This window comes from Dendrobates tinctorius, unplaced genomic scaffold (genome assembly GCF_039654945.1).
Source record: "Dendrobates tinctorius isolate UK_male_01 unplaced genomic scaffold, ASM3965494v1 ptg000213l, whole genome shotgun sequence".
Classification (NCBI taxonomy): domain Eukaryota; kingdom Metazoa; phylum Chordata; class Amphibia; order Anura; family Dendrobatidae; genus Dendrobates; species Dendrobates tinctorius.
In genome coordinates this window covers 2,030,642-2,102,730 of record NW_027361880.1, presented here as the reverse complement: position 1 = coordinate 2,102,730, position 72,089 = coordinate 2,030,642, and positions in this window count along the sequence as shown.

The following is a 72,089-nucleotide window of genomic DNA, read 5'->3' as shown; positions in this document are numbered from 1 at the left end:
ATCACACTCCGTCTGTTCAGATGACAGGTTCTTCCCATCCCAATCAATTTCACTACCTCTCTTCACCAGCAGAGGGAGTTCATCAGACATCAAAGGTGAAGGGGGGAATGAACTCACAACAGGCGATGCTGACCCTCAATTAATTTGTGTGTGGAGACAGCGAAAACATTTCTTTGTGAAGAAAGTGTTGCTGTATCGCAGTACCGTTGATCCCATCAGCGTTACTCATCTCCATCAAATTTTTATCACAGGAAGAGATGTAAACATGGTGCTCACTGCCTATCATGATCTGTCATGTAACTTTGGAGTGCAAAAGACAGAAGCCACAGGCCGTAGGCGATTCTATGGGATTGGCATGAGAGGGCACATTTAAAAATGTGTGCCGGAATGTCACACGTCTGTGAGTAGGAAAACTGTGAAAGATGATGATAAACCACCACTGCATGTCACTGTGAGTCGATGTCCATAAGAAATGGAAGCCATTGATCATCTGAAGCTAGAGCCCGGCCAGCGGGACAGGGCATAGCTACGTCTTAACCATCATCTATCAGTTCAACAAATTTGTAGTGGCAGTCCCAGTGAAGGATTTGACAGCCCATACTAGACAGCGGAGGAGCAGGGAGAGGTAAATATTGCAAATGCTGTGGCCCTGCCCAAGCAAGGGGGGCACACTCGTGGGCATCGGTACTGGAACTGGGCCCCTCATAGCACGGCGGTGTGTTGGACGGTGGGTGTGCACCCCCACCATCAGAGACACTTGATTGCACTATGAGGGACCCTGTGCCAGTGCCCGCGCCCAAGAGTTGGCCTACCCACCTGTCCAGGGTAACGACACTCGCACGGTTGCGTGCGCTAGGTGGTGACCCCGGCCATGGGGGGGGAGGCAGCCCAGTTAGGGAGGTTTACAAAATGGCATATGTTGATGTGGGACATTCAGCTGCTACTAAAGGCGAAATTGGTCAAGTCCGAGGAAGAGGAGTACAAAAGCAAGCCATTTTTCTGGCAACCTATGTGTCATCAGGGTAAGGTGGGACAAAATCCTTGGAAACCCATGCATGGTTCATTTTAATGAAGGTTAGATCATCCACATTTTCGGTCGACAGACGAGTCCTTTTTTCTGTCAGGATTGATCCAGCTGCACTGAAGACTCTTTCCCATAGCACACTCGCAGCCTGTAAGGCATATTGTGCCAATTCTGGCCAGGTGTCCAGTTTCGCGGCCCAATAGTCAAATGGGAATGACCTGTGAGGGAGAACATCGATATGGGACGAGAAGTAGTTTGTAACCAAAGTTGACAACTGCTGTCTCCTGTCACTTTCAATCGATGCAATATTACCAGTCGTGTGAGCGGGACTTGAAAAATCAGTCCACAACATGGTCATGAAACCCCTGTCTCCAACGCCACTTTTGATGTGTGCACCACGAACATCTCTTCCAAGCTGCCCCCGGCCCCTTCGGCTCGTGTGAGAACCATCACCGCTGATGTGTGCTGGGAATGCCTCAACCAACCGGTTTACCAGAGTTGCTTGTTTGTTAGCCAATATTAGGTCAAGGTTCTCCTGTGGCATTATGTTTTGGAATTTGCCTTTATAGCGTGGATCCAGGATGTTGGCCAACCAGTTGTCGTCATCATTCATCATTTTGGCAATGCTGGGGTCCCTTTTTAGGATCTGTAAGGCATAATCTGACATGTGGGCCAATGTTCTCGGTGTCAATGATGCACTGCGAGTGCTGGGTGGAGGAGCACTTTCTAGCAAATCCACATCCCTCCAGTCACGCACAAATCCTGTACCAGACCTTGCCACGCCAACATTTTCTGTAGCCCCACGAGAAGTTTCCTCCTCCCCTAAATAATCATCCCCATAATCATCCTCCTCCTCCTCTTATTCCTCCACCTCGTCCACGAGACTTCCCTGACCAGACAATGGCTGACTGTCATCAAGGCTTCCCTCCTCCTCGGCTGCAGACGCCTGCTCCTTAATGTGCATCAAAGTTTGCATGAGCAGACGCATAAGTGGGATGCTCATGCTTATGATGACATCATCTGCACTTACCAGCTGTGTGCATTCCTCAAAACACTGAAGGATTTTACAGAGGTCTTTCAGCTTCGACCACTGCACACCTGTCAACTCCATGTCTGCCCTCAAAGTGCCTGTCCGTGTATCCTCCCACAAATGCATTACGGCCTGCCTCTGTTCGCACAGCCGCTCAACCATGTGCAGGGTGGAGTTCCACCTTGTTGCAACGTCGATAATTAGGCAGTGCTTGGGAAGGTGGAGCAATCGCTGCCGCTTCTCCATACGACTGGAGTGTACCGGTGACCGGCGGATGTGCGAGCACAGTCTTCAAACCTTATGGAGCAGGCCTGTTAACTCCGGATAATTATTGAGGAGGCACTGCACCACCAGGTTCAAGGTGTGAGCCAGGCAAGGTATATATATGAGTTTTGAAAGGGCTATGGCTGCCACAATATTCCGGCCGCTATCACTAACTACCTTGCTTGCCTCAAGATGTAGACTGCCCAGCCATGACTCAGTTTGTCGCTGAAAGTAGTCGGCCAGTACCTCCACGATGTGTCTGTCGCCCAAAAACATCATCTTCAACACAGCCTGCTGACGCTTTCCACTAGCTGATCGATAGGGGGACACCTCGTGTGCAACACTGGCAGCTGCGGAGGAAGTGCTCGTGCGACTGCGCTCTGTGGACGAGCTTTCGCTTCTGGAGGAGGAGGAGGAGGAGGGTCAAACGCCTACAGCCAACTGTTTCCTATACCGTGGGCTAGGCAGCACTGTCCCACCACCACTGTCCCCTGTGGACCCTGCATCCACCACATTAACCCAGTGCACAGAGATGGACATGTAACGGCCCTGGCCATGCCTACTGCATCAGTTGTGAGGTGCACCTTTCCACTCACTGATTGCTTGAGTGCATGGACAATGCGGTCTTTCACATGAAGGTGGAGGGCTGGGATCATTTTGCGGGAAAATAAGTGGCGACTAGGTAAGTCATAGCGTGGTAATGCGTAGGCCATGAGTTCGCGGAAAGCTGCGCTTTCAACCAAGCGATAGGGCATCATCTCTAATGAGATTAGTTTGGCAATGTGGGCATTCAAACCCAGTGTACGCGGATGAGAGGATGAGTACTTTCTTGTCCTACTCAGTCTCTGGTAGGGTGAGCTGGACTTGAGAGCTGCATATGGTGGAACTAGCAGTGGATATGGCGGACAGAGAGGGTTGATGATGGTGATGGAGTTGGTGTTCTTTCTGATGGCCTAGATTCAGTCTTTTGTTGATATAACATTGTGATTTCCTGACTGCTTTGGCCTTGCGATGACACTTCAACATTTGCTGCTGGTGGTGTGGTAACGGTGGGCTTACAGTGGGGTAAGCAATGTAGCGTTGCTGACTACCTTCTTTGGGAGCAGGTGCACATGTGGTACGTGAGGTTTGGTAGTCCGTCCACGCTTGCAAGTGCATGGTGGTTAAATGTCTAAGCATGCAACTGGTATTCAAATTTCTCAGATTTTTCCCTCGGTTAAAGCTCTTTGCACACTTCTTACAGATAACCTTTGCCTGATCATTAGGATTTTGTTCAAAAAAGTGCCACACTACACTCTTCCTACTATGGAAGACATTTTGAGGACTTGCACGATGTGCTATTTTGACCGTCTGACCAAGCTGTCCTGCAACTCTTTTGGTTTTTGTAACCCGTTTTTGGACTGCTCCGGGCCTGCCAGATAACAGCTGTTGCGATGTCGATGCCTGCTGCGGATGCTCCTCCTCCTCTTCTGAGCTATTGGCAGCGGCACCCTCTTCCCCCAATGGATGCCAATCTGAGTCAACAACTGGGTCATCCATCACCTCCTCTTCAATGTCATATGCATTTTCCTCTGTGTCACCGTGTATGGTGGTATAGTATGCGGGAGGGGGCACCTGAGATTCATCAGGGTCAGATTCTGGCTCAGTACACTGCGAGGACAATGTAGTGCTCTGAGTGAATGTACCAGCAGATAAATCTAGCAGTGGCTGTGCATCAGTGCACTCCATGTCAGATTCATCTTGGCCTGGGTAATTCACGATTTGACTTGATAACACAGGCATGGTATGTGAAAACAGCTCCATGGAGTAATCTGTAGTGTGGCCTGCCGCATCCTTCAACTTTGGTTGGGGTGAAGGACACAAGGAAAGGTGTGGTTCATGACCATGAGCCTCCAATGATGACTCAGTGCTTTTATTTTTTAAAACTTCAGAAGAGGAGGCGATAGAGCTGGAGGCTGAGTCAGCAATGTAAGCCAAAACTTGTTCCTGAAGCTCCGGCTTTAAAAGCGGTTTACCTACTCCCAGAAAAGGGGGCCTTTGAGGCCTTGTGGAGCCAGATGATGACGCAGGCTCAACACCCCCTGCATTTGGTGCTATTTTGCTTTTGCCACTACCAGCAGATTCACCACCAACACCATCATTACCAGCTGCCAACCCCTGCCCACTTTCACGGACTCTTCCACCACACTTCCTCATTTTTGGGGAGGCTGATTCTGAATGGTGTAAAAAAGGTTTATAGCGGACTGGGGAGAAATGGAATCTCTATACAGACTTCAGGACACAGTTGGATTCTGTCAGGCCCTGTGTATTTTACACCTCAAAGTAACAGGCTGATTCTGGATGGTGTAAAAAAGGTGTATAGAGGACTGGGGAGAAATGGAATCTCTCTACAGACTTCAGGACACAGTTGTATTCTTTCATGCCCTGTGTATTTTACACCTCAAAGTAATAGGCTGATTCTGGAAGGTGTCAAAGAGGTGTATAGAGGACTGGGGAGAAATGGAATCTCTCTACAGACTTCAAGACACAGTTGGATTCTGTCAGGCCCTGTGTATTTTACACCTCAAAGTAACAGGCTGATTCTGGATGGTGTAAAAGAGGTGTATAGAGGACTGGGGAGAAATAGAATCTCTCTACAGACTTCAGGACACAGTTGTATTCTGTCAGGCCCTGTGTATATTACACCTCAAAGTAACGGGCTGATTCTGGATGGTGTAAAAGAGGTGTATAGAGGACTGGGGAGAAATGGAATCTCTCTACAAACTTCAGGACACAGTTAGATTCTGTCAAGCCCTGTGTATTTTACACCTCAAAGTAACAGGCTGATTCTGGATGGTGTAAAAAAGGTTTATAGAGGACTGTGGAGAAATGGAATCTCTTTACAGACTTCAGGACACAGTTGTATTCTGTCAGGCCCTGTGTATATTACACCTCAAAGTAACATGCTGATTCTGGATGGTGAAAAAGAGGTGTATAGAGGACTGGGGAGAAATGGAATCTCTCTACAGACTTCAGGACACAGTTGTATTCTGTCAGGCCCTGTGTATATTACACCACAATGTAACAGGCAGAAATTGCCTAGTGTATGACAAACTACAAGGTGTATATAGAATTGGACAGAATTGGAATTTCCCTAGAGTGTAGGTCTGTAAGAATGGGCAAATTCCTCGGCTTTTCCTTACAGAGTCACACACAGATAGCTTCAATTTGGCCGTGATAACAGCCGGTACACGGTACTGTGTGAGGAGCGTACATGTACAACGCTGTACGGTGTGTATGTAAAATTGTCAAGCTCCGTGTTTTTGTATATGGACTGACACACGCCCTCTCTAGTTTTGAATGTAATCAAACAGCAGATATACGAAACTGTTTGAAAAACGGACAAAACTCTAAGGTGTAGGTCTGTAAGAACAGACAAACTCCTCGGCTTTTCCTTACAGAGTCACACACAGATAGCTTCAATTTGGCCGTGATAACAGCCGGTACACGGTACTGTGTGAGGAGCGTACATGTACAACGCTGTACGGTGTGTATGTAAAATTGTCAAGCTCCGTGTTTTTGTATATGGACTGACACACGCCCTCTCTAGTTTTGAATGTAATCAAACAGCAGATATACGAAACTGTTTGAAAAACGGACAAAACTCTAAGGTGTAGGTCTGTTAGAATGGACAAACTCCTCGGCTTTTCCTTACAGAGTCATACACAGATAGCTTCAATTTGGCCGTGATAACAGCCGGTACACGGTACTGTGTGAGGAACGTACACCGGTGTACGTTGTGTGAAAAAATGAACGCTCAGTACCTCACCAGGACAAAACAATAAAAGCAGTTTGAACACCAGTGTGCACACAGCAATGCTGGTAGCCTTAAAAGGCAGCCTAATCACCACCAGCGCTGCTGCACAAAAGCAAAAATCTTCACCTTTCACTGCACACTAACTACAGTGAAAAGCGCTATCAGCAGAAGCGTTTTTTTTCTTTTGGCCTTCCTAACGCTCTCCCTGCAGAATCAGCAGCAGCTCTCCCTATTCTGAGATCAGCATAATTAACATGGCGGTCGGCGTGCACACCCTTTTATACCCCCTGTGACGCCACACAAAGCAAGCCAATCACTTGCATGCCCTTCTCAAAGATGGTGGTGACCGCTGCCTATGTCATCACGTTGCCCACAGTGTCCTTTCTTCCTGATTGGCTGAAAAAGGGCGCTAAAGCATCTTTTGAAACGCGACTTTGGCGCGTTGATCGCCGACCTCGTGGCCGACCTCACGCTAAGGTCGGGTTTTGTTTCATGAAACCCGACTTTGGCGAAAGTCGGCGATTTTTTAATTTTTTCGACCCGTTTCGCTCAACTCTAGCGGCTACAGCTGTCTGCCATACGAGGAGTGCTAGTAGAAGAGAATTAGGAGGAACTTCAGTGTAATTCAGTACTCGGAATACTTCACTCAAATAAGCGCTAAGAAGGTGTTACAGAACCACTTAGCACCCAGAATATGTTGTGCAGTTATATGTATGGATAATAGGCTCTATGTGAGATGCATGTCCCTAATGCATCAGCATTCCCCTTTTGTCCGCCCTCCCCCCACCTTTGTAATTTCCACAGTAAAACATCGGCAGGCTCCTGCCACCTGTGGCTTTTGTAATGCATGTCTGGTCTGTCGCTTTTCTATTTGCCTGCCCTCTTTATCTGTGTGATATATTCTGTGTCCTGTGAGTAAAGTGTTGTCACACTGGAAATACATGGAGAAGCAGTGATCTTTTATATGCGCCCATGTAACCCAGGGATTCCGGCCAGCGTCATTCATTCAGACTCCAGCCAACGCAGAGCGGACCTCTGAAAACACGGGGTGGTACTGAAAGAGGTACCCCAGCTTGGGTAGACCCCGTTACTCTGGTGGCAGACAGCGGGATTTGATACCCCTTCTACAGGAGGAAAGGAATGAATGGAAAATAACTACCAGAAGTTAAAGAGGACTACATTAAAAGATCTGGTGGAAGCCCGAGGGTTGATCGCCAGCAACAAAACAAAAGCGGATTTGATAGCAGCCATCATGGAACACGACAGTACAGCGCCCCCCAATGTGAACGTGGGGGAGACCGAATTCCAGAGGAAGATAAAGAACAGACTGGCGTTCTATGGCCCGAACCCTGCAATAGAGATCATACGAGAGGTGATGGCTGATGTGCGTACTGATCTGAAGGAAAAGATGGCCGAGCGGACCAGGATAGAGCTAGCCAAGATGGAGATGGCATAGCGGACCAAAGTGGAGCTGGCCAAGATGGAGATGGCAGAGTGGAGAGAGGAGAGCCAGCGAGCAGGGGGAGCTCTGGCCTTCGACCAGGTACCTTCAACAGTAAGCCACAAAAAGATCCAGTATAATGCCTTCCGACAGTTGGGGGAGGCAGAGGAAGACATTGATGGCTTTCTGCAGGACTTTTATGCGGCAGTGTGCCCTTCATCAAGTGAAGCCTGAGGAACGGGGTCAGATTCTGGCCAGCAAGCTGACAGGCCAGGCAGCGGACGCCTATCGCACGGTACCTGATGAGGACTGTATGGACTATGAGCGGATCAAAGAAGTGATCTTGGCCCGGTATGCGCTGACTCCAGAGGCCTATCGCCAAAAGTTCCGCGGACTTATAAAACGCGCAACCGATACCAGCTGAATGGACCTGTAAATTACGGCAGTCACTGCTACAGTGGGTACAAGGGAGCCAAGCAACCACTAAGGAGGATGTACTCCAGCTCTTCCTGTTAGAACGATTCTTTAATGGGCTAAACCCCGAGACACAGGAATGGCTTTGGGACAGGCGGCCAATGACTCTTGAGGAAGCCGCTCGTCTGGCCGATGAACATCCTGATGCCAGGAGGCCGCAGTTCTCCGGATCGAAGGTGGTCACTAAGGGCCCGCCCATGGACCTGGAGGGCCCAAACCACCGAAGATTGTAGGGGGACCAGCTAGAAACCCGGAATACCACAGTCCCCCTGGGGCGCGATGCCACACCTGCCGTCAGCTGGGCCACCTGCAAAGACAATGCGCCAACCGGACTCAGCATACCCAATGGCCAAAGGCGGGAACAGCTACCTTCAGCCGGGCTGCTGTACACTGCTACCAAGGCGAAGCTGACCCAGCATTGGGGGCTACGACTAACCAAGGGGTGGAAGAGATGGAGGAAGTGCTGCATGAAGGAGACCCCGTGCAGGCAGCCCGGGCAGATAATCGACAACAGCATCGACAGGTCGTGTGGGTTAATGGGAAACGTATGCAGGGACTAAGATTCCGGAGCAACTTTGACCCTTGTGAAGCCTCATCTCGTCTGGGACCAAGAGAAGACGGACCGGACAGTGGCAGTCCGTGTAGCAGGGGGAGCTATACATCGACTACCCGCTGCCAGGATTCACCTGAACTGGGGAGTCGGGGATGGCCTTGTTGAGGTCGGCTTGATGGAGGATTTGCCTGCAGACGTCTTGCTGGGAAATGACTTGGGGCCCATGTTGTCTGCATTTTCGGAGGCCCCTCTGGCTGAGACCTATCCTGTGACTACCCGGAGACAAGCTCGAGCTGCGGAGGCGGAATCACACTCAGAGGAGGCCCAGGTAAGACATCCCAGCCCTGCACATATTCCCATAGCCAGACACATTTCTTGGGTCACCCCAGATGAATTTAAGAGGGAGTTACTTGAGGATCCTTCATTAGAGGGACATCGTGGGAAGGCACAGCAGGGGAAAGGAGTACTGGAAGGGGAACAGTTTGTATGGAAGCAGGGACTCCTCTACCGGATCACAGAGCAGCACCACACAGGGACGAGCCCCACTATAAAACAACAGCTGGTAGTTCCCAAGAAGTATAGGCAGGAGCTACTGCGAATCTCTCATGATATACCCTTGGCCGGGCACTTCGGCGTCAGTCGCACCAGGCATCGTCTGACACAAAACTTCTTTTGGCCGGGGGTAACCTATGATGTTCATCAGTACTGCCAGACCTGTGACAGTTGGCAGTGCATTGGCAAGAGGGGGGATCAATGCAAGGCCAAATTACGCCCCCTCCCCATTGTGGAGGAACCATTTAGCCGAGTAGCGGTCGATCTGATAGGGCCGTTAGCCAAACCCAGTCCGTCCGGGAAAAAGTATATATTGACCGTGGTAGATTATGCCACACGGTATCCAGAGGCGGTTGCGTTACCTAACATACTGGCAGAGACGGTGGCGGCCGCCCTGCTCCAGGTTTTCTCACGGGTTGGATTTCCCCGGGAGATTATCTCGGACCAGGGTACCCAGTTTACAGCAGAGGTGACCAACCAACTGTGGGAGCTGTGCGGCGTAAAGTCCATTAGAAGCGCCCCATACCACCCGCAAGCCAATGGGTTGTGTGAACGCTTTAACGGGACATTAAAACAGCTCATTGGGACTTTTACCAGGACCTACAGGGACTGGGAGAAATTCTTGCCACACCTCCTGTTTGCCTATCGGGATGTGCCCCAAGAATCCACGGGGTTCTCCCCGTTCGAGCTGGTATACGGGAGATAGGTAAGGGGACCCCTAGACTTAGTGCTGGAACACTGGGAAGGGGAGGGCCTCATAGAAGGGGTACTTATTGTACCCTATGTGCTGGAATTCCGGGACCGCCTACAGGAGCTGACTCAGGCTGTATGTGAGAACATGCAGGTGATCCAGAGGCGCCAGCGCATATGGTACGATCGGAGGGCCAGAGAGCGCACCTTGGAAAAAGGACAGAAGGTCCTGGTGTTAGAGCCCACTAAGCAGAATATGTTTCAAGCTGCATGGCAGGGGCCCTACCAGGTAGTGGGGAAAATAGCCAACACAACCTATCATGTCGCCGATTGTGACGACCCCAGGGTTATCCGCATGTTCCACGTGAATATGCTGAAGCCCTACCGGGAGCGCCCTGAAGAGGTAGTGGCCATCTGTGAACCTGAAGCAGAGGATTTAGCTGGACTTCCCTTGCCGGATGTCTTAGGGGAAAGGACTCAGTCTAAAACATGGAACCAGGTACACTTGGGTGAAGACCTAGGCCCCCGGGAGAGACAGCAGGTGGAGGCGATGTTGAGGCTGCGACAGAGGATGTTTTCAGAGCGACCAGGGTACACTCGCTTGGCACAACACAATGTTGAGACCCAGGATCAGACACCCCTGCGACAAAACCCCTTCCACGTCCTTGAGTCTGTACGAGAGGGGATGCGACAAGAGATACAAGAGATGTTGCGTTTAGGGGTCAATGAAGAGTCAGATAGTCCCTGGGCATCCCCCGTAGTGTTAGTGCCCAAGAAGGATGGGACTACACAGTTTTGTGTAGACTATCGTAAGCTCAATGAGAAAACAGTGACGGATGCATACCCCATGCCGCGTGTGGATGAGTTGTTAGACCGGCTGGCGGGGGCAAAGTATTTGACTGGCAGATTCCCCTTAGTCCTGACGCTATTCCCAAGTCGGCATTTGTCACCCCGTTCAGTTTATTCCAGTTTCGAGTTATGCCATTCGGGATGAAGAATGCCCCGGCGACCTTCCAAAGGCTGGCTGACCGGCTTCTGGATGGTCTCCAGGAATATGCTTGTGCCTACCTGGACGACATCGCCATCTACAGTGCGACATGGGAAGAGCATCTAAATCACCTAAAGACAGTATTGGACAGGATCCACCAGGCAGGAATCACCCTGAACCCAAACAAGTGTCACGTGGGCAAAGCAGAGGTTCAGTATTTAGGGCATTGGGTGGGAAGTGGGAAACAGCGACCAGAACCAGCCAAGATTGACACAGCCATGTTAGGGTTGTGGATCGCACTAAATATAAAATATAACAGTGCGATCGCAACCCGGGGTCCACCATGCAGAGATGGTAACCTGCTGCTCGGTAATGGCAGAGTACTAACTGAACACCGGCGGGTTAACCACTGACCCAGTGTGTACAGGAGCGAACTCTGTTACTTCACAGAGCTGCTGGAACAGATGCCAGAGCCTGTTAACTTCACAGGACTTGGCAGGAGGAGCGCTATTAAACAGTCACAGGACCCTGCACCAGAGACAAGGGATAGGGTCCCTCTAGACCATCAGTGCTCGGTGCCATGGCTGCGATGCCAGCAGAAAAGTAATATAAATGTACAAGTAGCGCACAAGTGTGCAAGGTGCCACTCTGGCATGCGCCATTAAGAGGCGGCGCTGCACTGGCGGGTGCTATGACTTGGAGCCACGCACAGGACGACATTACCGGACGCTAATGTGTGCTGACACTTAGGAGCATGGTGGCGAGAGCATAGTGACCTATTGGCGCTGACTCTATCTCTAAACCCTATAACAAGCACAACCAAAGGGAGGGAGTCATAAGGAGTCATTCACCAGATACATGCATCCATCATCACACATTCCACTGACAATATGAGTATATTAGCACATGTCCAAGTGGCCATGTGAGTCTTATATAGTGGCGACCTTCTGGGACCTTCCCTGTGGTCCAATCGGAACAGGCACGGGACCTGAGCATGTGACCCCTGAACTCCAATGGGAGGTTAAGCCTCGGGCATGCTCAGTGGAGTGAAAAAGGGACCTAGTCCCAGTAGCTGCTCACCGCTGGCTAGTGCAGGCTGCTATAGCTGAACCAGAGATGGCAGCAACAACCAACCAAACAGCACTAGCTTGAGCAAGGCGCCGGGAATGACGTTTTTGCTGAGCAGGCTCCTCTGCGGCCGGGACTGAATGGGAGACCGAAGAAGTCAAGGCTCAGGATTCCTACTGTGCAGAGGGAGAAACCCGATGCCTAACAGCCGTATCTTGATATTTGGAACAAGAGACAATCTCCTTCTACTGGCCCAAAGTAAAGAGTGGTTTGCTGATGGAATGTTTTCCACTACATCATCCCTGTTCAAGCAACTTTATACAATCCATGTAGTCCACAGCGGCCTTGTTGTTCCTGTAGTGTATGCCTTGCTGACAGACAAGAGCCGTTCAACATACCAGAGATTGCTACAAGAACTGAAGAACATGTAACCTGGACTGCAGCCACACAACCTGATGTTGGATTTTGAACTAGCTGCAATCCAGGAATTTGAGAGTGAATTCCCCCAACCTCGAGAAGACCGGTTGCTTCTTCCACCTATCACAGTCAGTTTGCCGTAAAGTTCAAAATGAAGGACTCAAGGTGCAATATCAAGGTGACCTTGAATTTGCTCATTGGATATGCATGATACCTGCCCATGCCTTTCTACCAACACAGAATGTTGTGCCTTCATTTGAAGAGTTAGTGGAAAATCCTGACTTTTCACAAGAAGCCATACCCATTGCCAACTATTTTGAAGATACCTATATTGGTCGAATGACTCTGTAAGGGGTGGACTGACCTATGGACCTGTCTGATAAAGATAGAAATGTAAAAGAGATGATGTATACAATGCTTGATTCTGACTTTTATGTATATGTGTGGGACAACAGCTAGAATTAGTGGAAGATGGTGTAGTACCTGGTTTTGGCCACAAAATGAGGACAGAGTAGTGAGAAAAGGACTCAACAGCAAGCCTTAGGCTAGGGAAACTGCATAGTCATGGTGGGCAGAGTTACTGGACTGGGAAGGGGAATTTCCAGAAGGAGGAGATATAAGGTGGGAGAGTCCCAGGGGCAGGATAGACACCCAGGAGGAAGAGAGAAGTGGGAAGAGCTCAGGAGAGGAATGAGAAAGGAGAAAATCAGGAAAGACAGAAGAGAAAGAGACTCGGAAAGGGGGGTGGCCCTGAGAGGACAGCTGCAGGACAGGACGGCAGTGACTAACGGAGGTCTGGGGTACAGGACGGTTGGACACTGAAGAGTAAGTGTTACAGCAGGCAGACTTGGTCAGGGGAAGCGCTGTGGCCATGGGCCTAATGGTAGCCACAGTGAAGGAACCTAGGGGTCTCCACCAAATGGAAGCAGAAGGAAGGTGACAGGTACCCAGGCCACGGAGCAGAAGCTGTTGTGTCTGCAGTGGAAGTCCAGAGGACACCCACTAAAGTTTGGACCTGATTGAACGGATTTCTGCATCTGTCTCCCATCTGATCCGCAGCCGATAGGGACCACCCCTAGTCAGCACACGTACTACAACTCGCAGAGGACATCAGGCACCTTTGTTTCCAGTTCAACTTTGGAATATGTATGAATGAACATTAAATGATCAACAGCGAACAAATAATGATGTTGAAGGAAGCTTTCAAGAAACATGTGGTACTCTTTTCCCAAATATGTACCGGTTCATTAACTGTCTGAAACATCAGCAAGAGCTCGACAGATTAGAAATTATTTAGATAATAGCAAGAAATCCCACCACTGCAAGAAACAAAAAATACGCTGCAATTTCAGCAAAGGTTAAATGTATTTTTGCAAGATTTCAACAATAGAAGCTTAATAGATTATCTGAGAGGTATGCCAACAGCTTTGAATTTTAGTTGATGGTCACATGTTTAGCTGTAAAATAATTCAAACATTAACACCTGCAATTTTTCTTTTCTTTCCTCTTTTTGTCTAACCCTTCCCCCTCATTACCCTTTCTGTTTCTTGTTTAACAGTTTTAATTTATACAGTTAAAGCGTAACTGAACAAAAAAAACAAGTTTTGCTATGTTATAGTACCTGTGGCACTGATCTTCTTTTCCAATAGAGACCCCCTTCCAGCGACTTCACTTCTGTGTGAAAAGTCCCATTCAAGTTCCAGGAACAGGCTCCATGTGATGCAGGATTTCAGTGGCTACTAAGGAGGTCGTTTTGCCTTAGTAGCAGAACTTGTGGACAGACTCTAGGGAGTGTGGCTACATGGGAAGTGCAACTGTCAGGTTTCTTTCAGACTAGCGGTTTTGATGGTGATTATCGCAGCAGTTTAAAAGCGCGGCGGTGATCGCCGGCAAAACCACTAGATAGCACTTGATTTGTACAATACAAGTCAATGGGCTCAAATCACGGGAAAACTGTGCAGCAGAAAGCCGCGCGGTTTTCCATTTTAAAACATGTCCTATCTTCCTGGCGAATACCGCTGCGGTTATAAACTGCCGCAGTAATCGCCAGGAAAACAGCAAGTCTGAAAGAGGCATCAACGTGCCCCCTATTATGTATACAGGGCTGCTGTGACGAACAGCCCACAGCCGTTCGTCTACTTACGGGCGACACTAACGGGGGTCCCGCTGCCACCAAAACGCGACGGACAGCAGACCCTGTGTCACCACTATGTCACAATCCCACCACTGACACAGGTGTATCAGCGGACGGAGGGGCGTGACACAATGCCGGCACACGGCTATCACAGGCGCAGTGGGGCTTATCTTAGTTATCCCACCACTGGCACCATGTGACCAAAAATATCCAGCAAGCTAATCTCGCTCTACAATTTGCCGCAGGGGGAGTTTAATTTGGATGCCCCACCACTGCTATCAATCTTCCAAGTACTGCGGGGATTTATGTATATCCCACTTTCTCAGTTCCACTTTGGAACTCGCAGCTCTCCGGCGCCCCCCCTTACCCTCAGGTCAGTCAGGGAACTGCACCTAGGATAATTGGTCGCCAGACGGGCTGCCTGTTGTGAACCGGCAATCAGGCTTCTGCAGAAAGGGAATTATTAATGCTGTGGCCGCAGCCCCTCATTCAGCAATATAAGACCCTTCTAGACTGCCAGCAAGCCGCAATAGCCATGCACAACGCGCTGCCACCAGTCACGGTTACTTAATTCACAGTGTTAAATTAAGAGGGTCCGTGGCAAACCCCTTGAATTAGTAGCGATTATCTATCAAAGGCGTATAGTTCGATTCTTAGAGCATGGAGACAGATCTAACTAATTATTTCATTTATTTTCCGAAAGAGGACAGTGATTACAGATAAAAGTTGCTATAAAATTGAGACATAAAATATGTACATTACAGGTATAAAATAAAAGTGGAGAAAACAAAGAGATTACACTCACAGTTCCATATTGTTGTTAGGCATCCCATGTGGTTTTAAGGGGGGTGGAGGCGGAGCTGCACTTCTCCGCTCATCTGAGTTCTTGTCAGCCCGGACCCTGCAGCTGTTTTGAGCTGGTTTTGTCCAGGAAATGCTTTATAGACTTGCTATGTGACATCACGGAGAGATGCATGCTGGGTTAATCTCACCTCTCCCTTTTGGATTTAGAATTACACTAGAAAACTTATACTAATCATAACTCCGTGGGGGCAGCCCGCACAGACACATATAGGGCATCATTGGTTGTGATTTGTTGAGTACAATAATTCAAGACCAAATATGCAGTAGTTCTGATACACCGTTTAGCTGGAACACATATCTCAGGTTCTGAAAGGATTAGGCTTCGCAAGAACCACGGCAGCGACGCTGTGACCGCCCGGATTACAAAAATGTGATTTTCATATCTCTAGGGTATTTGGTTCTTATGGTATAGTCTCTCATAGTTTTATTCGTTTCAAACAAAGAAGTTTTTCCTGCTCTGAAGAGGAGCCAAATGGTGATAGCAGGAAGTATCCTATTGCTAGCTGGAGAGGTGATAACACTTGGGGGAGGGTAGGCACTGCTATAGCTTCAGTGTGCCATGTAACTCAGAAGGGAAGGGGAGATTTCTAGCACATTCCAACAGAAAACATATTTTGCAGACATTTGTACATCACACCTCCCCCCTTAAGAGGGCGCTAAGGAGGCATTACCTCTCGGTAATCGGCCATGCGCACCTCAGCGGGTTCGCCCCGGCGGGACAACCCATCGGCATTGCCATTTTCACTGCCCTTCCTGTGTTTTACAGTAAAGTCGTACTCTTGAAGGGCAAGGCTCCAGCGGAGCAATCTTCCATTGGTTCCGGATACTGTGTGCAACCAGCTCAGAGGGTTGTGGTCAGTTACCACCGTGAAGGCACGCCCGTACAGGTAGGGCTGCAAACGCTGCAGTGCCCACACCATGGCCAGACACTCCTTCTCAATGGTCGAGTATGCCACTTCCCTCGGCAAAAGTTTCCGGCTCAGGTACAACACGGGGTGCTCTTGGTCCCCCGAATCGACCTGGCTAAGCACAGCACCGAGGCCAAACTCGCTGGCGTCGGTCTGTACCAGAAACGGGCGACTGCTGTCGACTGCTCTCAACACTGGAGAGTTGCACAGGGCTGCTTTCAAAGCTTGGAAAGCCGCCTCACAGTCATCTGTCCAGTTGACTGTTTGGGGTAGCCTCTGCTTGGTGAGGTCAGTCAAGGGTTTGGCAAGGGCACTATAGTCCTGTACGAACCGCCTATAGTACCCTGCAGTACCCAAGAAGGACTTCACCTGCTTCTTGGTCCTGGGGGTGGGCCAGGACACGATTGCGTCCACTTTTTCTGGCTCCGGACTCATGGAACCCCCGCCTACCCGGTGCCCCAGGTAGTGGACCTTGCGCATGCCTATCTGGCACTTCCCCGGCTTGATGGTCAGGCCTGCCTGGTGAAGACACTTGAGCACCTCCTGGAGGTGCTGAAGGTGTTCCTCCCAGGTGGAACTGAAGACGGCAATATCGTCTAAGTACGCCACCGCGTACTCCTCCAGTCCCCGAAGCAGGTGGTTGACCATCCGCTGGAAAGTGGCAGGGGCATTCTTCATGCCGAAGGGCATGACTGTGGACTCGTACAGTCCAAAGGGGGTGATAAAGGCGAATTTCTCCTGCGCCTCAGGGCTCAGGGGAATCTGCCAGTATCCCCGACTCAAATCCATGATGGATATGTAGTTGGCGTTTGTCAACCGCTCGAGCAGATCCTCGATGCGCGGCATCGGGTGGGCATCAGAGGTTGTGATGGCGTTGAGCCCCCTGTAGTCTACGCAGAACCTGGTGGTTCGATCCTTTTTAGGCACGAGGACTACAGGTGAAGCCCACGCGCTTTTTGACCGTCGAATCACCCCCAGCCTTAACATCTCATCGATCTCTTGGCGCATGACTTGTTGCACCGTCTCAGAGATCCGATAGGGTGTTCGCCGTAATGGGGCGTGATTCCCGGTGTCCACCTCATGAACCGCTAACTCCGTCCTCCCCGGTTGGTTGGTGAACACGGGCCGGAAGAGTTTCAGGGTGGCCATCAACTGCAACCGCTGGGACACGGTGAGCGAACCACTTATCTCCATGTCCTCAATGGACCCATTGGCCTTGGCCTGGGCCAGCATGTCCAGGAGGGGATCTTCCTCCCCATCCTCTGGCAGATTGCAGACCGGTAGGACGCAAGCTTCACGTTCGTAGTGCGCCTTCAGCATGTTGACGTGAAAGGCCTTGCGCCTACCCCGAGCATGGTCAAGCGTGACCACGTAGGTGACCGGGTTGAGCTGTTGGTGGACGACATATGGGCCTTCCCAGGCTGCCTGAAGCTTATCCGTTGGTACAGGGACCAGCACCCATACCTTTTGACCCACCTGGTAGGTCCGCTCCCAGGCGTTCTGGTCGTACCAGCGCTTCTGGTCAGCCTGAGCCTGCGTCATGTTGTCATGCACCAACTGCGTCAAGGTCTGCATCTTGTCACGGAAGCGCATGACATAATCCACGATGGACACTTCTGTGGGGTTTGGCTCATCTTCCCAGGATTCTCTTATCAACCCAAGGGGTCCCCGGACTCGCCTGCCATACAGGAGCTCGAAGGGGGAGAACCCGGTCGAGGCCTGCGGAACTTCTCTGTAAGCGAACAGCAGGTGTGGGAGGTACCGCTCCCAGTCGCGCCCTTGGGTCTCAACCAGTATGCGGAGCATCTGTTTGAGGGTACCGTTGAAACGTTCACACAAACCATTAGTCTGTGGGTGATACGGACTCGATACCAGCTGCGTCACCTGCATTTTCTCACAGAGAGCCTCCATTAGGCGAGACATGAATTGGGGCCCTTGATCGATAAGCATCTCCCTGGGAAATCCTACTCTTAAAAAGATGGTCACCAGTGCGTCAGCCACCTTATCTGCCCTGGTTGAAGACAGAGCTACTGCCTCTGGGTACCGGGTAGCGTAGTCTACCACGGTGAGAATGTATCGCTTTCCGGAGCTGCTGGGGACAGACAGCGGTCCTACAATGTCCACCGCGATTCTCTGGAAAGGCTCCTCTATCACCGGCAAAGGAATAAGGGGAGCCTTAAGAGCAGGCCCCGCCTTACCCACTTTTTGACAGGTGGCACAGGAGCGGCAGTAGTGTGTTACATCTGTCCCCATCTTGGGCCAATAGAAGTGTTGAGACAGCCGTGCCTTTGTTTTGCTGATCCCCAAGTGTCCAGCGAGTGGAATCTCATGGGCAATCCGCAACAACTCAGTTCTGAACTGATAGGGGACGACCAGCTGTCTTTCCCTCAACCACTCCTTTTTAGGATCTCCGGGTACTGTCTCCTGGTACAACCTTCCTCGTTCCCAGAACACCCTCTCCTTATCAGACTTGGAGGTGGGCGTCTCGGCGAGACCTCTCAATTTCTCCAGGCTGGCATCTGAGTGCAGAGCAGCCTGGAACTCCATGCTGGAGGCTGCCAGAAGTGACGTCAGGGTCCCCTCTTTACTGGGACCCTCTGGAACCGGCTCTGGGTTCACCTCTGGTTCAGTCTCTCCTGTAGCAGCAGAGGGTCCAGAAGACCCTAAGTGCGTTACCTGCGATCTGGGCACTCTGACTGCGTGTGACAGCTGCTATGTATGCTGTCTCCCTGGGGATTTCTACAGACCCACCAGCCGGTGCTGGCTTGGGCTCTACCTCCCCATCCACCCCCAACACTTCAGGAGCAGTGCTACTTATGGGCCAGTTACCTTCCTCGGTGGCACTGGTCAGCTGCATGGCATTACCTTCCTCATGGTCCCCATGCACCTCCCCATTCTCTTGAGCACTGTTGCTTACTCCTGCCAGGGGTTCCTCAGCCGTCTCACTCCGCAGAGTGACGGGGCTGAGCACTTCGGTACCTGTGGACACATCTACCGCTTCAAAGAAAGGGTTAACGGGTTCAGTCGGCACAGATACATCAACCTCATCATCATCCTTCCTAGGGGAAGAATGGTTATCGGTTTGCTTTGGCACATTCACATCAGCATCATACCTGGGGAAAGAATGGTTGTTAGTTGCATCATTACTCATCAAGGCATTAGCAGGTAACACATTCAGTTTCCCATCATCATCATCATCATCATCAGGGTTAACGTTACCCTTATTATCAGTTTGGGGAAGGGTGTCAGGGACGTAGTATGCAACCATCCGCCCCAAGTCAGTCCCCAATAAAACATCAGTGGGCAGGTTTTCAGACACTCCCACCTCCCTCAACCCGCTCCCAGCACCCCAATCGAGATAAACTCGTGCCACTGGCAAGGGACAACGGGTGCCTCCAATCCCGGTGACAGTCAGGGTTTTCCCCTCAACAAACTCTTCAGGGGCCGCTAGTCCAGGACGGATGAGGGTTCGTTCAGCCCCGGTGTCCTTGAGGCCTGTAGCAAGACGGGCCCCCACCTGAACAGGTTGAACGTTGTCATCAGCCCTCCCAACCACACCTCCCACCAAAAGAACAGAGGCGTTGGGCCCGGGGGCCTTGGCTGGGGGGTTCTTCGGCCTGTTCGGACAGGCGTAAAAGAAGTGACCAGGCCGCTGGCAATGGTGACACAGGCGACTGTCAGTAGCTGGCCTGTTGTTGGCAACAGGGACAGGGCCTCCGGAGGGACGGCTAGCTGGGGCATTGGGGTTGGTTGCTGGCTTACCCCCTTTCCAGCTGGTGGCGACTGGCCTCCGCGTCTCGGGCTTCCGGTTGGCCTCGTGGTTGTCGGCGATCTGCGCCGCTTTGTCCGCATTCGTTGGTTCGCGGTCCAGGATGAACTGTCGGACCTCAGCTGGGCAGAGATGCAGGAACTGGTCTTTGATCATCAGGTCCCGTAGCTGCTCAAAGGTTTCAACGGACAGTCCATGGATCCACTGGTCAAAGTGGGTCCTGAGTCCTTGCACCACATCACTGTAGCTATCATGTGGGCCACGTTGGAGGTGCCGGAACTTCTTTCGGTATACCTCAGGTGTCAGCCGGTATTTGGCGATCAGCGCCTGCTTTATGGCGACATAGTCGTCATCGGCTTCTGGCGGAAGAGAAGCAAATGCCTCCAGGGCTTTGCCTTTTAGCCCTGGGGTCAAGTACCTTGCCCATTGGTCTCTAGGCAGCTGGTACTGTCTGCAGGCTTTCTCAAAGGCTCGCAGGAACGTGTCCAAGTCCCCGTCCTTTTCCATCACGGGAAAATGCTCTTACCGGGGTTTAGGAGTCTGGACGCTGATGGGCTCACGGCTTCGGGCTGTGGGGGCATTCCCACCCCGCTGGAGTACCTCCAGTTCATGGGCCCTCTGCGCCTGGCGCTCGGCTCTCTCAGCCTCAGCTTGGCGCTCAGCTCTCTCCGCCTGGCGCTCGGCTCACTGCTCTGCTCTCTCTCGAGCTTGCTGGATCAGCCTCACCCGCCCATCACTGTCTTCGGCGGGGAGTTCGTCCAAGGCCATTTGCAGATAGGGGTCCACCCCGTTCTGGTTGAATGTGGGGCCAGCGCTCAGGAGTGGAGCCTCTGCTGCAGCCCATTGCCACTTGGGCCAACTTCTGCGCTCGCTGGATTCTGGTCGTTGTCCAGCTGCACTAGAGCCGCGATCATTTGATCGTTGGTTCCGCCTGCGGCGTCTATGCCTCGGTACGTGCATAACCCAGCAAGGATGTCCTTTTTCTGCTTCTTATACCACTCCACTGTCATCGCCACCATGGTTGCCAAATAAAAGATAGAAAAAGAAAAACGAAGAAACAGGAGGGGGATACTTGCATGTACACACTAATGTCTCAGGACTAGTAACCACTGAGTCTGTTCTCCAAAACCTATGATGCAGGATTCCCGCAGGAACCGTGCAGGTCTTTAGTGAGAGGAATGATTGCTCAAACCAAATCACTAATGCTCTAGGATGATCCCACCGCTCTGCCACCAATATGTGACGAACAGCCCACCGCCGTTTGTCTACTTACGGGCGACACTAACGGGGGTCCTGCTGCCACCAAAACACGACGGACAGCGGACCCTGTGTCACCACTATGTCACAATCCCACCACTGACACCGGTGTATCAGCGGACGGAGGGGCGTGACACAATGCCGGCACACGGCTATCACAGGCGCAGTGGGGCTTATCTTAGTTATCCCACCACTGGCACCATGTGACCAAAAATATCCAGCAAGCTAATCTCGCTCTACAATTTGCCGCAGGGGGAGTTTAATTTGGATGCCCCACCACTGCTATCAATCTTCCAAGTACTGCGGGGATTTATGTATATCCCACTTTCTCAGTTCCACTTTGGAACTCGCAGCTCTCCGGCGCCCCCCCTTACCCTCAGGTCAGTCAGGGAACTGCACCTAGGATAATTGGTCGCCGGACGGGCTGCCTGTTGTGAACCGGCAATCAGGCTTCTGCAGAAAGGGAATTATTAATGCTGTGGCCGCAGCCCCTCATTCAGCAATATAAGACCCTTCTAGACTGCCAGCAAGCCGCAATAGCCATGCACAACGCGCTGCCACCAGTCACGGTTACTTAATTCACAGTGTTAAATTAAGAGGGTCTGTGGCAAACCCCTTGAATTAGTAGCGATTATCTATCAAAGGCGTATAGTTCGATTCTTAGAGCATGGAGACAGATCTAACTAATTATTTCATTTATTTTCCGAAAGAGGACAGTGATTACAGATAAAAGTTGCTATAAAATTGAGACATAAAATATGTACATTACAGGTATAAAATAAAAGTGGAGAAAACAAAGAGATTACACTCACAGTTCCATATTGTTGTTAGGCATCCCATGTGGTTTTAAGGGGGGTGGAGGCGGAGCTGCACTTCTCTGCTCATCTGAGTTCTTGTCAGCCCGGACCCTGCAGCTGTTCTGAGCTGGTTTTGTCCAGGAAATGCTTTATAGACTTGCTATGTGACATCACGGAGAGATGCATGCTGGGTTAATCTCACCTCTCCCTTTTGGACTTAGAATTACACTAGAAAACTTATACTAATCATAACTCCGTGGGGGCAGCCCGCACAGACACATATAGGGCATCATTGGTTGTGATTTGTTGAGTACAATAATTCAAGACCAAATATGCAGTAGTTCTGATACACCGTTTAGCTGGAACACATATCTCAGGTTCTGAAAGGATTAGGCTTCGCAAGAACCACGGCAGCGACGCTGTGACCGCCCGGATTACAAAAATGTGATTTTCATATCTCTAGGGTATTTGGTTCTTATGGTATAGTCTCTCATAGTTTTATTCGTTTCAAACAAAGAAGTTTTTCCCGCTCTGAAGAGGAGCCAAATGGTGATAGCAGGAAGTATCCTATTGCTAGCTGGAGAGGTGATAACACTTGGGGGAGGGTAGGCACTGCTATAGCTTCAGTGTGCCATGTAACTCAGAAGGGAAGGGGAGATTTCTAGCACATTCCAACAGAAAACATATTTTGCAGACATTTGTACATCACAACTGCTGGTTCACAGCCCCTGCAAAGCTCCCCAACCCCCCATGTGCTCAATCCTTTACTGGCTTTACACAGGGGGGAAGCCCTCTTGTCCAGGATGAAGCACATGAGTGGAGGGGGAAGGGGAACTTTCAAGAAGGCTGTGAATGAGCAGCCCTGAATGTATCACAGGAACCCTCAATCCGTCCACAATTTCTGCTACCAAGGGGGCCTGACTTCCTTAGTAACCACTGAAATCCTGCAGAACATAGAGTCTGCTGCTGTAAATTGGATGGGACTTTTCACACAAAACTAAATAAAATTTAGAAAAAAATTATATTTAAAAAAAAACTAAAGTTGCTGGAAGGGGGTCTCCATTAGAAGAGATCAGTGCCACAGGTACTATAACATATTAAAAGTTTTTTTTTTTTTTTAGAGTTACGCTTTAAAGGTATTGTTCTGCAATGCTGGTTGGTTTGACCAATTGTTAATATTTTTCTGTCTGTTTGTAAAGTTACTTATCTAGAAAACTAAAACTTTTGGATTAAAAAAAATGTAACTTGATCACATTTATACATCTTAGACCCAAAATACGATTAGTGAGATGTGAACCTGCCAAAGTTCAGTTCCTGCAGTTGCGTCCCAAACACACAAGAAAATCTGGGTTCGGGTTCAGCACCCCCAAACTATCATCTCCATTGAACTCAATGGGTATAGAGACTCTGAGGAGTGGAGGATCTGTCCACCACATCCTCATCACTGACCAGATAGTAAAAAGAAAATATATATATTGCTACAGTCCTCTTCCATGCACTTCCACATTGTGTGAATATGTTATCATACCGGAGGGAATCCCTTTCAGGATTCCTAGCTAGTTCAATGCAGAATACAACTGTACCCTATTCTTGGCCTAATCTGAGGAATGGGCATCAATAGAAAAAGGGATCCTGAAGTGAGAATACCACTTTTATCTGCTGCTCCATTGTTTGGTATACTGGCAGTGTTCTGTGAGGGCTAATCCCAAAACCCCCCTTCTGGAGACCAGATAAAGAGGTTCTGTAGAAGCTGGTTAACCACCACTTTAGTTCAGCAAAGCAAATATCTCAGTTCTGCAGAGATGGTTGGTGGGATTAACCCTGCTGTCAGTCAACAGTCCCCCTGCTTCCATACATAGCCTGCATTAAAGGGGTATTGTCATGCTGAACAGCAAAATAAGGCAGCATGCTTTCAGCAATCATGTTGCTGTAAGCATGCTGCCGATCTTCCCCTCCTGGTACTTACCTAGAGGTCTTCTGCACATCTTTGCCTGATCTTCTCCTGGCTGTATTGGCTGGCGATCGCCATGCTGGATCCGGAGGCTACCACGAGTCCTCTCCTTCCCAGCGTCCTCTTCTTCTGCCTGATCTCATTGCGGCACTGCACATGCACAGCAGTGTCTTCGTAACAGGAGAGACATCATGCCCCCTGGATTGACTGATGAATGGGGCAGGAGTGACATCATGTCAGTGAGCGGCCAGGAGATATTCGGACTCACTGTCACGGCATTCTTCATGCTTCACGGATCAGTGATCCAGGCAAGATGAAGAGACAGCCATAAGCAGGCGAAGACGTCACGGGGAACAGCTAGACTGCACTCCAGGACCCAAGGAGCTGCAGCTGCGACAGGTAAGTATGTCAGTTTTTTTGTGTTCTAGGGTGATAATACTCCTTTAAGGCCAGCCAGAAGAGACACTGGGTGAGCTGCTGAAAAGGCAGCCACAGGAATCCCCAGCAATTGGGGTCCTGTATATTTTACCCCCTTTTTTTTTTGAACCCTAGATGTTTTGTTCCCTGCATGTTGACCCCATGTAGAGGGTGAAACATCTGGGGTCAAAATGCTAGGGGCAAAACATCTGGGGGCAAAACATCCGGGGGCGAACTGCTGAGGGTGAAACATCCGAGGGCGAACTGCTGGGGGCGATATGTGCGGGGGAGAAATGTGCGGGGGTGAAACATCCTGGGGGCCAAATGCTGGGGAAGAAATGTGCGGGGGTGAAATGTACCCGAGGGCGAACTGCTGGGGGTGGACTGCTGGGGGCGAAACATCCAAATCCCGATAGTTTAGCTAGATAGTGTCCTGTATGGCTGCGAAATCAACCTTCCAGCTTTTTGTTTGTGCCATTACTGAGGTCAACAGACAAAGACAGCAGGGCACATTTCATACAAGTATGTTGTGAGCTGCTTCTATTGTGCTCCATGCACGAGTAGACCATTCTCAATCTTATTTTTCACTTGCTAAATGTGATACAGCAAGACATATCCCACCTTATCATTTAGTGGTGTGGTGACATTGTTCTGTGATTTGAGAGGTTGGCCATGAAAACTTTTTTTTTGGCAGTTGTTACCGTGATTTCAGGCCGCCATATCTCACCCGGTTATTTAGTGGTTGTGAAATTCCACTGTCTGCATAGCACCTGCAGATTAAAAAAAATTCTGTTGCTAACGTGATACAGCCTGCCAAATCCCACATTGTAATTTTGTGATGGTAAAATTGTTGTGTGTGCAGAGCTCTTGCACATAAAAAAAAAGATTTTTTTTTTCAAACATGATCCAGCAGGCTAAATCCGAATTGAAATAGTTTGGAGCATATCTTTTAGGTTATACAGGCCTCATCCACACAAAAATCAAATTTGTTCAGTTAATAACGTTTTACAGTAGGAGCGATTTCATTTTGATATTGTTTCTAGCATCTAGTCTCTGTTATACAGGCTTTAAAAAAATTCTTTAGCTACTAACCTCATACAGTAGAGTAGATCTCACTTTGAAATTGTTTGGCGCATCTAGTCTATTTTTTACAGGTCTCATCCTCAGGCCAAAAAATATTTCTTCTGTTACTAGCGACACACAGTCGGGGAGATCTCACTTTGAAACTGTTTGGAGCATCTAGGCTTTGCTATACTAGCCCTTTGCTATACAAGCCTCATCCACAGGCTCCAAAAAAATTTCTTCAGTTACTACCGTCATACAGTAGAGTAAATCTCACTTTGAAATTGTTTGCAACATCTGGTCTATTTTCTACAGGCTTCATCCACACAAAAAAATTCTTCTGTTACTATCGTTCTACAGTAGGGGAGATCTCACTTTGAAATTGCTTGTGTCATCTAGTCTATGTTATACAAGCCTCATCCACAGCCCCCCAAAAAAAATTCTTTGGATTCTAACATACAGTAGGGTAGATCTCACTTTGAAATTATTTGTAGCATCTAGTCTATTTTAAACAGTCCTCATCCACCAAAAAAAAAATTCTTCTATTACTTTTCTTACTATTGACTGTGAAAAAACTCTTACTGTTTCTCTCATTCATTCTCGCCTGAACTATTGTAACTCTCTTCTAATCGGTCTCCCTCTTACTAAACTCTCCCCTCTCCAATCTGCCTTGAATGCTGCAGCCAGCATCATATTCCTCCGCAATCGTTACACCGATGCCTCTACCTTGTGCCAGTCATTACACTGGCTACCCATCCACTCCAGAATCCAGAGCAAACTTATTACCCTCACTCACAAAGCACTCCACGGCTCAGCACTACCCTACATCTCCTCCTTCATCTCAGTCTACCACCCTACCCACGCCCTCCGTTCTGCTGATGACCTGAGGTTAGCATCCTCAATAATCAGAACCTTCCACTCCCATCTCCAAGACTATACACGTGCTGCGCAAATTCTTTGGAATGCACTTCCCAGGACAATACGATTAGTCCCCAATCCCTACAACTTTAAGCGTGCCCTGAAAACGCATTTATTCAGACTGGCCTACCGCCTCAACGCATTAACCTAGCTATCCCTTTGTGGCACAGTCAAAAGTTTTACCATAACCAGATTCCCCACATTATGTTCCCACATACTTCATGCATGTATTAGCCTTCTGTGTCCGTACTGTTACACAATTAACATTATGGCTGGTCCCAACAATGAGGGCAACTGTTACCACCCACCTTTCGTGTCTACCTTTTTTCCCCATAGATTGTAAGCTTGCGAGCAGGGCCCTCATTCCTCTTGGTATCTGTTATGATTAGAAATGAGCGACTTTGCCTTTTTTCGGGTCGAGTTGGGTTTCTTGAAACCCGACTTTCGCCAAAGTCGGGTCGAACGAAATCGGCCAACTATAGGGAAAAGTCGGAGGCAGACTGAAACACGAAACCCAATGCAAGTCAATGGGGAAGTAAAGCCGGCAGGGAGTGGAAGACAGTAAAACACACCTACAGTGCTCATTTCAATGCCAAAAACATCAATTCTTATAACTGAAGCTTGTCAACCTAATTTGCTTCCTAATAATAGTTACGCATTGAAAACTGGGGGTTATTTGGCTAAAGTTGTGGGGGGGTTGTGCTGGCTCCAGATTTTCGTGTGCCCTGGGCCAAAGAGTGTCAGTGCGCCCCTTTAACACATACCACAACTCATGATGCTCCGATACACCACAGAAATATAGGTATAGTACAATGACACATTTCACTGCTTACATGACATGACTGATCTATTTTAAATTGTACAATAGCTCAAAAACAGGACAGTATATTACTCCATACAGTGTTATGGCCACCACATTGTGCGCCATACAGAATAATGAGCACCATATATTTCTCCATACCAAATAATTAGTCACATATAATGTTCCATACAGTATCTGATGAGCTCCACATAATGCTCCATATATAATGGGCCCCATTTGTAATGCTCCAGTGTATAATGTGCCCCCTAGATGCTGCTCCAGTGTCTGTTCTGCCCCATTTACAATGCTCCAGTACATGATGGGCCTCATGGATGATGCTCCAGTGTATCATGGGCCCTAATAATGCTCCATATAAAATGGGCCCCATTTGTAATGCTCCAGTGTATAATGGGCCTCTTAGATGCTGCTCCAGTGTCTGATCTGCCCCATTTACATTGCTCCAGTACATGATGGACCTCATGGATGATGCTCCAGTGTATGATGGGCTCCAATAATGCTACATATATAATGGGCCCATTTGTAATGCTCCAGTGTATAATGTGCCCCTTAGATGCTGCTCCAGTGTCTGATCTGCCCCATTTACATTGCTCCAGTACATGATACTAATAATAATCTAGTAATCTGAGGTGTGTGCTTCCACATCCTTCACTTTTGATGTGGGTGAAGGACACAAGGAAAGGGGTTGCTCCTGACCAGAAGCCTGCTGTTACGACTCAGTGCTTGCATTTTTTACAACTTCAGAAGAGGAGGCGATAGAGCTGGAGGCTGTTTCAGCAATGTAAGCCAAGATCAGTTCCTGATACTCCGGCTTTAAAAGCAGTCTACCTACTCCCAGAAAAGGGAGTCTTACAGGCCTTCCAGAGCTACACCATGACGCTGGCTCAACACCTCCTGCCTTAGCTGCTATTGTGTTTTTGGCACTACCTGCAAATGCACCACCACCACCATCAGTACCAGGTGGCCCTCCACGCCCACATCCGCATCCTCTTCCACCATACTTCCTCATGTTTTTGAAAATGGACCCAAAATACCAGCAGATATATGGTACTGTATCAGAAACGTACAGCTCTATTCAGTCTATGGATAACAGTAAATCTCTGTATATATTTCATGAGGCATACACAGATGCTCACAGGCTTAGTATGGATTACCCAATAAAATAACAAGTTGAAAAAGGGTACAGTATCACTAGATACAAGGTATATATAGTATAATGTAAATATTCTGATTCTCCGTATACATTTCAGGAGGCAGACACAAACGCTCTCAGGCCCAGTATGGATTACACAAGAATATGAAAAGCTGTAAATGGGTTATGTAACACAAGCTTACAGCTGTATACAGTGTTGGGGTAATCTTAAAGTTCCAAATATATTGCCGGAGTAACAGACAGACATTTATATGCTCATTATGGATTACACCAGAATCTAAATATCTAAAAAGGTTACTGTATCAGAAGCATTCTGCTGTATACAGTGTTGGCCAAATTGAAAATATCGGTATATATTTCCGTAGTCACCCTCAGACGCTCACTAAGTTTGGTTTTGACCATAATAATAAATGTTGTAAAAAAGGTCATGGATAACAAGATAGCAAGTATACTGTATATTTTTTAGGGTACAATTGAAATCTCCATATAAATAGTCCCGTAGTCACTCTCAGACGCTTACACAGAATGGATTTGACCGTAATGCTAAATGTCGAACAAAGGTACTGTATAACAAGATACAAGCTGTATCGAGTATAGTGTAAAAATTTGTTTCTCCGATTCACTGTATATATAGAAGGCATAACCCACACACGCTCACTCACTATGGATGATGTAGGGAAGGTGGACTGACAGACAAACCAGCCTGTAGTGAGAAGCAGAGGTGTAGCTCAGTGTAGGTGTGAAACCGCTAAGATAAAGAGAAAGGGTGCAGTGTTTTAGCTTGCCCATTGGAGGGCAGTGGAGAGTGTAGGAGTGGGACTGAATAACTGCCATTGGTCAGAGAAATTGTTAGGTGATGGTGGGCGGAGTTACCAGAACTGGAAGTATAAAAGGCTGAGGGAAGGTTCTGGAAGAGTCAGTGAGCGAAGGGAGCACAGTAAAGAGTAAGTTCTGCTGAGGAAATAGAGACAGTGGAAAGGCTCCAGAGAGGACTGATAGTTGAGGCAGTCACGGGGGGTGGCCCAGAGGACGGTAGCCGCAGACGAAGACGGCCTGGGGCTATCATACGGACGGTGTGCTCTGACTGGTGCAGCGCTGTGGTGGTTGGGCCTAGGCCAGCCACAGTGGAAGAGCCACAGAGGACGCCACGATTATAGTTACAAAGGAATTGAAGGTACCAGGGCCTGTGTACAGAGAAATGTGAAACGGCTGTGGTGAATTGCTGTTGTCGACAGAAGGATGGGCACTAAAAACGGACCTGTTCAATGCAAACTCTGTCTTAGTCTCGTGTTTGTCTGTGGCAAATAGAGGGTCCGCGCCACAGGTGATTATCCTACAGATGATACCTTAATACAAATTTTTGAAACAAGGTACTGTATCAGCACATACCAGGTGTGTCCAGTCTAGGGTTAAATTTCAGTCTATACTTCCAGAGTCAGACACAGACACTCACAGGCTCACTATGCATTACACCAGAATTAAAAAAGTAGAAAAAGGGACAGGTATTCATAGCGTACACCAGTATACAGTGTTGTGGTACTTTTAAATCTTTGTGTATATTACAATCTCAGTAAGCCAGTCCAGAATCTCCGCTACTGGAAACTACATGGATACAAGTATAGACACAAAGTCGAGTGTTAGCAGAAATTTTGGAATTACTCATCGCGGGAAAACCTCCCGGTAGATGTTGCAGAGGCGATGCAGACCCTCAATTACTGTGTCTATGGAGAAAGCGAAAAAGGTTTTTTGTGAAGAAAGGATTGCTTTATTGCAGTAGCAAGGATCACATCACCATTACTCGTCTCCATCAAATTGTGATCACAGGGAGAGATGTACCCATGGTCCTCACTGCCTATCATGATGTGTCTGGTCATTTTGGAGTGCAAAAGACAGAAGCCACAGGCCGTAGGCGATTCTATTGGATTGGCATGAGAGGAGACATTGAAAAATGGTGGCAGGAATGTCACACATCTGTGACTATCACAACTGTGAAAGGTGATCATAAAGCACCACTGCATCCGCTTGTAAGTGGACGTCCATTTCAAATGGTAGCAATTGATCATCTGAAGGTAGAGTCCAGCAGGACAGGCCATAGCTACATCTTAACCATGATTGATCAATACACCAAATTTCTAGTGGCCATACCTGTGAAGGATTTAAGTGCCCAGACTACACAGCGGTGGAGCAGGGAGAGGTAAGTATTGTAACTTGCAAGTGCTGTGGCCATGACCAAACAGAGGGGGCACAATCATGGTCGACGGTACTGGCACAGGGCTCCTCATAGTACGCTGGTGTGTCTGATGGCGAGTGTGCCCTCCCACCATCCAAGACACTGTATTGTACTATGAGGGGCCCTGTGCCATTGCTGTCGGCCATCGGTGGGCCCATCCACCTGTTCAGAGCAATGGCACTTGCCCGGGTGCGCCAGGTCTTGACCCCAGCCGTTTAGGGAGGGGTGGGCAGCCCAGTTAGGGAGGTTTAAAAATTGGCATATGTAGATGTGTTGACTGGACATTCAGCTGCTGCAAAGGGCGTAATTGGGCAAGTCCAAGGAAGAGGAGGAAAAAACCGAGGCACTTTTCTGGTAACCTATGTGTCATCAAGGGAAGGTGGGACAAAATCCTTTAAAACCCATGCATGGTTCATTTTAATGAAGGTTAGATCATCAACATTTTGGGTTGACAGATGGATCCTTTTTTCTGTCAGGATTGATCCAGCAGCACTGAAGACTCTTTCAGATAACACACTAGCAGCAGGGCAAGCGAGCTCCTGTAAGGCATATTGTGCCAATTCAGGCGAGGCGTCCAGTTTAGAGGCCCAATAGTCAAAGGGGAATGACCTGTGAGGGAGAGCATCGATATGGGAGGAAAAGTAGTTTGTAACCATAGTTGACAACTGCATCCTCCTGTCACTTTTAATCGATGCAGTATTAGCAGTCATGTGAGCGGTACTTGAGAAATCATTCCACAACATGGTCATTAAACCCCTGTCTCCAACGACACTTCTGCTGTGTGCTCCATGAACACCTCTTCCATTGTGCCCACTACGGTTTGTGGGAGATTCAGCACCGCTGCTGTGTGCTGGTAAAGCCGCAAACAAATGGTTTACCAGAGCTGATTGTTTGCCAATATTATCTCTAGGTTCTCCTGTGGCATGATGTTGTGTAATTTGCCTTTGTAGTGTGGATCGAGGTTGCTGGCCAGCCAGTAGTCATCATCCCTCATCATTTTGGCAATGCAGGGGTCCCTTTTTAGGATCCACAAGGCATAATCGCACATGTGGGCCAATGTTCCAGGTGTCAATGATGCACTGCCCGTGGTGGGTGGAGGAGCAGTTTCTGGCAAATCCACATCCCTACAGTCATGCACAAACACTGTCCCTGACCTTGGAACACCAACATTTTCTCTTGCCCCCTGAGAATCATCTTCCTGCCCAAAATAATCATCCCCCTCATCCTCATCCTCCTCTTCTTCCAGGACAGTTCCCTGACCAGACAATGGCTCACTGTCATCAAGGCTTCCCTCCTCCTCCTCCTCCTCCGCTGCAGATGCCTGATCCTTAATGTGCGTCAAACTTTGCATGAGCAGATGCATAAGTGGGATGCTCATCATTTTGATGGCGTCATCTGCGCTTACCAGCGGTGTGCATTCCTGAAGGACTTTACAGAGGTCTTTCAGCTTTGACCACTGCACACCCGACAATTCCATGTCTTCCCTCAAACTACCTGCCCGTGTATCCTTCCACAAATGCATTACAGCCTGCCTCTGTTTGCACAGCCTCTCAACCATGTGCAGGGTGGAGTTCCACCTTGTTGCAACATCTATGATTATGCTGTGCTTGGGGAGGTGGAGCAATCGCTGCAGCTTCTGCATACGACTGGAGTATACGGCCGAGCGACGGATGTGCGAGCACAGTCTTCGCACCTTATGGAGCAGGGATGTTAACTCTGGATAATTATTAAGGAAGCACTGCACCACCAGGTTCAAAGTGTGAGCCAGGCAAGGTATGTGTGTGAGTTTTGCACGGGCTATGGCTGCCACAAAATTACGGTCGTTATCACTGACTACCTTGCCTGCTTCAAGATGTAAACTGCCCAGCCATGAGTCTGTTTGTCGCTGCAAGTAGTCGGCCAGTACCTCTGTGGTGTGTCTGTTGTTGCCCAAAGACATCATCTTTAACACAGCCTGCTGACGCTTACCACTAGCTGTTCAATAGTGGGACACCTCGTGTGCAACACTGCCAGCTGCGGATGGAGTGCTCGTGCGACTGCGCTCTGTGGACGAGCTTTCGCTGATAGACGAGGAGGTGGAGCGAAAGCCTACAGCCAACTGTTTCCTATACCATAGGCTAGGCAGCACCATTCCACCGCCGCTGTCCCCAGTGGAGCCTGCATCCACTACATTAACCCAGTGCGCAGTGATGGACACGTAACGGCCCTGGCCATGCCTACTGGTCCATGCATCCGTTGTGAGGTGCACCTTTCCACTCACTGACTGTTTTAGTGCATGGACAATGCGGTCTTTCACATGCCGGTGGAGGGCAGGGATGGCTTTTCGAGAAAAGAAGTGTCGACTGGGTAGGTCATAGCATGGGACAGCGTAGGCCATGATGTCGCGGAAAGCTTCGCTTTCAACCAAACGGTAGGGCATCATCTCTAATGAGATTAGTTTGGCAATGTAAGCATTCAAACACAGTGTATGCGGATGAGAGGATGAGTACTTTCTTGCCCTACTCAGAGTGTCTGGTAGGGTGAGCTGGACTGGAGAGCTGCATATGGTGGAAGTAGCGGTGGACCGGACGGAGTGAGAGGGGTTGGTGATGGTATTGGTGGTGATGGCCTAGATTCAGTGATTTCAGTGCAAAACCATTGTGATTCCCTGAGTGCTTTGGCCTTGTGACGACACCTCCACATTTAGTGCTGGTGGTGTGCTTAATGGTGGCGGTGGTCTTACAGTGGGGGTAGCGATGGAGCGTTGTTGGCTACCTTCAGTCGGAACAGGTGCACATGTGCTACCTGAGGTTTTGTAGTCCGTCCACGCTTGCAAGTGCATGTTGATTAAATATTTAAGCATGCAACTGGTATTCAAATTTCTGAGTTGTTTACCTCGGCTATAGGTCCTTCCCCATTTCTTACAGGTAAACTTTGCTTCATCAGTAGAATTTTGGACAAAGAAGTGTCACACTGCACTCTTCCTACTATGGTAAACATTTTCTGGCCTTGCACGCTGTGCTAAGTTGACCGTCTGGTCAAGCTGTCCTGCAACTCTTTTAGTTTTTGTTCCACGCTTTAGGACAGCTACGGGCCTGCTGGATAACCGCTGCTGCGATGTCAATGCCTGCTGCGGATCCTTCTCCTTATCTGAACTATTGCCAGCGCCACCCTCCTCCCCCAATGGATGCCAATCCGGGTCCAGGACTGGGTCATTCTTCACCTCCTCTTCAAAGTCATCTGCACCTTCCTCTTTACCTTCCTCTGTGTCACCGTGTAAGGTGGTATAGTATGCAGGAAGGGGCACCTGGGTTTCATCAGGGTCAGATTCTGGCTCAACAGACTGCGAGGGCAATGTAGTGCTGTGGGTCAATGTACCTGCAGAATCATCCAGCAGTGGCTGTGCATCAGTGCACTACATGTAAGATTCATCTTGGACTGGGGAATTCAGGATTTGACTGGATAACCCAGGCATGGTATGTGAAAAGAACTCCATAGAGTAATCTGAAGTGTGGGCTGCCACATCCTTAACTTTTGGTGGGGGTGAAGGACACAAGGAAAGGGGTTTTTTTATGACCAGAACCCTGCACTGACGACTCCGTGCTTGCAGGTTTCAACCGTTCAGAAGAGGAGGCAATAGAGCTGGTGGCTGTTTCGGCAATGTATGCCAAAACCTGTTCCTAATGCATCAGCTTTAAAAGCAGTTTTCCTACTCCAAGAAAAGGCAACCTTCTTGGGCCAGAGGATGATGCAGGCTCAACACCTCCTGCCTTAGCTGCTATTATGCTTTTGCCAGAACCATCCGATGCACCATCACCATCAGTACCAGCTGCGCCCCCCTGCCCACGTCCGGGGCCTCTTCCACCATACTTCCTCATGTTTGGGAAAATGTACCCAAAATACCAGCAGAGAGATGGTACTGTATGAGGAGCGTCCAGCTGTGTAAGGTGTATTAAACAAATTAAACCAACGTATATATTATGTTAGTCATAGACGCTCTCACAGAATGTATTGGACCGTAATCCAACAAGCAGATATATGGAACTGTATCAGAAGTGTACAGCTGTATACAATTTTTGTGCAACTAACAATCTCCGTATATGTATTTACAGAGTGTCACACACACGCTGACTAGGTATAAAAGTGACTGCAATGTGAACGGCAGATATACAATACTGTTGAAGAATCGGACAGCTCTATACGATGTGTGTATGTAAAATTGTCTAGCTCTGTGTATTTGTATACGGACTGACACACGCTGTCTCTGTCTAGTTTTGACCGTAATCAAACAGCAGAACTACGAAACTGTTTGAAAAACGGACACGACTCTAAGGTGTAGGTCTGGAAAAACGGAAAAACTCCTCTGCTTTTTTTTCCAGAGTCACACACAGGTAGCTTCTATTTGTCCGTGCTAGAAGGCGGTACACGGTAGTGTGTGAGGAGTGTACACCGCTGTACGGTGTGTGTATGTAAAATTGTCAAGCTCCGTGTATTTGTATACGGACTGACACGCTGTCTCTGTCTAGTTTTGACCATCATCAAACAGCAGATATACGAAACTGTTTGAAAAACGGACACGACTCTAAGGTGTAGGTCTGGAGAAACGGACAAACTCCTTGGCTTTTTCTTCCAGAGTCACACCCAGATAGCTTCTATTTGTCCATGATACCAGCCGGTACACGGTAGTGTGTGAGGAGCGTACACCGCTAGACGGTGTGTGAAAAAAATGAACGCTCGCTAACTCACCAGGACAAAATAATAAAATTTGGAGTGCTTTGAAAAAAGCAGTTTGAACAGCAGTGTGCACACAGCAATGCAGCAAGCAGGTAGCCTTAAAAGGCAGCCTAATCACCACCAGCGCTGCTGCACACAACAAAAATCCTCCCCTTTCACTGCACACTAACTGTACAGTGAAAAGCGCTATCAGCAGAAGCAGTGTTTTTTTCCTTCTTCCCTGCCTAAAGCTCTCCCTGTTCAGAATCAGCAGTAGCACCTCTCCCTATGGTAAGATCGGCAGAAGTAAGATGGCGGTCAGCGTTCACAGCCTTTTATATCCACTGTGATGCCACACAAAGCCAGCCAATCACTTCAATGCCCTTCTCTAAGATGGTGCTGGCCGCTGCCTATGTCATCGCGTTGCCCACAGTGTGCGTCCTCCATCATTGGCTGAAAAAAGGCGCTGGAAGCATCATTTGAAACGCGACTTTGGTGCTCGGGTCGCCGACATCCTGGCCAACCTCACGCAATGGTCGGGTTTCGTTTCATGAAACCCGACTTTAGCGAAAGTCGGTGATTTTTTAAATTGACTGACCCGTTTCGCTCAACTCTTGTTATGATCTATGTGATTATTGTTATGCTGTAATGTCTATCATCTGTACAAGTCCCCTCTGAAATGTAAAGTGCTGTGGAATTTGTCGGCGTTATAGAAATAAAATTATTATTATTATTATTAATGTCATACAGTAGGGGAGATCTCATTTTGAAATTGTTAGGAACAAATTTTCTTTGTCATACAGGCCTCATCCATGCTCAAACAATTATTTGCTCTGTGACTAGAGTGATTCAGCACGCCATATTTTACCTTTTCATTTTGTGTCGTTGAAATTCACCTGTGCAGAGTTAAAAATCTAATTTGCGGCTGCTAATAATGTGCTTCTACCAAACTATCTGAGCAATATGACTGGGAAAAAGCGAGGTCATGGTGGAAGGGGGATTAGGCTTGGTGTTTAGGGTGTACGTGGGGTAGGTGGTGATGTTTGTGAAAGCACTAGTGAACCAACAACGTCACATCCTATACAAAGACAACTGACAACTTATGTTAATGGAGGGCTACTCCACTAGCTTTCTTTGGCAATAGCTCAGTGGAACACATAGTGAGTGGGGAACAAAAAGAGCATGTGTTCAAGTGGATGGCAAGATCAGCTTCAAGTGGCATCTTCTCCTCTTCCTCCACCTGAGCATCACATCCAGCACAGTCCACAGAGGAGGCACCCAATTACCCTTGCTTCCCTTGGCATCACAACTCTCCAACCACTCAACTGACTGTAGGGAACCACAGATTGGTGAGTCTGAAGAGCTGTACACACATCTTATGTCATGGGCATCAGAAGTATACTCAAGAGCTTCACAGAGTCAACAGGAGGAAATTATCTTCACTGATGCCCAAAATTTTTTTAGTTTGGATGTGGGTCAGGATGAAGTAAAGTCCGAGCATCACTCTGACCCTTGACATCAGATGTTAACCCCCTGGAGGGGGATGTGATCCTGATGACTCAGATATCTAAGGCTCACGAAGACTGTACTGTGCTGTCAGGGCAGGAAGAGGAGGAGGGTGACTCTCAAGGTGGGGAATGTGATAACACAGAGGATGATGATGAGGTGATAGATCCCAGTTGGCATGAACACAGAGGCAAGCAGCTGAGTATGTCATCTGAGGAGGTGGAGTAGGAGGAGGAAGACAAGGAAGTTATGTTGTGCCATACAGTGCAGACATGTAGTGAAGCAACCACGATGAGCAATACATTCTCAGCCACAATCGTAGCTTCCGTACTGCTCAGTCAGGGGTCTCCGCAATCAGGCAGTGTTAAAAATTGATATACCTTGGAGATTGCACTCATACAGCTGAAGAGTTGTGGAAAGCTCTCCAGTCCGAGTTTGAGCAATGGCTGTCTCTGCTGAACCTGCATCCAGGGAAGGCTGTGTCTGATAATGGTGCGAACCTGGTGGCAGCCCTACGTTGATGCAAGCTTATACATGTGCGTTGCATAGATCGTGTCCTCAAACTAGTGGTACAGCATTTTTTTCACCACTGTCCTAGGCTGAGTGAGCTGCTGCATAAAGCATGGAAGCTGTCTGCTCACTTCTGCCATGCGCACCCCTCAGGTCATTGACTTACAGAGGTCTTTGTGCATGCCAGTTAACAGATTGATATGCAATGTGCTGACATTGTGAAATTTCACTCTGCACATGTTGCAGCAGCACGAGTATGTCATGTCGTATAGTCTGAGCAACGCAGTATGGACATGGTGCATATCACGTTTACGGAGTGGGCACATACTACGGACCTATGCACCCTTTTGCGCAGTTTCGGAATGGCTACTAAGATTGTTAGCGCTGACGATGCCATCATCAGCACCACTATTCCAGTCATCTATATGCTGGAGCAGACTTTGAATACCCTGTGGGAGGTGGTGGTGGTCCCAGAGGAAGAGGAGGAAGCAGAAGAGGATACGGAAAAGATAACATTGTCTTAAAGTTCCAGACTGTTGCCACTTAGGTGGGTGCCAAGGGAGGGTGGATTACTGCAATCGACGGAGGCTAGTGATAACAAACAAACTGTTCGTAAAGGTGCAAGATACGAGGAACAAATGGAGGAGGAAGAGGTGATGGACGAACAACTGTCAGGAGATGAGGAGGATAATCCTCCCCTCTCTGTTTGTGTTGGCGGGAGGGGACGGAGGATGCAAGCATGAGTGTTACCCAGCCAACAACACAGCATGGGTTTGGACCTCATGGAAGAGCGTGACATAAGACTGCCTTCTTGCTGCACTATCTGCAACATGATCCCCATATAGTTATGATTCAAAATAGTGCTGACTACTGGGTTGCCACTCTGTTAGATCCACATTATAAGATCAAATTTTGCCAGATGCTTCCCACCCTAGAAAGGGACTCGCGAATGCTCGAGTATCGAAACACGCTTTTACACAATCTTAAGAGAGGTTTTCACCAAGACAGCAGTGAGGCACACAGTGTGCATTGTAGCACTACACTTCCAACCTTCGGGATTTCAATTTGTCAACGCCAAAACATTAACAGCAGCAGCAGCTGTGGTAGTAGCAATTTCTGTGAGTCCTTTGACACTTTTTTTTAGACCAGCTCATGCACGAGCACAACAGAGTCAAGTCTGATGCGAGGTCATCGAATGGAGATGATGGTGCAGGAATATCTAGAACTGAATATAAAATGGATGAGTGGCCTGAGCTCGCCTCACACGCCTTGGAGGTTTTTCATGTCCAGTAGCCTACGCTCTCTCACAACATGTCTTCAATGCTTCTGGTGGTATCGTGATGGATAAGCACAACCGGCAGTCCCCTGAAAGTGTAGACCGCCTAACTTTCATCACGATGAACAAGTTTTGGATCTCCAACTTCTTTTGCACACCAATCGCAGACTGTACAGACTATGTGATGTTGACGTTTTTAATGTACTGCATTGATCTCGCATAATTGCACTCTGTGATATCTTTAGTGTGGCTTCTGTGCCTGCTGTTGATGTTAACACAAATTTAAGGAAATATGAACAGTCAGGGTTGGTCTCCATCTGCTGGGTTGGCTATAGTGGAAGATGTGTCAGTCCCTATTATACTATTTACTAGCCATGAACCCGTTCTACGCCCGGGTGGCAGGCTTTTTTATGTGTATATGGTCTCCCATCCTGGTATGTGCTGCACCCCTCATCCCTATCCTGGTATGTATGGTCCCCTCACCCCCCCAATCCTGGTATGCACGGCCCTCTCATCCCTATTATGGTATGCGTGGCCCCCTCATCTTTATCCTGGTATGCATGGTCTCCTCACCCCCCATCCTGGTATGCATGGTCCCCTCACCCCCCAATCCTGGTATGCATGGTCCCCTCACCCCCCAATCCTGATATGCATGGTCCCCTCACCCCCCCAATCCTGGTATGCATGGTCCTCTCACCCCCCAATCCTGGTATGCATGGTCCCGCTCACCCCAATTAAACTGCACAGATTAAAAAAAAAAAAGCAACATTTATACTCACCTTTCTTCCCCGTGTCCAGCGCTGTCCTGTTCTGCGCGTGTTGTGGTGCCAGACTGGGCGCCTGCGCAGTCCTCGCTTTCCGCCGCCATGTTCTTGAAGACACTGCAGTCTTCAAGAATGGCGGTGGAAAGCGAGGACTGCGCAGGCGCCGAGTCCGGCACCACAACACGCCCACTGCAGACATGAATCGGAAGCAAAAAAGAAATGACAGATATTTTGGTTTTAAAGAAATGAAAGCTAAAGATAGGTAGATAGATATCGATGAAATATATAATTCAGTGCTTTGCGTGTGAATGATGATGCAATTGAACATGTGCAATAGTGGTACATTTTGGATGTATTGAATAATTGCATAGACCTAAAAATGTTCAACCATTGTTTTTTAACCATATTTTGTAAATTTCACAATGTTCATAAATATATGTACACCTATTTCATTGCTTGAAACGTTGCTACGCCACATGGGCTGATTAATGTCCTTCATATTTTTGGTAAATATTGAAGTGCTAAATATTGAAGTGCTGTCTGTTTTTACTTTTTTCTTGTTTTTTCAGTTTTTCTTTTCTTTTTTTTAAAGTTAGGTATCCATTAGATATATAAACAGTGCTTCGTGTGTAGTTTACTGTACATGTATTAAGCCAAAAAATAAATAAATGAATGAAAAAAGCAACTTGGGGTGCCCCCATTTTTTGATAACCAGCAAAGGTAAAACAGACAGCTGTGAGCTAATATTATTAGGCTAGGAGGGTTCATGGATATTTAGCCCTTGCCAACCTAAAAATACCAGCTCGCAGAAACCCCCGAATTGGCACAATACATTAGATTCTAGTACTTTGCCCGGCTCTTCACGATTGCTCTGGTGCGGCATCATTTGAATTAATGGTAGTTGCGGTTGATATAAGGAGTGATTTGTCAAAAATCACTGCTGACATCAAGGCCTGGGGTTAGTAATGGAGAGGTGTCTACCAGACACCCCCGTTACTAACCCAGTAATAAAAAAAAATACAAACACAGCCCCACCATAGTTCTGGTAATCTGATGTAGTGCAGAAATGGAAACTTGAAAAACATAAAATGAGAGAAAAAAAAAAACCAAGAGATAGTCCTTCATACACCAATTTATTTGTAAAAATGTACTCATGCAGGTCCAATGTAGTCCACCAAATTCACCAAATCTGGCTCCAGCGTCTGAAAATAGCAGTAAAGTTCCTGCTATTCATAGGCACTGGATATTGACAACAATGCTCATCAGAGCTGTAGTATTAATAAGGCAACCAGTAAGAATAGCATAAGCAATCAAACAATTGCAGGCTCAGATCCCCTTGGGGTACTAAAAACAGTAAATATAAAAAAAATCTTTTAAAAGGAATCTGTCATGTGAAAAAAGTGCTATTAACCTGCAGATATGGGGTTATTCTGCAGGTTAATGGAATTCTGAATCTGCCCATTGCCTGCACTGAGAGGTCTGCTACTGGGAGGAAATTAACTTTATTCTCCTAGTCATAGGGATGGCACTGGCACAGTTTCAGTCACCACTCTGTGCTTAAAGAGCGGCGGCTGTACCTGCACCACTATCACTGACAGTCGATTCTAATGCTAATGCTCTATACAGTGAGCGGTGTCTGAAACTGTTTCAGCACCAACCCTATGACTGGAAGCCAAACGCAGCAGGGCTCTAAGTTTCGCAGCTAAGCAGGTTCAGAACATTATTAACCTGAAGATTAACCTCATATCCTCAGGTTAATAGTGTTTTTACACATGACAGACAGGTTCTGCTTAAAAGATTTTTTTTGTTGTTACTATTTTTGTTACCTCTAGGGGATTTGAACCAGCAGTGATTGATATCGAGATTTAAACAGATAAAGTTCAGCAGTCGGAGCTGACTCCGGTTACTGCAGTTACAGGCAGTTATAGGATATAAAGCACTGACGGCATCTGCCACATTTGAAGTGGGCTCTGCTTCTGAGTCGATTTCATACAGTTTTTAGAGACCTGTGACAAAACTGCACATGAAATCTTAAAGGAAACCTGTCATGTAAAATAACACTATTAACTTGCAGATATGGGGTTAATCTGGAAGTTAATAGCATTTTGACACTGTAAGATTCTCACACTGAGAACCTCTGTCACTGACTGACAGGTGGCCCTAATGCTGAACTGTAAGGCTGAGCTTGCTGTCAGTCAGTACCGGTGGTGCGGTTACAGCCATTGCTCGCTGTACACAAAGTGTGACTGTAACCGTGCTGGCGCCACCCCTATGACTGAAAGAGCGAGGCTGCTAGGATGATTAAAGTTCATTTCCTCCTGGCAGTGGGGCTCTCAGTGCCATCACTGCACAGAGTAAGAACTCTTATTAGCCTGCAGATTAACCCCATATCTGCAGATTAATAGCGTTATTTTGCATCAGTTCCCTTTAATGTATGTGGCACAAACAAACGTAGAATGTACATAGAGATGAGCGTCACCAGACATGCTCAGGGTCATCAGGCACACGTCATCAGGCACACGTCACCCATATATCATATACACACTCAGACACACATCACCCATATATGATACATATACCCATGCACACATCACCCATATATCATACACACCAAGGCACACATCACCCATATACTGTATCATACATACACCCAGGCACACATCACCCATATATAAGGATGTCCCCACTCAAAACTTCTTTGTATTTAATGATGTCTTCTATCTGCACTGCCATGGGCGCGGCCTGCGCCATCATTCACCAATCTCTTCCTGGGATACTGAGAGAGGAAGATATTTGGCAAGGATGGCTCATGGGCCTCCGATTATGTGCAGTGTTGTCTGCGCTACATAGATGATGTTTTCGTCATCTGGCAGGGATCTGCAGAACAATTGCAACAATTCATGAAACAACTAAACCAGAACAATTTTTACATTAGATTGACATATACATTCAACAAGACTGATGTGAACTTCCTTGACCTCAAAATTATAAGTGACCAACATAATCATTTGCAGACGGATGTCTTTCGGAATCCCACCTCAGTAAATTTATTGTTGCATGCGGATTCAACCCATCCTTATAGTACTAGATTTGAGGCACAAGCAACTGACCTCTGTAATAGGTTTCAGGTCAGGAGTTATAGCAATACATAAAGGCAGGGTATTCAAGGGCTAAACATCACACCTGAGATGCACTATTGCATCCACACAACACAGAGAATAATAATAATAATAATAATAATAATAAATTTTATTTCTATAGCGCCGACATATTCCGCAGCACTTTACATTTCAGAGGGGACTTGTACAGATGATAGACATTACAGCATAACAATAATCACATAGATCATAACAGATACCAAGAGGAATGAGGGCCCTGCTCGCAAGCTTACAATCTATGAGGAAAAAAGGGGAGACACGAAAGGTGGGTGGTAACAATTTCCCTGCTTGTTTGGATCAGCCATAATGTTAAGTGTGTAACAGTACAGATACAGAGGGCTGGTAGATGCATAAAGCATGTGGGAACATGATACGAGGAACCTGGTTATGGTAAAACTTTTGACTGTGCCACACAGGGATAGTTAGGTTAATGTGTTGAGGCGGTAGGCCAATCTGAATAAATGCATTTTCAGGGCACGCTTAAAATTGACGGGAGTGGAAGGTTCTGATTATTGAGGATGCTAATCTCAGGTCATCAGCAGAATGGAGGGCACGGGTAGGGTGGTAGACTGAGACGAGGGAGGAGATGTAGGGTGGTGCTGAGCCATGGAGTGCTTTGTGGGTGAGGGTAATAAGTTTGTACTGGATTCTGGAGTGGATGGGTAGCCAGTGTAAGGACTGCCACAAGGTAGAGGCATCGGTGTAATGATTGGCGAAGAATATGATCCTGACTACAGCATTCCAGTCAGATTGGAGGGGGGAAAGTTTGGTAAGAGGGAGACCAATTAGAAGAGAGTTACAATAGTCCAGACGAGAATGAATAAGAGAAACAGTAAGAGTTTTTGCGGAGTCAAAGGTAAGAAAAGGTCAAATTCTAGAAATGTTTTTGAGATGCAGATAACACGAGCGAGCCAGTGATCGGATGTGGGGGGCAAAGGAAAGCTCGGAGTCAAGTATGACCCCAGGACAGCAGGCATGTTGCTGGGGAGTAATAGTGGAACCACACACAGAAATGGCAATGTCGGGTATAGGTACATCAGTAGAGGGAGGAAACACAAGGAGTTCAGTCTTTGACAGGTTCAGTTTCAGATATAGTGAGGACATGATGTTAGACACTGCGTTTAGACAATCGCTGGTGTTTTCTAAAAAGGCAGGCGTGATGTCAGGAGAGGAAGCATATAATTGGGTGTCATCAGCATAGAGATGGTACTGGAAACCAAATCTACTGATTGTTTGACCAATAGGGGCAGTATACAAAGAGAATAAGAAGAATGACAAATCCGTATTTTGATGCGGATCCTCAGCGTTTTTTGCTGCGCGGATTTGCATCAGATCTGCAGTGTAGTGCACAAGCAATATTAGTCTATGGTAAAAGAAGAAATGCTGTGCACATGCTGGGAAAAAATCCGTGCAGATTTGCAACTTTTTTTCCCGCAGCATGTCAATTGTCCGCAGCAACGTTTTCCAGTCTGGCACATAAAAATCTCTCTCTCTCCCTCCTCCAGCAGAAGGGAGAAAATTCACAGATCCAATACCACCTAACAAATCCCAGCAAAGAGCAAACAGATGAACGGCAAACTAGGGTACACAAATCACCACAAAAGGTTGATACATAAAATGAGAACAATGGGGATAGGGGAAAATATGTGTAGGTGGGTTAAGAGCTGGCTCAGGGATAGGAAACAAAGGGTGGTTATTAATGGAGCACACTCGGACTAGGTCACGGTTAGCAGTGGGGTACCACAGGGGTCAGTATTGGGCCCACTTCCTTTTAACATATTTATTAATGACCTTGTAGGGGGCATAGAGAGTAGAATTTCAATATTTGCAGATGACACTAAACTCTGCAGGGTAATCAATACAGAGGAGGACAATTTTATATTACATAAGGATTTATGTAAACTAGAAGCTTGGGCTGATAAATGGCAAATGAGCTTTAATGGGAATAAATGTAAGGTCATGCACTTGGGTAGAACGAAAAAGATGTATAATTATGTGCTTAATTGTAAAACACTGGGCAAAACTGTCACTGAAAATGACCTGGGTGTATGGGTGGACGACAAACTCACATTTAGTGGCCAGTGTCAGGCAGCTGCTGCAAAGGCAAATAAAATAATGGGATGCATTAAAAGAGGCATAGATGCTCATGAGGAGAACATAATTTTACCTCTATATAAGTCACTAGTGCGACCACACTTAGAATACTGTGTACAGTTCTGGTCTCCGATGTATAAGAAAGACATAGCTGAACTGGAGCGGGTGCAGAGAAGAGCGACCAAGGTTATTAGGGAACTGGGGGGTCTGCAATACCAAGACGGGTTATTACACTTGGGGTTATTTAGTTTGGAGAATCGAAGGCTTAGGGGTGATCTTATTACAATGTATAAATATATGCGGGGACAGTACAAAGACCTTTCTAATGATCTTTTTACTCTGAGACCTGTGACAGGGACAAGGGGGCATCCTCTACGTCTGGATGAAAGAAGGTTTAAGCATACTCACAGACGTGGATTCTTTACTGTAAGAGCAGTGAGACTATGGAACTCTCTGCCATATGATGTTGTAATGAGTGATTCCCTACTAAAATTTAAGAAGGGCCTGGATGCCTTTCTTGAAAAGTATAATATTACAGGGTATATACACTAGTTTCCTTAATATTGCGTTGATCCAGGGAGCTAGTCTGATTGCCGTATGTGGAGTTGGGAAGGAATTTTTTTCCCCAATGTGAAGCCTACTGTTTGCCACATGGGTTTTTTTTGCCTTCCTCTGGATCAACATGTTAGGGCAGGATAGGACAGGATATGGGTTGAACTAGATGGACTTAAAGTCTCCCTTCAACCTTAATAACTATGTTACTATGTTACATTAACAGACGGAGCTATTTATCTGAAGTAGAGTTGAGCGAAACGGGTCGAAAAAATTGAAAAGTCGCCGACTTTCGCCAAAGTCGGGTTTCATGAAACGAAACCCGACCTTAGCGTGAGGTCGGCCACGAGGTCGGCGACTTTAGCGCCAAAGCCGCATTTCAAAAGATGCTTGAGTGCCCTTTTTGCAGCCAATCAGGAAGAACGGACACTGTGGGCAATGTGATGACATAGGCAGCGGTCACCACTGTCTTGGAGAAGGGCATGCAAGTGATTGGCTGGCTTTGTGGAGCGTCACAGGGGGTATAAAAGGGCGGGGACGCCGACCGCCATGTTACTCATGCTGATCTCAGAATAGGGAGAGCTGCTGCTGATTCTGTAGGGAGAGTGTTAGGCAGGGAAGAAGATACCAAAAACTGATTCTGCTGCTAGCGATTTTGCCTGTACAACACACCAGTCACTGTGCAGTGCAAGGGGAGGCTATATTTTGGTGCATCAGCTCTGTTGGTTATTAGGCTGCCTTTTAAGGCTACCTGGTAGCTGCATTGCTGTGTGCCCACTGCTGAGCAAACTGCTTTTTTCAAAGCAATCCAGATTTTATTGTTTTGTCCTTGTGAGTTACTGAGCGTTCATTTTTCACACACCGTACAGCGGTGTACGCTCCTCTCTCAGTACCATGTAATGGCTGTTATCACGGCCACAGTGAAGCTATCTGTGTGTGACTCTGTAAGGATAAGTCGAGGAGTTGTTCCGTTCTTACAGACCTCCACCTTATAGTTTTGTCTGGTTTTCAAACAGTTTAGTATATTTGCTGTTTGACTACATTCAAAACTATAGAGAGACAGCGTGTGTCAGTCCGTATACTAAAACATGGAGCTTGACAATTTTACATACACTGGACAGCGGTGTACGTGCACGCTCCTCTCTCAGTACCGTGTAACGGCTGTTATCACGGCCACAGTGAAGCTATCTGTGTGTGACTCTGTAAGGATAAGTCGAGGAGTTGTTCCGTTCTTACAGACCTACACTGTAGGGAGATTCCAGTTCTGCCCAATTCTATATACACCTTGTAGTTTGTCATACACTAGGCAATTTCTGCCGGTCATATTGCAGTGTTAAATAAACAGGGCCTGTCTGAATCCCACAGTGTCCTGAAGTGTAGAGACATTCCAATTTTCCACAGACCTCTATAAACCTTCCTAACAGCATAGAGAATCTGCCTGTCATATTGCGGTGTTAAATAAACAGGGCCTGACTGAATCCCACAGTGTCCTGAAGTGTATAGACATTCCAATTCTCCACAGTCCTCTATACACCTTTCTAACAGCATAGAGAATCTGACTGTCATATTGCGGTGTTAAATAAACAGGGCCTGTCTGAATCCCACAGTGTCCTGAAGTGTAGAGACATTCCAATTTTCCACAGTCCTCTATAAACCTTCCTAACAGCATAGAGAATCTGCCTGTCATATTGCGGTGTTAAATAAACAGGGCCTGACTGAATCCCACAGTGTCCTGAAGTGTATAGAAATTCCAATTCTCCACAGTCCTCTATACACCTTTCTAACAGCATAGAGAATCTGACTGTCATATTGCGGTGTTAAATAAACAGGGCCTGACTGAATCCCACAGTGTCCTGAAGTGTATAGACATTCCAATTCTCCACAGTCCTCTGTACACCCTTCTTCAGCATAGAGAATCTGCCTGTCATATTGCGGTGTTAAATAAACAGGGCCTGACTGAATCCCACAGTGTCCTGAAGTGTAGAGACATTCCAATTCTCCACAGTCCTCTATACACCCTTCTAACAGCATAGAGAATCTGCCTGTCATATTGTGGTGTTAAATAAACAGGGCCTGTCTGAATCCCACAGTGTCCTGAAGTGTAGAGACATTCCAATTTTCCACAGTCCTCTATAAACCTTCCTAACAGCATAGAGAATCTGCCTGTCATATTGCGGTGTTAAATAAACAGGGCCTGACTGAATCCCACAGTGTCCTGAAGTGTAGAGACATTCCAATTCTCCACAGTCCTCTATACACCCTTCTAACAGCATAGAGAATCTGCCTGTCATATTGTGGTGTTAAATAAACAGGGCCTGATTGAATCCCACAGTGTCCTGAAGTGTAGAGACATTCCAATTCTCCACAGTCCTCTATAAACCTTTCTAACAGCATAGAGAATCTGCCTGTCATATTGCGGTTTTAAATAAACAGGGCCTGACTGAATCCCACAGTGTCCTGAAGTGTAGAGACATTCCATTCTCCCCAGTACTATATACACCTTCTACCTTGTTTTACAGTACCAGAGAGTTGGTGTAAATTTGGGTAAATTTTTCCAAAAAATGAGGAATTGTGGTGGAAGAGTCCATGGAAGTGGGCGGGGGTTGGCAGCTGGTAATGATGGTGTTGGTGTTGGTGGTGGATCTACTGGTAGTGGAAAAAGCAAAATAGCACCTAATACTGGAGGTGTTGAGGCTGCGTCATCATCTGGCTCCACAAGGCCTTGAAGGCTCGCTTTTCTGGGAGTAGGTAAACCGCTTTTAAAGCCGGAGCTTCAAGAACAAGTTTTGGCTTACATTGCTGACTCAGCCTCCAGCTCTATCGCCTCCTCTTGAAGTTTTAAAAAATAAAAGCACTGAGTCGTCATTGGAGGCTCATGGTCATGAACCACACCTTTCCTTGTGTCCTTCACCCCTACCAAAATTGAAGGATGCGGTAGGCCACACTACAGATTACTCCATGGAGCTGTTTTCACATACCATGCCTGGGTTATCAAGTCAAATCGTGAATTACCCAGGCCAAGATGAATCTGACATGGAGTGCACTGATGCACAGCCACTGCTAGATTTATCTGCTGGTACATTCACTCAGAGCACTACATTGTCCTCGCAGTGTACTGAGCCAGAATCTGACCCTGATAAAACTCAGTTGCCCCCTCCCACATACTATACCACCATACACGGTGACACAGAGGAAGGTGTACATAACATTGAAGAGGAGGTGATGGATGACCCAGTTGTTGACCCAGATTGGCATCCATTGGGGGTAGAGTGTGCCGCTGCCAATAGCTCAGAAGAGGAGGAGGAGCATCCGCAGCGGGCATCGACATCGCAACAGTTGTTATCTGGCAGGCCCGGAGCAGTCCAAAAACGGGTTACAAAAACCCAAAAAATTGCAGGACAGCTTGGCCAGATGGTCAAAAAAGCACAGCGTGCAAGACCTCAAACTGTCTTCCCTAGTAGGAAGAGTGCAGTGTGGCACTTTTTTGAACAAAATCCTAATGATCAGGCAAAGGTAATCTGTAAGAAGTGCGCAAAGACCTTTAGCCGAGGGAAAAATCTGAGAAATTTGAATACCAGTTGCATGCTAAGACATTTAACCACCATGCACTTGCAAGCATGGATGGACTACCAAAACTCACGTACCACATGTGCTACTGCTCCCAAAGAAGGTAGTCAGCAACGCAACATTGTTTCCCCCACTGTAAGTCCACCGGTTAGCACACCACCAGCAGCAAATGTTGAGTTGTCGTTGCAAGGGCAAATCATTCAGGGAATCACAATGTTATATCAACAAAAGACTGAATCTAGGCCATGTAACGGCTCCAGCCCCAGCCCCTACTTACCGCGCTGCACGCACCCCTCGGCGCGCTCCTGCTTCTAGGCGCGTCCCCGCACCCGGCCTCCCTTCTCATTGGGCACCTGCGCACTGCATGACTCCCGGCGCACAGCCTCCTGGGTAGAGTGACGCGCTGGCCCCGCCTCCAACATGGCAGCGCCCAGTACTACATATGCCCAGCGTCTGAACAGGTAAGACGCCTGTCTATCAAACGCGGTAGCGCTGTCTTGTGCGGCTAGCTCTGTGTTTCCAGGCCCCTTCACCCTTGCCTCTGTCAGCACTGCGCTCTGTGTCTCTGGGGCTCTCTGCCTGCGCTGTCTCTGCCTGTTAGTGCCACCTTGCTTCTCCCTCCGTCTCTGTCCTGCTCCTGCTGCCTCTCGTCCAGCCCTGTTACCTTACTTGTTGTTGCCTACCCTCCTGCCTAGTGTATCTTTGTGCTTCCTCTCTTTTTCAGCCTCCCGTCCCGGACGCCCCTGGCTCTCCGGTCCTGTGCTCAGCTTAAGTTCCCGTGTTCTCTGGTGTCCTCCTGTACGGAGACGTAGGTGCCTCCTTCTTGTCTATTGCCCAGTCGTCCCTTTGGTTCCGGCTGTCGCGGTTCTATCCCCTGGGGATCTGTCCCTAACAGTCCCTGTATAGGGGGTGGTCCTCACCTGGGTGCTCGCCCTCGGGGGCTCTGGAGCCGTGACCCAGAGGGTCCATTCTCGGGTAACCTTTAGGTTTCTCTTTCACAAAAGCAAACCGTAACAGATAGACAGGCCTTGGACCCCGCTGGAGCCACGGCTGCCCAAAAAGAGTTAGTTTTCCTTCGGGAGAACCAGACGCGCATGATGTCCTTTATGAAAACCATGGACTCGCGTGTTTCCACTCTCCAGTCCTCGGACCCTGGTAACGCCGCCCAGTTGGCTGGTCTACAACAGGAATTGGCTCAGCAGCGTGACACCCAGTCCCATATCCTCAGCTACATGGCTTCGGTGGACAGTCGGTTGCTTTCCTTGCACTCAGCCGCTTCTGCTCCTCCTGCTGCGGCTTCCCATCCTCCTCCACGGTTGGCCAAACCACCCCGTTATAGCAGGGACACCAAATTGTGCCGGGGATTTATAAATCAGTGCCGCCTGCATTTTGAGCTGCTGCACCAGCAGTATCCCTCAGACCGAGCCAAGGTGGCCTTCATCATTTTGCATCTAGAAGGCGACGAGTTGGCGTGGGTCAATCCCCTCTGGGAGCGTGATGACCCAATAGTTACCCAGTTATCCCTTTTTCTTGACACTTTTCGTCGGGTTTTTGACGAACCGGGTCATTTAGCCTCCACCACTGAGGCTTTGTTCAATCTGTGCCAAGGTTCTCTGACCGTGGGCCAGTATGCCATACAGTTCCGACTTAGGTTGGAATAACGAGGCCTTGGTGGGTGCCTTCTGGCGAGGGCTCTCTTGAGTCGCATAAAGGATAAGCTCACTGGTCGTGGCACTCCAACTGCTCTGGAGGATTTGATCTCCTTAGCCACTCAGATCGATCTCCGGTTTCAAGAACGGGCCAGGGAGATAAGGGTCTCTCGTCCATTTTCTTCTATTCGTAGCCCACCCAGTCCCCGACCTAGGAGCCTCCCTTCACCTTCGGCACCCGAACCTATGCAGGTGGACCGCCTGAAGCTCTTTGATCAGCGTCGTAGGGAGAGGAGCCTCCACGGTCAATGTTTCTACTGCGGTAGCAGTTCCCATCTCCTCCGAACCTGTCCAGATTGTCCGGAAAACTCCTCCGCCTAGGCCAGGTAAGAGAGGCCTCTCTAGGTGTATGTGATACCTCTCTTCCCCTCACTTGGTCTGTCCTCTTGCATGTTGGTGGAAAGCGGGCTTCTCTAGTGGCCTATGTGGACTCGGGTGCTGCCGGGAATTTTATTAGGCTAGAGGAGGTTAACAAACTTTCTATTCCCGTGAGAGCTTTGCAGAATCCCAAGGTTCTCGCGTCCGTAGATGGTCGACCCCTGCTAGAGACAGTTACCCTTGTCACTCATTAGGTAGAGTTACAAGTAGGGGCCTTGCACAAGGAGAGAATTACGTTTTATGTTTTAACAGGTATTGCCCATCCAATCCTGCTTGGTCTTCCCTGGCTCCGGCTTCACGAGCCCACCTTAGATTGGCATGGCGCAACGTTTTGCGCTGGGGGGAGTCTTGTCGGGCTCGGTGTCTGCTGTTGGTGCATCCCGTAGGTACCCCTCTCCCTTCCCTCGTTCCCTGTGGATTACCGGTGGCGTACTATAACTTTTTGGATGTTTTTGACAAGAAAGAGGCTGAGACTCTTCCGCCGCACCGTCCCTACGACTGCCCCATTGAGCTCGTTCCTGGTACCACTCCGCCTCGTGGAAGGATTTATCCTCTCTCCTCGGCAGAGACCCAAGCCATGTCTGAATACATCCGAGACAACCTGGCCAGAGGCTTCATTCGGAAGTCTTCGTCCCCTGCAGGAGCAGGCTTCTTTTTCGTAAAAAAGAAAGATGGATCCCTGCGCCCGTGCATCGATTATCGTGGCCTGAATCGTATCACGGTGAAGAATAAATATCCACTACCACTCATCTCCGAGCTTTTTGATCGCCTGAGGGGAGCACGTGTGTTTACGAAGCTTGACTTACGAGGGGCTTATAATCTGGATCGCATACGCTCTGGGGACGAGTGGAAACTGCACTTAACACGCGAGATAGGCACTACGAGTATTTGGTTATGCCCTTTGGGCTCTGCAACGTACCTGCAGTATTCCAGGAACTCGTTAATGATGTCTTTCGAGATCTTCTCCAATCCTGTGTCGTAGTCTACCTGGATGACATCTTAGTCTTCTCCCCAGATCTGGCCACACATCGCCGAGACGTTCGCAAAGTCCTTCAGCGTCTCAGAGAGAACCACCTTTTTGCCAAGTTGGAGAAATGCCTCTTTGAGCAAACATCATTGCCTTTTCTTGGCTACATCGTCTCAAACTCGGGGATAGAGATGGATCCTGAGAAAGTCTCAGCAGTTCTCAATTGGCCATGTCCCCATGGCGTTAAGGCAATTCAGCGGTTTTTGGGTTTTGCCAATTAATACCAGCAATTTATTCCTCACTTTTCTTCTTTGACGAAACCCATCTCAGCTCTTGTCCGCAAAGGAGCCGACCCTAATCATTGGCCCGCTGTAGCAGAGGCTGCCTTTGAAATCCTGAAGCAAGAGTTTGCAAAGTCCCCAGTACTCCATCGCCCAGATGCCAGCAGACCCTTCATCCTCGAGGTTGACACATCCTCTGTAGGAGCTGGAGCAGTTCTTTTGCAGAAATCCTCCTCTGGCCACACTCTTACTTGCGGATTCTTTTCTAAGGCTTTCTCCGCTCTCAAATGTAATTATGCCATTGGAGATAGAGAACTCTTGGCCATAAAAATGGCTCTTGAAGAATGGCGCCATCTTCTCGAGGGTGATCTCCACCCATTCATCATTTTCACGGATCACAAAAATTTGGCCTACCTTCAGTCCGCCCAAAGGCTCAACCCACGGCAGGCCAGATGGTCACTGTTTTTCGAGTGGTTTGACTTCGAACTCCACTTCAGACCTGGAGATAAGAACGTCAAGGCAGATGCCCTGTCACGCTCATTCCTATCTGTCGACAAGGAGGAGGGTCCAGTCCATCTCATCGATCCTGCCAAGATCCTTACTGTGGCTCCACTAAGCCTGGTTTCTCCACCATCTGGTAGAACTCTTGTTCAGAATGGAGATAGACTAAAGGTTCTACACTGGAGTCACTCTTCAAAATTTTCTGGACATGCTGGAGTTAAAAAGACTCTCTCACTTGTCTCCCGCCATTACTGGTGGCCTTCGCTCCGCAAGGATGTCCAAGATTTCATCGCTTCTTGTCCTTCCTGCGCCCGGAACAAGGTCCCTCGACACCCCCCCTCGGGACTCCTATATCCATTACCAGTACCAGCCAACCCATGGGCTCATATTGCTATGGATTTCGTCACCGATTTGCCTCCCTCTTCCGGTTGTTCGGTGATTTTGGTGGTCGTGGACCGATTTTCCAAGATGGCCCACTTCATCGCCTTGCCAGGTCTGCCTTCCGCACCTGAGTTGGCGAAGATCTTTCTGCTTCACATCTTCCGCCTCCATGGTTTCCCTCAGCATATCGTCTCAGATCGAGGGGTCCAGTTTACCTCCCGTTTTTGGCGAGCCCTCTGCGGTTTGCTGAAGATAACGTTGGATTTCTTCTCAGCTTATCACCCCCAGTCAAATGGTCAAGTCGAGTGAGTCAGCCAGGTGCTAACATCTTACCTTTGGCATTTTTCCAATGCTCATCAGGACGTTTGGTGATCTCTTCTTCCTTGGGCAGAATTCGCCTACAACAATCATCCCAGTGAAGCCTCCTCCAAATCTCCCTTTTTTGTGGTTTTTGGTCAACACCCCGGGATTCCTCTCCCCGTGTCCCCCGCCTCGGGTGTTCCGGCAGCGGACTCCTTGTCTGTAGACTTCTCTCAGATTTGGAAGGAGACCAAAATAGCTTTTGAGGGTGCCAGCCTCAGAATGAAGCGGTATGCCGACAAAAGGCAGCTAGACACTCCTCCGTATCGCCCTGGGGATAAGGTTTGGTTAGCTTCTCGGCATATCAGGTTAAAAATCCCCTCCTATAAGTTAGGTCCACATTACATCGGGCCCTTTGAGGTTTTAAGTCGCATCAACAACGTAGCCTACAAGTTAAGGTTACCCGCATCACTAAAGATTCCCAATGCCTTCCATGTGTCTCTCCTCAAACCGGCAGTATTTAACCACTTCCACTCTGCGCCTTCCCAAACGTCCCAACCTTGTACCTCGGATAACACCTTTGAGGTACGAGATATATTGGCCATGAAGACTGTTAAAGGAAAAAAGCATTATGAGACGGTTTCTCTCCAGCGTTAGGAGGAGGGGGTGTAAAAGAGGGGGTACTGTAATGGCTCCAGCCCCAGCCCCCACTTACTGCACTGCGCGTGCCCCTCGGCGCGCTCCTGCTTCTCGGCACGTCCCCGCGCCCAGCCTCCGGCTCCCTACTCGTCAGGCACCTGCGCACTGCATGACTCCCGACGCACAGCCTCCTGGGTAGAGTGACGCGCTGGCCCCGCCTCCAACATGGCAGCGCCCAGTACTACATATGCCCAGCGTCTGAACAGGTAAGACGCCTGTCTATCAAACGCGGTAGCGCTGTCTTGTGCGGCTAGCTCTGTGTTTCCAGGCCCCTTCACCTTTGCCTCTGTCAGCACTGCGCTCTGTGTCTCTGGGGCTCTCTGCCTGCGCTGTCTCTGCCTGTTAGTGCCACCTTGCTTCTCCCTCCGTCTCTGTCCTGCTCCTGCTGCCTCTCATCCAGCCCTGTTACCTTCCTTGCTGTTGCCTACCCTCCTGCCTAGTGTATCTTTGTGCTTCCTCTCTTTTTCAGCCTCCCGTCCCGGACGCCCCTGGCTCTCCGGTCCTGTGCTCAGATTTAGTTCTTGTGTTCTCTGGTGTCCTCCTGTACGGAGACGTCGGTGCCTCCTTCTTGTCTATTGCCCAGTCGTCCCTTTGGTTCCGGCTGTCACGGTTCTATTCCCTGGGGGTCTGTCGCTAACACTCCCTGTATAAGGGGTGGTCCTCACCTGGGTGCTCACCCTCGGGGGCTCTGGAGCCGTGACCCAGAGGGTCCACTCTCGGGTAACCTTTAGGTTTCTCTTTCGCAAAAGCGAACCGTAACAGGCCATCAGAAAGAAAAACAACTCCATCACCATCATCAACCCTCTCTTAGTCCGCCATGTCCACCTCTAGTTCCATCATATGCAGCTCTCAAGTCCAGCTCACCCTACCAGAGACTATGAGTAGGACAAGAAAGTACTCATCCTCTCATCTGCGTACACTGGGTTTGAACGCCCACATTGCCAAACTAATCTCGTTAGAGATGATGCCCCACCGGTTGGTTGAAAGCGAAGCTTTCCGCGAACTCATGGCCTACGCAGTACCACGCTATGACCTACCCAGTCAGCACTTCTTTTCTCGCAAAGCCATCCCAGCCTTCCACCTTCATGTGAAAGACCGCATTGTCCATGCACTCAAGCAATCAGTGAGTGGAAAGGTGCACCTCACAACTGATGCATGGTCCCTTAGGCATGGCCAGGGCCGTTACGTGTCCATCACTGTGCACTGGGTTAATGTGGTGGATGCAGGGTCCACAGGGGACAGCGGTGGTGGGACAGTGCTGCTTTGCCCACGGTATAGGAAACAGTTGGCTGTAGGCGTTCGACCCTCCTCCTCCTCCAGAAGCGAAAGCTCACCCACAGAGCGCAGTCGCACGAGCACAACATCCGCAGCTGCCAGTGTTGCACACGAGGTGTCCCCCTATCGATCAGCTAGTACAAAGCATCAGCAGACTGTGTTGAAGATGATGTGTTTGGGCGACAGACACACCGCGGAGGTACTGGCCGACTACTTTCAGTGACAAACTGAGTCATGGCTGGGCAGTCTACATCTTGAGGCAGGCAAGGTAGTTAGTGATAACGGCCGGAATTTTGTGGCAGCCATAGCCCTTTCAAAACTCAGACACATACCTTGCTTGGCTCACACCTTGAACGTGGTGGTGCAGTGCTTCCTCAATAATTATCCGGAGTTAACAGGCCTGCTCCAGAAGGTCCGAAGACTGTGCTCGCACATCAGTCGGTCGCCGGTACACTCCAGTCGTATGCAGAAGCTGCAGCGATTGCTCCACCTTCCCAAGCACCGCCTAATTATCGACGCTGCAACAAGGTGGAACACCACCCTGCACATGGTTGAGCGGCTGTGCGAACAGAGGCAGGCCGTAATGCATTTTTGGGAGGATACACGGGCAAGCACTTTGAGGGCAGACATGGAGTTGACAGGTGTGCAGTGGTCGAAGCTAAAAGACCTCTGTAAAGTCCTTCTGTGTTTTGAGGAATGCACATGGCTGGTAAGCGCAGACGATGCCTTCATAAGCATGAGCATCCAACTTATGCGTCTGCTCATGCAAACTGTGACGCACATTAAGGAGCAGGCGTCTGCAGCCGAGTTTGATGAGGAGGAAAAGGAGGAGGGAAGCTTTGATGACAGTCAGCCATTGTCTGATCCGGGACCTCTCCTGGACGAGGTGCAGGAAGAAGAGGAAGAGGAGGATGAGGAGGATGATGATGGGGATGATTATTTAGGGGAGGAGGATGCTTATCATGGGGCAAGAGAAAATGTTGGCTTGGCAAGGTCTGGTACAGGCTTTGTGCGTGACTGGAGGGATGTGGATTTGCCAGAAAGTGCTCCTCCACCCAGCACTCGCAGTGCATCATTGACACTGGGAACATTGGCCCACATGTCAGATTATGCCTTGCAGATCCTAAAAAGGGACCCCCACATTGCCAAAATGATGAACAATGACGACTACTGGTTGGCCAGCATCCTGGATTCATGCTATAAAGGCAAATTCCAAAACATTATGCCACCGGAGAACCTTGACCTAATATTGGCTAGCAAACAAGCAACTCTGGTAAACCGGTTGGTTGAGGCATTCCCAGCGCACAGCAGCGGTGATGGGGCCGGGGTCAGCTTGGAAGAGGTGTTCGTGGTGCACACATCAGAAGTGGCGTTGGAGACAGGGGTTTCATGACCATGTCATGGACCGATTTTTCAAGTCCCGCTCACACGACTGGTAATACTGCATCGATTGAAAGTGACAGGAGACAGCAGTTGTCAACTATGGTTACAAACTTCTTCTTGTTCCATATCGATGTTCTCACTCACAGGTCATTCCCATTTGACTATTGGGCTGCTAAACTGGACACCTGGCCTGAATTGGCACAATATATCTTACAGGAGCACGCTTGTCCAGCTGCAAGTGTGCTATCGGAAAGAGTCTTCAGTGCAGCTGGATCAATCCTGACAGAAAAAAGGACCTGTCTCTCGACCCAAAATGTGGATGATCTAACTTTCATTAAAATGAACCATGCATGGGTTTCCCAGGATTTTGTCCCACTTTACCCTGATGACACATAGGTTGCCAGAAAAATGGCTTGCTTTGGTCCTCCTCTTCCTCGGACTTGACCAATTTCGCCTTTAGCAGCAGCTGAATGTCCCACATCAACATATGCCATTTTGTAAACCTCCCTAACTGGGCTGCCTCCCCCCCCATGGCTGGGGTCACCAGCTAGCGCACGCAACCGTGCGAGTGCCGTTGCCCTGGACAGGTGGGTAGGCCGACTCTTGGGCGCGGGCACTGGCACAGGGTCCCTCATAGTGCAATCTAGTGTCTCTGACGGTGGGGGTGCACACTCGCCGTCAGACACACCACAGTACTATGAGGGGCCCAGTGCCAGTACCGACGCCCACGAGTGTGCCCCCCTTGCTTGCGCAGGGCCACAGCATTTGCAATGTTTACCTCTCTGTTGTGAGTTCATTTTCCCCTTCATTACTGAGGCCAGAGGAACTCCTTCTTCTGGTAAAGAAAGGTAGTGAGCCTGATTATCAAACACCTGAGGCTGATGATGATGACTGGCTGAGTGGAGTTACTGACTGGATATAAGGCTGCCGACGCCCTTCTGCCCTGCGGGTGATTTCTCTGTGGGATCCTTGGAGACCAGTCTGAATTCCTGCTCCTCTAAAGCTAAGTTTGCTGCTCGGCCTTTTGCATTGGTGCTTTGACTTTGTTTTGCTTTGTTTTTCTGGATTTCTGCCATTCCCTGCTGGGGTGTGCTGAATTCCTTTAGCTCTGTCTTCTGAAAATACCTGAGTGCTGATTTAGTTTTTGAAGCCTAGCTGCTTCAGGGCCTTTTTCATATCAGCTTGTTGGCTTATGTCTTTGATAGGGTTTTGGCAGATTGCAGACAGCAGCCTTCCTGTCCTTTCCTATCTAGGTAGTTTTGGGCCCCGTCTTTGCTCAGTCTATCTTTCTGTCTGTGTTAGTGTTTTCATCTTGCTTCACCGTCATTATATGTTGGGGGCTGCCTATTGCTTTGGGGTCTGCTCTGGGGCAGTTTAGATTTCCCCTTTCTTTCTTTAGGCCTATTTAATTCTCCGGCTGTGATTGAGGGGTCTAGGGCATCGTAGGAACCCCCCACGGCTACTGCTAGTTGTGTTGATAGGTTCAGGGGTCTGCAATCTGATAGTTGCCAACTTCTCTGGTTTTCTGGACTAAGCTTGTATTTCTGCTTTTGCCTCCTACGGTGACTCATTCATAACAGAATCACCCGCCATACCGCAGATCCTAGGGTACTCAATTGCAGGAAAGGATTGTAAAAAAAAAAAAGTGTGTATATTTTTTCCTCTATATCTCTGAGGCCGTAGGGAGAATTTTTTTTTCTCTCAATGGAGATAAAGCAATTGTCTGATCGTGTGGAGCAGCTCGCTGCGGAAGTGCGGGGAATTTCCGCCTACCTTGCTCATTTACATGCTGCTGAACCAAAGATTCCTTCACCTGATGTATTTTTTGGGGATCGGTCTAAATTTTTGAATTTCACAAATAATTGGAAATTATCTTTTGCCTTGAAGCCTAACTCGTCAGGGAGCTCCGTGCAGCAGGTTAAAATTGTCATCTCTTTGCTGCGTGGCGATCCCCAGGATTGGGCGTTTTCTTTGAAACCAGATGATCCTATTCTGACTAATGTAAACGCATTTTTTTAGGCCTTGGGGTTGTTGTATGACGAACCTAATGCCATTGATCAGGCTGAAAAGACCCTGCTGGCATTGAACCAGGGTCGTGATTCTGCAGAATTGTACTGTCAAAAATTCCGAAAGTGGGCAGTACTTACTACCTGGAATGATAATGCCTTGGCTGCTCTCTTTCGGAAAGGGTTGTCAGAAGCCGTAAAAGATACTATGGTGGGATTTCCTGTTCCCTCTGGTCTTGACGATTCTATGTCATTAGCCATTCAGGTTGATCGGCGTTTGCGCAAACGCAAAGCTGCACGAGAGGTGTTGCCACCTGTTGAACAAATGTCTGAACCTATGCAATGTGATAGAGTTTTTTCCAGAGAGCAACGTCAGGAGTTCAGAAGGCGTAATAAGTTGTGTTTTTTCTGTGGAGATGCCTCGCATATTATTTCTGTCTGTCCTAAACGAGAGAAACGCTTTGCACACACGTTTTCTGTTCAACCTAAGTTTCTTCTGGCTATTACTCTGATCTGCTCCCTGTCCACATTTTCCGCCAAGGCTTTTGTGGATTTGGGAGCAGCCCTAATCCTAATGGACTTGGATTTTGCTAAAACGTTGTGGATTTCCGATGACACCTCTGCAGACGCCTATCCCTTTGAGGGGGATTGATGCTACTCCTTTGGCTAAAAATAAACCTCAGGCGTTGGAGAAGGGTCATATTAGACCATCCTCGTCACCCTTTGGTGCTGTTTTTTTTTTGTAGCCAAAAAGGATGGATCATTAAGACCTTGTATTGATTATCGTGCCCTCAACAAAATTACTGTTAAATATCAGTATCCGTTACCCCTGATTTCTGATCTATTCTCTAGAGTTAAAGGTGCTTGCTGGTTTACCAAGCTTGACCTCAGGGGGGCGTATAATCTTATTCACATTAAGCATGGGGATGAATGGAAGACGGCGTTTAATACTCCGGAGGGACATTTTGAGTACCTGGTGATGCCTTTTGGGCTCACTAATGCCCCTTCTGTCTTCCAGTGCTTCATGAACGATATTTTCCGAGATTTTGTCGATAAATTTTTGATTATCTATCTGGATGATATTTTGATCTTCTCCAAGGATTGGGATTCTCATGTGGAACATATTCGGACTGTGTTCCGGATCTTGAGGGAGAATTCCCTGTATGTCAAAAGATCTAAATGCCTTTTTGGAGTACAGAGGATTTCTTTTTTGGGATTTATTTTGTCCCCGTCAACTATTGAAATGGACCCGGCCAAGGTACAGGCCATTTACGATTGGGTTCAGCCCACTTCTTTGAAGGCCCTCCAGAAGTTTTTGGGTTTTGCTAATTTTTATCGGAAATTTATAGCAAAATTTTCTAGTATTGCCAAGCCATTGACTGATTTGACTAAGAAAGGTGCTGATGTGTTAAATTGGTCTCCGGAGGCTGTTTCTTCCTTTCAGGAGCTGAAGCGAAGATTCACCTCCGCCCCGGTTTTGCGGCAACCTGATGTCTCACTTCCATTCCAGGTAGAGGTGGATGCTTCTGAGATTGGTGCAGGAGCTGTTTTGTCCCAAAAGGATCCTGTAACATCTAAAATGAATCCCTGTGCTTTCTTTTCCCGAAAGTTCTCTCCATCTGAACGTAACTATGATGTGGGGAATAGGGAACTGTTGGCCATGAAATGGGCATTTGAGGAGTGGAGACACTGGTTGGAGGGAGCTAAGCATCAAGTCGTGGTCCTCACTGACCACAAGAATTTGATTTACCTAGAGTCGGCTAAGCGCTTGAACCCTAGACAGGCTAGGTGGGCCTTGTTTTTTACACGTTTTGATTTTGTGGTTTCTTTTCTTCCTGGAACGAAGAATGTCAAGGCAGATGCCCTCTGTAGGAGCTTCTTTGCTGATTCTCCTGTGGTGACCAAGCCTGCTACCATCTTAGGCCCATCTTAGGCGAAGGGGTAGTTCTTTCTGCCATCTTGCCCGATTTGAGACGTGCTCTGGAAGAGTTCCAGGAGGACAAACCTGAGCGTTGTCCCAGTGGAAAGTTGTATGTTCCTGACCAGTGGAAGAAGAGAGTGATGTCTTAAGTTCATTGCTCTGCTTTGGCTGGTCATCCAGGTATTTTTGGTACTAGAGATCTGGTGAGTCGGTTTTTTTGGTGGCCCTCCTTGTCTCGTGATGTCAGGAATTTTGTGCAGTCCTGTGGGACGTGCTCCCGGTCTAAATCGTGTTCTCGCTCTAGTGGGTTGTTGATGCCTTTGCCTGTCCCCAAGAGGCCAAGGACCCTTATTTCAATGGATTTCATCTCTGATATGCCTGTCTCTCAAAGGATGACTGTTATTTGGGTGATTTGTGATAGGTTCTCTAAGATGGTTCATCTTGTACCACTCCCTAAGTTGCCGTCTTCCTCTGAGTTGGTGCCCCTGTTTTTACAACAGGTGGTTCGTTTGCACGGGATTCCTGAGAACATTGTGTCTGACAGAGGAGTCCAGTTTGTGTCTAGATTTTGGAGAACTTTCTGTTCCAGGCTGGGAATTCAGTTGTCCTTCTCCTCTGCTTTTCACCCTCAGACCAATGGGCAGACAGAGAGAACAAACCAGACCTTGGAGTCATATTTGAGATGTTTTATTTCTGCTGATCAGGATGATTGGGTTTCATTTTTGCCCTTGGCCGAATTTGCTTTAAATAATAGAGCTAGTTCTGCCACTTTGATGTCACCTTTTTTTTGTAACTTTGGGTTTCATCCTCGATTTTCTTCAGGGCAGGTGGAGCCCTCTGCCTGCCCAGGTGTTGACACTGTGGTGGAGAGAATGCACCAGATCTGGGACCAAGTGGTGGATAAGTTATCTCTCTCCCAGGAAAAGGCCCAGCGGTTTTCCAACCGACATAGGACCATTGGTCCCCAGTTTAAGGTTGGTGATATGGTGTGGTTATCATCAAAAAATATTGCTATGAAGGTGGCGTCTCCTAAGTTTAAGCCTAGATTTATTGGACCTTACAAGATTGTGGAGATTATTAATCCGGTCTCTTTTCGTTTGGCTCTTCCTGTCACATTTAAAATCCATAATGTGTTCCATAAATCTTTGTTGAAGAGGTTTGTTGAACCTGTTGTTCTGGGGGTGGCACCTCCAGACCCTGTATTGGTTGAAGGTAACATGGAATATGAGGTAGAGAAAGTACTGGATTCCCGTCTGGCTAGACGGAGACTCCAGTATTTGGTTAAGTGGAAGGGTTATGGTCAGGAGGATAATTCCTGGGTCCCTGCCTCTGATATTCATGCCAAATGATTGGTGCGTGCCTTTCATCGGGCTCACCCTGATTGCCCTGGTGGCGTAGTTGAGGGTTCGGTGACCCCTCCTCAAGGGGGAGGTACTGTTGTGAGTTCATTTTCCCCTTCATTACTGAGGCCCGAGGAACTCCCTCTTCTGGTAAAGAAAGGTAGCGAGCCTGATTATCAAACACCTGAGGCTGATGATGATGACTGGCTGAGTGGAGTTACTGACTGGATATAAGGCTGCCGACGCCCTTCTGCCCTGCGGGTGATTTCTCTGTGGGATCCTTGGAGACCAGTCTGAATTCCTGCTCCTCTAAAGCTAAGTTTGCTGCTCGGCCTTTTTCATTGGTGCTTTGACTTTGTTTTGCTTTGTTTTTCTGGATTTCTGCCATTCCCTGCTGGGGTGTGCTGAATTCCTTTAGCTCTGTCTTCTGAAAATACCTGAGTGCTGATTTAGTTTTTGAAGCCTAGCTGGTTCAGGGCCTTTTACATATCAGCTTGTTGGCTTATGTCTTTGATAGGGTTTTGGCAGATTGCAGACAGCAGCCTTCCTGTCCTTTCCTATCTAGGTAGTTTTGGGCCCCATCTTTGCTCAGTCTTTCTGTCTGTGTTAGTGTTTTCATCTTGCTTCACCGTCATTATATGTTGGGGGCTGCCTATTGCTTTGGGGTCTGCTCTGGGGCAGTTTAGATTTCCCCTTTCTTTCTTTAGGCCTATTTAATTCTCCGGCTGTGATTGAGGGGTCTAGGGCATCGTAGGAACCCCCCACGGCTACTGCTAGTTGTGTTGATAGGTTCAGGGGTCTGCAATCTGATAGTTGCCAACTTCTCTGGTTTTCTGGACTAAGCTTGTATTTCTGCTTTTGCCTCCTACGGTGACTCATTCATAACACCTCTCCCTGCTCCTCCACTGTGTAGTCTGGGCTGTCAAATCCTTCACTGGGACTGCCACTGCAAATTTGTTGAACTGATAGATGATGGTTAAGACGTAGCTATGCCCTGTCCCGCTGGCCAGGCTCTAACTTCAGATGATCAATGCCTTCCACTTCTTATGGACGTCGACTCACAGTGACATGCAGTGGTGGTTTATCATCAGCTTGCCTTTCACAGACGTGTGACATTCCGGCACCCATTTTTAAATGTGCCCTCTCACGCCAATCCCATAGAATCGCCTACGGCCTGTGGCTTCTGTCTTTTGTACTCCAAAGTTACGTGAGAGATCATGATAGTCAGTGAGCAACATGTTTACATCTCTCCCTGTGATAAAAAATTGATGGAGATGAGTAACGCTGATGGGATCAACAGTACTGCAATACAGCAACACTTTCTTTACAAAGAAATGTTTTCGCTGTCTCCACACACAAATTAATTGAGGGTCAGCATCGCCTCTGAGAATTATGATGGAAGTTTTTCCCATGATTATTAATTCCTAGATTTCTGCAATCACTAGACTTTATGTCAGTAATTGTATGCATCTCATTTCCTATTGCGGAGAGGCTGGACTGTCTTACTGAGACAGAAATATATATGAAGATTTAAAAATACCACCAAAAGTGTATACTGTTGTACGCTTCAAATACATTTCCTTTTTTCTACTTTTTAGATTTTTGTCTAATCCATACTGAGAACACGGTGATTTTAAATGTTTAAACTATGCTATATATACCTGCTATCCAGCGATAATGTACCCTTTCTCAACTTTGTACAATCTGGTCAAATCCATACTGGGCCTGAGACCGTCTGAGCCTGCCTCCTGATCTATAGACATAGGTTTTTAATGTGTAAACTATGCTATGCATACCTGTAATCCAGTGAAACTGTACCCTTTATCAACTTTCTACAATGTTGTAGAATCCATACAGGGCCTGAGAACGGCTGCTGAGCTGTTAAGCAAGCTACAGCACCTGTGCTTTGGACACGTAATTTTTTCATTTTGTCAGGAATGCCGGTAAGGCCTAATTCCATAATTGCGGTTGACCTGCACTTACTGGGAAATCATCGTTCGCGGGGAATAATTGGAATCCCAGATCCCCATCACTAACGGTGTTAAGCGGGTTATCAGCATCTGTAAGCGAGAAAAGCTGGTCCTTTCAGTGTAGTGCGCATGCAACCCCGGACATGTAAGGGCATGATAGACCTGTTATTGCTCGATCTCGCGTGCCAGAGCCTCGCATATCCCTATAGTAAGCTTGATGCATACCGCGGGGGCATGCCGGAGTCTCTGTCGTTAGCGGAATAAAGCTGAGAAATCACTAGCACAACTACAAACGGACATACCACACCACACACAGAATCGACAAAGCTTGCAATCTGTCCATCTTTTCTGTAGCTTGCATAGTTGTGGTTTCCCGGGTGGAGTCCATGTAAGCCACAGGCTCCACTCCTGGTGGTGCTCTTTTGGACATTCCTTTAAGGTTCAGCTTTGCAATCATACAGCCCCCGGAAACCAAACACTTTGCCTTCATGGACGCAGGTTGGAGGTTCGTGGGAATAACGCCGCCCCATCGGCAGTTGGCATAATTTATTGGTGGGAAGTCCGACAGTATATGATCGTGTTCGATTTCAGAATTTTTTTTTTTTTTGGTTTGTATTTTAAATTTTTATTCCAGCCGTTCTTGACTTCATAAGGGCATGACAAGCCTATATCTGTGTCTCCTCCACCTCCTCCTTTTACTCCTCCACCTTTTTTCTGAATGTAGTTGCCCTTTTCCATATGTTATTTTTGTCTTCTAAGCATTTTGTCTGCTTTGGGACACCTTTAAAGGTGTTTCGTAATTGTTTTCTATGTGTTTGTATGTGTTTGTGTTTGCCTGCCATTGTTTTCAATGGGGTTCGACTGTGTTCTTCGAACGTTCGACGAACATTCGCCGAACTTGCCTCCTGTGCGACGAACCAAAACACTAGCCGGGTGGCTCAACACTACTCCTGATATATAGACGTACATTGTTAATGTTTAAATTATGCTATATATACCTGGTATTTGGTGATACTGTACCCTTTCTGCCAGGAAGTCCTCCTCCAACTAACACTCTATGTGTATCATTGACACCTGTAACATTGTCCCACATGTGTGATTATTTCTTGTGGATCTTCTTGTTATATTGTGGTGTGATCCATCCTGAGCGTGAGAGTGTCTATGGGTTACTCCTGCAATTTAGATGTAGATTTAAAAATTACCCCAACACTGTATACAGCTCTACGCTTGTGATACATTACCCATTTACTGCTTGTTATATTCTGGTCTAATCCAAACTGACCAAGTGAGAGTTATTTTCTGACTGTGGAAATAAATACTGAGATTGACAACAATGACACCTACACTGTGTACAGCTGTACTCTTGAGATCCATTACCGTTTTACAGCTTTTTAGATTGTGTTGTAATCCAATACTGAGCCTGAGAGTGTCTGTGTGTGCCTCCTCAAATATCTACGGAGATTTAAAATGTTTAAACTATACTATATATACCTGCTATCTGATGATACTGTACACTTTGTCTAATTTTTATATTCTTGTCTAATCCATACTGAGCCTGTGAGCGTCTCTGTGTGACTGTTGGAATATATAGGAAGATTGACAATTATCCTTTGACTGAATAGAGCTGTACGCTTGTGATACAGTGCCATATATCTGATGTTATTTTGGGTCAATTTTCTGCAAAATTTTGAAGTTTGGTGGAAGAGGCCGCGGACATGGGCGTGGGGGGACTAGCTGGTGCTCATGGTGGTGGTGCATCTGCTGGTAGTGGCAAAAGCACAATAGCAGCTAAGGCAGGAGGTGTTGAGCCTGCATCATGGTCTGGCTCCGGAATGCCTGGAAGGCTACTTTTTCTGGGAGTAGGTTAACCGCTTTTAAAGGCGGAGCATGAGGAACTGGTTTTGGCTTACATTGCCGAAACAGACTCCAGCAAATATGCCCTCCTCTTCTGAAGTTTCAAAAAATGCAAGCACTGAGTCATCAAGTGCTGGCTACTGGTCAGGAAGAACCTTTTTCCTTGTGTCCTTCACCCCCACCAAAAGTGAATGATGCAGCAGGCCACACTTCACATTAGACCATGTAGCTCTTTCTATCATACCATGCCTGGGTTATCAAGTCAAATCGTGAGTTCCCAAGTCCAAGATGAATCTGACAGTGGTGGTGACCCGTTCCGTGGCCCTGGGCGTCCATGCAAAGGGGTGAATTACGTTTATAGGTGAATGATACGTGATGCCACCTGTGGCTTCTGATTAGATTGACCAGCGCTGCAGTGTCGCTTCTCTGGGACAGATGTTGTGGTGCAGCTAAGATGTAGAAGCCCTGCACAGGTAGGGCCGTAGTCGCAGGGCAGATGAAAGAGTTGGTAGATGGTGTGCAGTGCAGGATGTAGCATAGCCGTGCACCAGGCGCAGGAGAAAGATGACAGACACAGTCGTGCAGTTCCTTTACCTGTACTTAGTAAGTGCCGTCCAGGACCCAGAGTACAATTTTGAATTCTCTCTCTGCAGATAGTAGTGTGGCCTCCGTTCTAGCGCTTATCTGAGGTACTCGCAGTGCTGAGTTCAATGAAGTTCCCCCTGTTGACTTTCTTTTGGAACTTTCTCGTATGGCAGGCAGCCATAGTCTTTTCCTTCTGGCTCCCACACGTCGATGCTGGGGCCTCCGAGCCTTAGTTGGGTACAGAGCATTTACAGCTGCTACTTCCTCCGGTTTCTGCTGCAGGAACGTCAGTGTCCCTACAAACTCGGAGACCGGAATTCTGACCATGCGCTCCAGCTAGGAGTGAGCCTTAACTCTGCTCATTCTCCAGCTCCCCTTCTCACGTCCACACACTTCCCCTTCCCTGCAAAGAGTGCCCTAACTTACCTCCTCCCGACCACAGAGAGCAACTCCTCAGCAGTCAGGTTCAGAGGTCTCCCTGCTGGCCTGGAGTGGGAAATGTGTTGTGTGTTGGTTGAACTGCTAGAGAGATCCTTCATTGCTCCCAAGCATGACATCACACTCCCTAGGAGGAAGGTAATGCCACTGTGGTGACCATACTCCTGGGGACGCCACAAGTGCACTGATTCCCAGCCACTGCTAGATGAATCTGCTGGTACATTGACCCAGACCACTACATTCCCCTCACACTCTACACAGCCAGAATCTGACCCTGAGGAAACTCAGGTTCCCCTTCACGCATACTATACCACCTTACACGGTGACAAAGAGGAAGGTGCAGATGAAAGTGCAGGTTCCTTGAGCAGGTGAGGGGGGGCATACTCATGGGCGACGGCACTGGCACAGGGCCCCTCATAGTACGCAAAAGTGTCTCTGCCGGTGGGAGGGTGGGAGGGCCCACCCACCGTCAGACACACTGCCACACACCGCCGTACTATGAGGGGCCCTGTGCCAGTGCCATCGCCAACGAGTGGGCCCCCCTGCTTGCTCCAGATCACAGCACTTGCAAAGTTGAAATACTTAGCTCTCCCTGCTCCACTGCCATGACATCTTCTGTGTGTCCTGGCAGTGATATTCTGATCAGAGAGCGCAATGACATCACGTCTGTACGCCCTCTGCCTAAACAGCCAAGTGCAGTGAGATGGAAGATGGGGACAACGAGGAGTCCAGACTAGTACAGGGATTCCCTAGCGAGGAGACTTATTTAATTGTTTTCAATGTTGGGACAGCAATTTTTGGGGAGCACTATACTCTGGAGAATGATATATAGGGCCCACCATACACTGGAGCATTCCAAAGGTGGACATCAGACACTGGAGCAGCATTTACAGGGCCCATTATACACTAGAGCATTAGAAATGGGGCCCATTATATATGGAGCATTATTTGGGCCCATAAGACAGTGGAGCTTCATCTATGGGGACCAACATATACTGTAGCATTATGTGGAGCTCATCATATACTGTTTCAAACATTATATGAGACCAATGATTCTGTATGGAGAAATATATGGGCCTCATTACTCTGTATAGCGCACTATGCGGTGCCCATAATGCTGTATGGAGTAATATACTGTCCGTGTGTGGAGCTATTGGAGAATTTAAAATCGATATCAGTCATGAGATGTAAAAAGTGAAGTACTTTTCATTGTACTATACCGCTATTTCTCTGCCGTATCGGAGCATCATGAGTTGTGCTATGTGTTAAAGGGGCGCTCTTTGGCCCAGGGCACATGAAAACCTGGTGCCCGCCCTACGCCCCCACAAATTTAGTCAAATTACCCCCATTTTTCAGTGCGTAACTAGTATTATGAAGTAAATTAAGATTGAAATGCTTCAGTAATAAGAATTGATGTTTTTGGCATTCAAAAGGGCACTGTAGGTGTGTTTCCTGGCCTCCACTCCCTGCCGACTTTGCTTCCCCACTGACTTGCATTGGGTTTCGTGTTTCAGTCGGCCTTCGACTTTTCACGATAATCGGCCGATTTCGTTCGACCCGACTTTTGAGAAACTCGGGTTTCATGAAACCCAACTCGACCCGAAAAAGGCAAAGTCACTCATCTCTAAAACACACTATACAGTACATACTTGGTATATACTCACTCTCTTCTTTATCATTCTGTATCCAGTTGCAGTAATGGGGTAGGCCTGAAGTTGGAAATCAGCAGTCAGGAGACCTATGTGTCCTGCCAAACCCCCTCCCCTCTGGTCCTGACTGCTAAGCAGGTAGCAACATTACAGTATCGGGAGGAAGCTCCTGTGTGTGAACAGCAGCCACAAATGGGACAGGACTTCTCTTGTCTCCTCAGGGCCGGCTATCTTGTTATACCCCACAGCCTTAGAACCACCCACCTCCTCCCTCACCTTCTCACTAATGCTGTGCATTCGCCCTGCACATGGATTTCCGATTCCTATGCTGTTAGAGAAGGAGCGGGAGCGGGAGGAGGTACCAACGTCATCACACAGCTGCACCACATAGGGCGGTGTGAGGCAAACCCTGTGTGTGCGATCACAAGGACTAAAGTATATTATTATTATTTATTATTATAGCACCATTTATCCCATGGCGCTTTACATGTGACAAGGGGTATGCATAATAAAAACGAGTAGGGTAATCTTAATTCAAATCACGACTAGTACAGGAGGACAGAGGACCCTGCCTGTGAGGGCTCACAATCTACCAGGGAATATTATGTACTAATGTAATAACTATGGACCAAAAAAAGGCACCTGTCCTGTAATAGTGTTACATACTGTGCCAATACATTTTATAAAAAATATGTGTGGCAGTGAAAAAAACAGTCAAAAGAATACACACACTTTTTAATAAAAACAGATTATCTAAATAAAACTATCATCCCAGACATATTGCATATCTATTTAAACATAAGAACTGAAACAACGGATTAGAAAGTAATTTAGATTTAAATATTAAAAAAAACTAAAACTGGTTATTATATTGTGTTAAACGAATTAAAGTTAATTAAAGTTAGACCGCTGTAGTTTCTGCACTAAAGAATGATGCAAAAAGTGCAACAAATGTTATTTATTAATGCACAAAACTCACTCTTTAATTACACAAATGCATGATATTAAAAATAGGCCTTTTACTTACAACGAGGTCAATATGCATGTGTTATTTTGCATAACAAGATAATTTATCTCTTGAGAGTTCCATCATATGTTCACATCTATTTAAATAGATGTGATTAATTCATTGTGCTGCCAGTTGTAAGTTTTTTTTAACTAGAAAGGTAAGAAATTCCCAAATATATATGTTATAAAAATGTAAATAATATATATTTTTTTAATGTTAAGCTTTTCAACATTTCTTGCCATCTTTCCCTGTACATATTTGGGATATATACACTTATTGATATATTGCATCATGGGTACACACATTAAAGTATTGGGTCCATTGTTTAATGAACAGTGTGAAGTATTTTGTTCAATGTCGATCCAATAAAGGAGTGATTCCAAAATATGAAAGAGTTAGAAAAACTCCCAAGGTTTTTTTTTTTTTATCTTTTGGTTTTGGCTTACAAGTTTTGATGCAAATACCCAAATGCTCAATGAAAATGAACTTATTCCTAGGATTACCCTCCTATATAGACATCATAGACAGACTGACTGATACCAACTCCTAATTTGCTGCAGAAATATTGTACAAAAGCATAATCTATATATTTACTATTATGATACTATGTGTTGCTTTCAGAAGAATATTTGGAGTTTGGGTGTGAAGACTGAATGCAGCTTAGGCAGAAGGAGCACTGTTCTAAGAGCAATCAGTGAAGGCACTAGCAGTGAGATAAATAAACTAAAGTTTACGGTTTACAATGAACTGCAGGGTTGTCAGTTTGTTTTTATACCTCTTATTATTACTATTACCGCATTTATTTTATGAGCACCATTGATTCCATAGTTCTGAACCTGAGAAGATGTTACCAAGACATAAATATAAATTGTGGTGAACAAACTAACAATGACAGACTGGTAAAGAAACCAGAGGGTCCTGCCCTTGCGGGTTTACATTCAACAGGATAATGGGGAAGGAGACAGTAGTTAAAGGGGCTGTGTCAGCTATGGTGGTGATGATGTGGCAGGGGGACATTGCAAGCTATAAGCTTTCTTGAAGAGAGGGGTTTTCAAGTTCCGTTTCAAAGTTATAAATGTGGCAAATAATCATATGTGTTGTGGAACAGAATTCTAGAGGATTGAGATACTTGGGAGAAGTCCTTGAGGCTATTGGGTGAGGAATGTCAGAGTGTGGAGGAGTGAAGGAGGTCTTGGGAGAACCAGAAGTTGCTTGTTGCAATATATCGCAAGATTAGTTTGAAGACATATGAAGGAGACAGATTATGGACAGCTTTGAAGGTTAGTGTTTTTAAGCTGGTGGTCCACAAAATAGGATGAAGCAGTAGACGCACTAGCAAATGGTAAACTGGCAGGATAGCATTTTAGTCATACTAGGTTTGAAGTTAGTATTAATAGAAAACTATTAATTGTGTTGCATTATCAAAGCCACTTGATTTTAGTGAATATTTTGAAATTCTCATTTGCCATGTTAACCGAGTTTTTTTTTTTTTTAAATGTTTATTTCTACCTAATCAACATATGGTGAATTTTAAGCACTTGTCTTGAAGGAATACTTAGTCCTCTATGAAGTGTAGTGGGGTTTATACAGTGTGACAGACAGGGACCACAAAAAGTTCAACAAAAAAATTCTTTATTTCCAGACTCATAAAAACAGAAGCGATATCCTCCAGTTCGCAGCCAGGTTCCCACAAACAGTCCGTGTTCCAACCCGTTGCCATGGGCAATGGCACAGCTATAACTCTGGGGTGCATCAGCCACTTTGAAGTCCTTGGCACTGTGTTGGCTTCACACAGGCCTGGGTGCACAAAGCCTCCTACTCTGCAGCTTGCAAAACTAAAAACTGACACACCCAAGAAAAAACTTAGAGATTAAATGGGAATTGTGGACATAGAGCCCCTCCCAAAACCCAGAGTGGAGAGATGGATTCACCCCACTTCCAAACCTGCAAATCCCTCTAAAAATAAAAGCCCATGTTGGGTTTTCCTAAAATCTGACAGGATCAACTACTTGGACCCAAACCACAATTCCTTTTTTTGCCTTGTGATTCACAATCATTTTGCTGTAAACACAAGGCACTACAGCGGGTTTAATAAGACGCAGTCTGCTTTCTGGGGGACACATACTGGCCCTCGTATATGATCCCCATCACTGTCTCACACCAGTGACTGTTCAAATTGTTTTATGCTCCTTAATGCAAACACAGCCTATGCAATATCAAAGCGACCTCAACAAACATGGTTAGGGATAAACTGATGGTAACTGTTTTAACTGCTGTGCTGTCACTCTCTATGCGTATTGTTTATTCAGTGTCTTATAGTTTTCTCTGCCTTTCTCTGTTGCTAAGCTGCAAGCTGTGAAATCTTATAATGATCCAGATTCATTACAAAATGGCTGCTTCATTTGCTGGATCTGCTTTTCTATATTAATGATTGTCCCTCATGATTGACTATGCCGTGCAATATGATGTTATAGCTTAAAGGCATTATGGGGAAGCCCAAATAGGGCGACGCAACATTATCACAGTCTGAATGGTGTCAGAACAAAATCACACAGCCCCTGCTTTTGTAATAATGCTTTATCCATTAGGACAGATGTTAGATTAAGGATTAACATTTAGCAGGAGTTCTCAATGCCTAAGATGTTCTTTTCCAAAAAAATGGCATGTTTTTTTATAAATCAGACCAGCCAAAACAGTGTAAAACCAATAATACTTTTTTATTCTAAAACACAAGTAGCATCCTCACA